This window comes from Micromys minutus (assembly GCF_963924665.1).
Source record: "Micromys minutus genome assembly, chromosome: 17".
Taxonomy (NCBI): domain Eukaryota; kingdom Metazoa; phylum Chordata; class Mammalia; order Rodentia; family Muridae; genus Micromys; species Micromys minutus.
Window position 1 is genome coordinate 43070593 of NC_137952.1, and position 72089 is coordinate 43142681.

Sequence of the window (72089 nt, forward strand, 5' to 3'; positions counted from 1 at the left end):
GGCCATCACAGATGTTGGCCTACCACTAGATCCTGCAGCCTGTAAGCTCTAAGGTGACGTGTTTATCTAACCAACTGCCTTCATTTTCTGATGCACTGTCACCATGTCACAGTAGAAAGAGCAGCCTGATATCGTTTTTCTATAATGCTGTCAGTATTGCATGGCAAAGAAACTGAGGCACAAAGAGTCATGGAAATGCCCAAGTCTGTCCAACCCTAACAAACACTGTTGTCAAGGCCCTAGTGGGAGAAAAAAAAAAAAAAAACCAACCCAGAAATGTGGCAGAAAGAGCGGTTACTGGAATCAAGGAAGCCTGGCCCACACACTCTTGCCTTTGAACATAGATTCTGGCTTGCACACCAAGAGGGTGAAATTAACAGTCAAGCTGTGGGCCAGGCCAGTGAGGAAGCAGGAGTGCTTGTGGAAAATATTTTAGAACTTCCCTGGCACAACAGCCAGCATTGTCCAAATGAGAACTCACAGGAGCTACAGATGGTTGGGTGCCGGTGGAGTAAGGAGGCTGTCATGAGACCCGACTGAGACCCGACCCTCTTCCCACCGCAGACCTTCCTGCTCCCTCTTCTTGACCCAGGGACACTGCCTCAGTTTTAGTCAACCCTCTAGACCATCCACATTTGCCCTACACTGCTGCTTTGTGATTTTTGAGTTTGCAAAGATGCATTTCCAGTACTACAAAGCCATAGGGAACCCATTGGAGGTATTTTGAGTATTCCGACTTGACCTTGGGGGATTTATCTTTCTCTCCACCGTATGGAGTTTATCCAGGTCATTCATTCCTACATGGGTACCTGGCGCAGAGGAAAGATCTGGCCCACACTGACATGACATTAAAAAACAAGACAGGTAAAAAAACAATTCAAAGGGTAATTCATCAGCCTTGGTAAGTTGGGACAGGAAGTGAGTAGCATTTTAGTTGGGGGAAACTGAGCCGTGAGTGTGGTTATGGAGACAACCCTATACCGTCAGCTGTTGCCACCACTGGCTCGCTGGACTTGGTCACCTTTGGTTCATTCACGTGATCTGGATTTTAATAACTGTAAGTGCTCAGATGATTTTCTGCTATAATATAGAAGAAGCTCTCCAAATGAGGCTTCTTTGCAGTGGGGCTTAGTTGTGTAACTGCGATTACCAGGCATGCATCCAGATCGGTGCAGCAGAGAGACCCAGAAGTAACAAAGATTTGAAAATGCTATTCAAGTTTCATGTATATTCGTGTGTGTGTGTGTGTGTGTGTGTGTGTGTGTGTGTGTGTGTGTATGTACATTTACACACCTGTGTATACACAAGCAAGAGAAGGGTGAAACCTATGGAGACCTGTTTCCTCTCAGAATCCCCTTTCCTGCAATTCATTTTCTAATTCTATGAAGCAGTACATAGAAAGGAAGTCTGAAACTTCCCAGGAACAAAGGGAAAGCCCAAAGGGCTGGGACTTCATCTATGGTGCAGAAAACGCCCATTGCTCCCCGACTTGGAGATGCCTTAATCAAGGTCGATACAGGTAAAGTATGTCACAGTATCTTCTCCCTGGAGCCGCCCTGAGCCTCCATGTTCATTTCCTGTTTAGCATTGATCTCAGGGCTTCATAGACATTGGATCCTGACAGAAACTTAAGTTCCCAGATGAAGCACAAAACCAATCAGCCCAGGAAGTAGAGCTCCAAGTTCGAGCCCAGGTTGTTGCTCTTGGGGCCTCAGTTTGCCAATCTTGGATCCTCTCACAGGGTAGATCACTGCTTAAACTAGCATTTGGCAAGTCTGTGATGAAGCCTTTCCAACTGCATACAAACCTCTGTGAGGACGAAGCAAAAAAGCATTTCACCCTCCTTTTGCTAATCACAGGGGAACAAACACTATGGCTGTCTGAGTAGTCATTAGCAGGGCAGCGCAAACCCGTGTCTCTGGCATCACCAGGATCCCCACACACCTTGCCAGGACAACATGGCTTTAAAACAAAACTTGTATCTTTCCTGTTGCTGGGCTCTGGTTTCGCTCTGTGGATAAATAATTCAACCCTTGGCCCCCTGAGTGTGGATATTTTCAGAGGAATGGGATTGTAGCGGCTACTGGCAGACTTCCATTCAAATTTCTTACTGGATTTAAGAGCCTTTCCCCTAAGATAATTTCCCTGACTTGCCTATCACAGGTTAATACTGGACCCGTGCGTAATGATACATAATTTGAGACTAGTAAAAGCTGCTTTGGACTTGAAAGGAACACACTCTATGCCAGAGAGGTCGTGCCTGGCATGTAAGAGCAGGTACTGCAGGTAAAACATAGGTCCAAAGCAAGGGAGCCACACCCTTTTGACATGGTCTCAGAGGATGCTGTGCAGGTGTTAGGTCTCCTGGCTGCCAGGCAACCACACAGCCCCAACCCTGCAAGCACTTGCCCGCAACCTTGTTTGCCATTCTCAGGACCACCAGAAAGCAGTTGCTCACCAAGGACAATTCATTCCTGTTAGTACCAGAAACACTGTACGCCGTCCCTGTGATGCAACAGGGTTGTCCTAATGACTTCTAAACTTTGTTTTCAAGGCTTCTGGGGCAAGTACCTCAAAAGACCTGCCTCGGGGGCCACCTTCTACCTCAGGTAGCCGGGGCCGTTTGTTGGCATTGTTGGAGACTGACATAGTCTGAGCCAGGATGTTTAGCTGCTTGTGGGGTGGGAAAAAAAAATGTTCAGAAAAATAATTGTTGTTTTTGCAAACTATCTATTTAAAAACTGAACCTCAGGAAGCAGATCTGTGTTCCAATGCTTGGATGATTCAGAGCTCACAAAGTATAAATACACATTAGCAGGAGAAGGCTTCCCATAACCCATGGACTTATGTCTCCCAGCCGGGAACCTCTGAACTCCTAGCTCTCATTCCCAGTAGAGCCAAGAAAGTGGCCCATAGTCCAAACAGAAGAGGTGGAACTTCACTCAGCCTAAATTCAAACCCCTATGGGCCTCCAGGACAGTTTGTTTGTTTCTCTTTGTCTTTAGAAGCAGCTGATGTTTAGCTGCTGACTTGTTCACTTGCAGACAAACAGGCCGAAGCTGTGTAGGAAGATGGGGACCCCCACCCTCTGCTCTCTTTGGCTCCTTTCTACCAAAGAAATATTGCTAAATAAGTTAACTTTGACTCACTGACCCCTCAGATCAGCTAATAAAGATGAATCACACAGACCACAGCTTGCTTAAGGAGCAGTGTAATCATTTTACTTAAAAATGATGTCAGGTGGTAATTTAGCAACAAACCCGCTTCCAGGCTATTTAACTCCATTTAACAAGGAGGAAAAACATTGTAATTAATGAAGAGCTTATACTTGGGCTCTCAAAACTTACTGTGTGTAAGCAAAAGGGGGAAGGGGCAGAGGAAAAGGCTTGTTGATAAGATCCTAAGATCCAACTTTGGTGACTTCTGATCCTACAAGGTCTTGGGCTGGGCCTGGGGTTCTGCATTGAAGAGAACAGGGGGCATTTCTTACTTGCATTTAGTTAGGTTAAATATCCTACTGCCCCCCCCCCAGTTGTCTATAAACTCAGGACAACAGAGTAATCATCACCAGCTTTAGGGTAATCCTCTTCCGGTATTTTGTGGCATACCCTAGCGTTAGGATTTTAGCTAGTGAGATTCTGGACTGGAACTTTTCTCTGCCAGAGATTCTTAAAGGGCTGAGAACATCTCCCAGAGTATTGAAGCAGAGTCCTCTCTCTTCTACCCCCTGACCCCAGCATAACCGGGTTTCCTTTGCTTCCTTCTCTCTCCACAATTAAGATCCTGGCTTTGAGCCGTGCCCACAGGAGTCTGACCTATGCCCTCCCACGACTCAGTGTCGGGGACCAAAGACTCGTCAAGACAACACCCATGAATCTCAAGATCACTTCCCTCCTGGAATGAAGAACTACAGAAGCTCATTAACTTTTTTTCTTGGCACAAAACTACTTGGCAGCTACCCAAGGAATTCTAGAGCCCTGCAGAATCCAAGAACCACCAGAGCAAGGTATTACTTCAGAAGGCTATTTGAATCTGGTGCTGTTTAACGAGAATGGCTCCTGGCTTATAGGGTCCCTGCTTCTCCCTCTCCAACCCCACCTTGCAGAAACCAGCTGTCTGCAGATAGAGATTAATGACAAAGGTATTGCTACACCAAGGCAGGTTGTCATGGGAATCTAAACTCATCACTAGCTGGGTCCTTCTGACGTATCTCAGTGAGGCACCCAAACAAAACACTGTTGGATACACTCTTAGGGATGTCAGAGACATTGAATCCCTTTATGGTTTGTTTACGCACAGGAGTTTGGGACATTTAAAACTATTCATCCATCCTGAAATGAGAAACCTACCTGAGAACAACCCCTAGACTGGTAGAAAGGAGAAAGCTTCCCTGGGAGTTGGGGGGTGTAGGGGAGCAAAGCATGCCTCTTCTACATTGACTGAGGAACTTTGTTCTACCATTCAGTCTAGGGGCTCGTGGACGGGCCTGCTGGATGCTAGGTTGCTAAAGAGCATTCTGAGAAAGGCAACCTTTAGCTTCCTATCCAGAAACAGGGAACTCCTGGTGACTCTACACAGCTGCTGGAACGTGTCCACATGGCTTTCACCACTCATCCTTAGCTGAAGAGGAACCAGAGGCCAGCTTCCTGCACCTCCCAGTGTGGGAACTGACAAGGCCCCTGGAGCCACAGGGAGCTACAGCCTTTGCCATTTACAGATATGGAGGGCACTTTGATCTTGTCAAAGTCCAAGGTCTGCGTGGTAAGGCAGCCGAACACTCACTCCCTGGGCCAAGGTGGCAACTAGGTGGGCTCTAACAGACTACCCACGTTATGGCAAAGAGACCCACCGGGGATAAGCATACACACATAAAGCCAAAGGGTGTGGTATGTAATCACAGCAAGGAATCACTATTAATCCAATCCAAATGGCTGAGACAAAAAAAAAGTCTCCCTCCTTCATTCACCTCAACACCAAATCCGAGCTATTTAAAACCCTGTTGGTGCACTGGGCATTCCCTGTGAGTGCTCCCAAACAATTCACCTCCACACTGCCATATTAATCCAATAGTATTCATTCAAGCAGTATTCACACTTGTCAAATGACAAGGGAATTGGGGGCTCCCCCACCCCCGTCTACAGCTCCTGCCTACATACACAGCAGCCCCATGGTTTTTGAAAACTGAGAAGTTTTGGTATTTGGTTCATGCCCACCCCTCTTAGGCATGAGCAGAGACAAACAGCAAGGATTCCCATAAGCTCAGAAGACTCCACACTGTTCCGTGTTTTCATACAAAAAATTTAATAAATATTACTTTTCAAAATTTATTGCCAGAAACAACACATCAGAGATGTATTTTATGTTCATGTAACACTAATAGGACAATACAAAGTATCTTCCTGGTCTCAAAGGTGAACCAAGATTACTCTGTTTTATAAGCCTTTTTTTTTTTTTTTTTTTTTTTTGATCTTGAACCTGGTGATAGCACTTTGATTTCCTCACTTAAGGCAGTGTACTCGGTGGCAAACCTAAACAGTGATCTAACTGGACAGCTTATGGTTCAAGTATTCAGCTAGCTTGTCAGAATACTCCCTAAATGCAGTAGACAACAGCGATGAAATCAAATCTACAAGTGGTTCAGCGTTCCATACGAACGGTGAGGAGAAATCAGAATTTACAAAGTGAGATGGGTATGCTTCCAACTTCGCACAGTTAACTTGGTATTTTTAACGAGATCCAACCAGTCACATTCTGGCTACGTTAAGTCATAGCTCGGTTTGTTCCCTTAAACTGCTCTGTAGCAGATTGCCTGCCTGTCTCTTTTCAAGTCTAAAGCAGGAAAAAAAAAAAAAAAAAAAGGAGGGGGGAGGAGGGGAAAAAAAAGCTGTCCTAGACTAATTCTCAATCTGCCTCAGTCAGTCTGTAGAATGTGTCTTAAAAGTGATGCTATCAAGGCAGTGTTTGAACACCTGACGTCGTACAAAAAAAAAAAAATAATAATATCCATCAGTATTCCCAGGGGAAGAAGCCTATCCCATTCTTTCAAGAGAAACTATTTCCAAACACCTTACTTTTGGCTTACAGGCAACAAACATGTAATGAGAAAAGTTCACCGGAAAAAAAAAAAAAGAAAAAAAAAGCCATATGCTTCCAACACTATCAAAAACCTTCCATTCTAAACATATACATATAAATAAAAAGGAATGATGTTTTAAGGCTCTTGATTATTAAGTTAATAAATCAAATATACACAGTGATTAATAAAAAGAATTATTTACATAACTATACAAAAATTCTACTTTGACACATTTTTCCTCTTTTAAATTCTTCATTTTACCAGCAACTGCTGACATCAAATCCCCCCTCCCCCAACAACAAAAATACAATAAAAAAAATAAATAATAAAGTCATTTGTGATAGTTGCTGTGGTTCTGAGCTGCAAAGGCACTTTCAAATACAGAACTACTTGTACGTCATCATAAAACCAATATACAGAAACAACTCAAGAGTCAATAAATATAAATAAAACTATGGTCCTAAGGCTGCGATCACCATTAGGACCGCTGGCAGACTTGGGAGCTCCAGGCCTAAGGCTGGGCAGCTCCTGGAGCCCGAAGTGTTGTTGCTGGGGAAGGTACATGGGGCCCGTTCACTAGTTTTGCATAGCTGTGTGAGCTGCACTCCATTCTCCCCAGCCAACCACAGAAACTACCAGTGCCAGTGGAAGCCAGCTTTGTCGAAACTTAAATTACAGCCTCAGACTGGGATACGACAACAGTTGAAAGAAACTACAAGCCCCAGGGTGCCCTCAAACTCTACCTATGGTGGCAGCCCACTGTCTGCTATACGATGTACTCCATCCGGTTCAAGCTCTGGGCACTTTCTAAGTCTCTGTTGTCCTGTTTGTCTGTCCAGTTCGGGTGTTTTGCCGGCGTGCCGCCAGGGGCCTTCTCCTCTCTGTCTACCAGCGTGTACACTGGCTGTTTGGCAAACCGGACTTTCTGCTGGTGTTTATCCATGTCATCCTCCTCCACTTCCGAGTTGTGTGTCCTGATCTTTGACATTTTCGAGTTTTTGTTCTCATAATCCTTAATGGGGACTGTGTTGGCTCCGTGCTTCTCGATGGGGTTTTTGATTTGGTTCAGCTGTTCCCGCACGTTGTTGGTGGTGTTGTCCTCGGGGGCAGAGTGAGTGTGGCTGCTGGGCTTCTGCCGCTTCCGGACGCACCAGTAGAAGGCTGTCACCAAGCAACAGACCCAAGCCACTGTTAAGACGGAGCTCAGCAGAGGAACCAGGAAATCTGTAAGATAGGCAAAAAAAGCCAGTTAACTCAAAAAGACCTATCACCATGGGAACAGAAGAGTACTATCAGTGGTCTTCCTGTATTCGGTCCCTAAGTGGGGCAACCGTGGGGACAAGTCCCTCTTCACAACTGCAGCCAGTTAGGTTAGCTATTGCCAGAAGCTGACCTTTAGGACACTTGTGTCCAGAGGCACTGGTTGGGTAGAACACTCCTACAGTTTCTCCCAGTTCCACAGAACGGGAGTTGTTCTGACTCCACAGGGTCCGGCTACTTTGGTGGCACAGAATTAGGGCTGCTTTCAGAATCAACAGAAACTCAGTGCAAGCAAGGGCAATTCCAATTCCCCCAAAATAGAAGCTCGGCCTCAACAGGGAGGCTCGGGATCATCACAGGGTTAGTTTAAATATCCGGATGATAGAGCCATTCACTCAGTGAGTGCTGCTGTTCAGGGGCAGCGGTGCTAGAACCACAAAACTGGCTCTGTAGAGCATAAACAGCTCAGGGCAGGTACTGCTGTGGCCCAGGGCTTCGCACTGGATCTGAATCACACCTGTTTTGCAAGGGAGCTCTCCAAGAAGAACATGCATACAGCATGCTAGTGGGAGAAAGGGTCAGGTATACCTCTCTGCCCTTCCTCAGCCAATACCAAAATTGGTTGTATGACCTTGGACCAGTAGGGGCTTGGACATGAGGGGCTTTGAAGATGTAAGAGATGTCTAGCAGATCATTCCCTGTGTGATGACTTTACTGGACAGTGGAGTAAAATCTTGTTCACGGTCACCAGGCAAGGGTATGTTCCAGACGGACACCCACCTGTTCTGTTTTTCAGAGGACGCCTCTGAACTCTGACTTCTGCAACAGCAGCAATGAGTGAGCTGTTTCCATCCCGTTTACTAACGAGATCTATTATTTTATCAGTAATTTCCTTCACAGGGTTCCCATCATCCCGGATGTCTTCTGCAGACTAAAAGAAAGCACATAGATGGGAGTTATCATTCCAATTGAACACGACAAAGATATCCAACGCTCTCACCGAAATTGCTGCTTGAAACTTTCTAACTTAAATCCCTGGTAACCAAATAGTTAGGGGTGAAATGGTCTTGCACTCACAATGGCCACGTGGATTTCATTGCTTGCTGACAGGGAAGGCTCGCAGGCTATGTAGATTGAATACTCAGCAGAAACATTCTTCAGAATATTCAGATTCCTCAGTTCGCTGCAGATGTGCTCAGTGGTAAGACCCTACAATGATATATATATTTTTTAAGATTAACACATACTTTATGTCAAATAATGGAAGAAATAAAAGACCCACAGTCTCATTAATCTCTAACAGAAGCCTCAGTTTGTTCTAAGAGACAGATCTTGGCTAAGGGGAGGAGATGACCCCTCACGCTACTTTGAAACAAGCAGGCATACACTCTCATCCCCCTTAAACTAAAGAAGTTACGCACTGGAGACATCATCTCTTTGTTAAAGGTGAAAGTGATGTTGGCGCAATTATCCTGGTAATAGGAGTCAGATGTACACTTGGTCTTCACTGGCTGGAGGCTGGAGGAGCGACACTCGCCGACACCGGTGCAGGGACGCACGAAGCACTGGCCATCCAGGACCGGAACACAGCTCTGCCCGCTGGGGCACTCACTGCGCCCTTTGTGGAGCCGGCAAGGTCTCGGGCCACACCAGACCTGGAGAGAACAGGAGCCAGTGGCTTAGCAGGAATGTCCACCCATGATTAACACTTGGGAACTGTAGCAACTTTCATTGCCCTACCTTGGAGCAGGCCACCCGTCCGTTCAGGCACTGGCAGGTGTTACAGTCGTCATCCCATTTGGCCCCATCAAGTATCACTCTCCCCATGGTGATGCAAGATCTCCCTGAAACTGAGAGGCAGAGACACTTAAGTAGGAGTTTCTTTTCCCACAGACTGGATATCACATCACAGCTCTGATTTCTTTTTTTACCCCCTCCCTGTTAAGAAATTGGTTACACCCATGTCCTTCTGCCACGTGATGATGGCGGCTCCTCCCATATTGTCAGGCATGCGCACTGGCCATCCCCTCTTGACTGCTCCCTTGGTCACTTGACTAAAAACAGTTCCCAGCAGATGTGACCAGAGAGACCCTTTATAGGAGCCTTTTTTACAGCTGAGCTTCCCGTGTGCCTGCTGTCTATCAGGAAAAGAAGATGACCAGTCAACCAGTACTAGGCCTGCGATCAGTACTCTGCCCAGCTAGCATGCTAAGAGCCACCAAAAAAAAAAAAAAAAAAATCAATAGCTAGCGCCCTGCTTTGTTCCCTTCTTCCTTGAGCACGGTGCACCGCTGTTGAGAACTACGGTAACTGTTGATGCCCGCTCAACTCAGAAGGCACGCCTACCTTCATGGCACTTGGCCCCACTGTGTCCTGGAGGGCAGAGGCACTGGTAGCCATTGATCTCGTCCACACAGGTGGCCCCAAAGGCACAAGGAGAAGACTGACACTCGTCGATGTCTAGGAGAAGAATTCAGGCTTTAGCGGGAAGTTTGTTTTTCCATTCACTGCCGAAAGCATCCAAGCTGGATGAGTCTCCGCGCACACAACAAACAGATCACTGATCTCCCCTACGCTCTAAGCTCCTGACCCCCGACAACCACCGCCGTTCAGGTTCCTGAGGCTGAGAACCTTTGCAGGGGGAGCAGTTTCTCCTCTGACAGTACGTTTCACAGCAAGCGAGGCTGACAGCCGTTCCCTGAGAACGGGTCAGAGCGAACATTTTAACTTCATAGGCCATTAGATCGGTCGTAAGTACAGGTGTCCGGCAGCACCCTGTACGCAGGGGTGGGAACAGGCGACAACAGGGAAGTATGGCCGAGCACCGATAAACGTCACCAAAACGGATGGGACAGGCGTGGCCCTCCTTTGCCAAAGCCTGACTTAGAAAGTGAACTGGATGATAATCTGTCTACCATCTCAGACTGGGGCTTCAAACATCACTGAAAGTTTAGAGAACTTGAGGAAGAAAAGAACCACAATGGAGTATTCTGCACTATTTCTGTTGGGGAAAGAGATGTTTTTTAAAGTAGGCAAAAAAAACAAAACAAAAAACCCTCAATTCTTGATCCTAATGGTTTCTCTGGGGTCTCGTCCAACCCACTACAAAACAATCTATAGAAGCCAGAGACACAGCCGTCTGCACGGACAACAACTCGGCCATAATTTCATGCTAATCACGAAGGAAGTATACACCTTTTTCCCCCCTCAGTGCTCTCTCATAGCTTGATTGTCAAATTCTATGGCTGGCACTCTCCCTGAGAACAATGAAGGCCGTGCCACCCAGAGAATGACTGAGGAGGAAAACAGCCAGGGGACTTAAATCCAAGCTGGAGGTAGAAGATTACTTGAGTTGTCAGGGCTATTTGGAATTATGGTCCTCATTATTTTTAAAGAGCAAAGATTTGGATGCTGAGGAGAACAGACAGAGGGAAATCAGACTCAGTGATACTTACTTATCCTGCAGTCTGGCCCAGCAAAGCCCGGGGCACATTCACACCGATACCAGTTGTCTCCGTCCACACAGGTCCCGCTGTTGTAACTAAGAAACCAAAGGTGATCTTAGTTACCAACATCCAGACCCACAACACACCCAACCCCATGAAGCCATGCCTGCCACAAATACCAGCTTTCACCCCAGGCCATATCTACTGCTGACCAAGGAGCTTAAAAGTACTGAGGCCTGAATCCTGCCCCCTGAGAATCTAATTTCCTAGGTCTCAGTCACAGCCCAGGCACTGGGACTTTTAAAAGCTCCCCAGGTGATTCTCGTGTGCAGCCCGAGGTTCAGAATCACCGAGCTAAATGAAGACACAACCTGGATAATTAAAGTGTGGTCCACAGAGCAGCAGGGCACGGTCACCCGGGAGCTTGTTAGAAACACACAGCCCCACCTCAGACCTCCTGAATCAGAACCTACATTTTCAACATCATCCCGGGAGATTCCCATACATCTTACATCCAAGTCCCAGCTTCAAAGGTTGCCACACTTACCAAGGATGAGGACTGCAGTCGTTGGTATCTGCAAAAAAAAGACAACAGGTTTGAGCGCAGGGGAGGGGGGGGGGTGGAGGTTCCATCAAAGCACCATTTACTTATTTCCATAACATCCAAATGATAAAAGTCACACTTAATACCAGTCAAATATGCTGAAAACCTAGTCTAAATTGGAAGCAGGCCTGGACCGTACTCAGTTTCAATTGCCGTGGGACTCATGGATACAGGAAGAGGCCCTGGTAGAGAGTAGGGAGGGCTGCTGGTCAGACCCAGGGCTGGGAACAGAGACACCATCTGTGTCCACTTATCTCCCTGGGAACTTTCTCATGCCCAGGTCAGGGCTGTATCCCATCAAGTCATTAGCGAGGACCCAGGTGATACAAAAGCAGACATCAAACAGCCGTGCTTCTGGTTGCCATCCCAAGTCCCCATGGGTGTTTCGGGTAGGCTGAAGCAACCCCAGGAAGAAGTCAGCGGAGGCCACTCACTTTGAGTACAAATTGGCCCCTCCCAGCCTTCTTTGCAGACACAGGTGAAGGATTCTCCATTGACCACGCAGGTGCCTCCATTATGACAGGGGTTCGGCAAGCAGCTACTGTTTCTAGCTATAAAACAGAAGCGGGTTAAGACCACCCACCCCTTCCATAGGATCCGAGGTGGTCTGAAGGGGCAGAACCAGACCCAAGGAAATGATCGTTTCCTAAGAGCCTGGTGGTAGATAACCTCAGACTATGGCCTTGCCCACAGCAAATCCCACCTAGGGGCAGAAGGTTACCTATATTACAGGTTGTTCCTTCCCAGCCACCAGGACACATGCACTTAAACGTATCCACTTCATCATAGCAGGTGCCACCATTATTACACGTGGCTTCGTCACACTGGCTATCACCTGAAGGAAGAAGACCTCAGTGTGAGACTCTGCTGGAGAGTTCCCCTCACACAGACAAGACAGGAGACGGGGCCCCTCACACAGACGACAAGACAGGAGACAGGGGCCCCTCACACAGACGACAAGACAGGAGACGGGGGCCCCTCACACAGACAAAACAGGAGACGGGGTCCCCTCACACAGACGACAAGACAGGAGACGGGGCAGCAACACTTACGGGAATGGCAGGTCTTTCCTTTCCACCCGTTTTTGCATTCACAGTAAAAGTCGTTGACCAGATCTCGACATGTACCCCCATAGTGGCAGGGGTTCTGGCTACAGTCATTTATGTCTGGAACCAAAGGGACACAGGCTGAAGTAGTCCATTCACTACAACGCTCGCCTACGGTAAGGTCCAACTCTTCTATGTTACCGTCCAAGAACAAGTGAGCTGGCCTAGGATTTCAACTTAATCCCCCTTTTAGAGAAGTTCTCAGATCAAAGTAAAGAATTAGAGATATAAAGAGGACACAATCCTCCGGGAACGCCCGTGGCAATTAAAATCAAGAAGGACAGAAATGATACTAAGTCAGGTTCCCTCTGGGTACTTATTCTAACTACCAATCTGGTTCTGCCATTCCTCAGTGGTGGCTCCTCCCCACTACTGCCCAGCAGCCTTAATGCCAAGGGGGTACGGTAGGTCATCATAGCCACCATAATAGAAATCTCTGCAGCCAAAATAATAATAATAATAATGGTTTTCCCCAAGGGAACTTGCTATTCCTGCTCTACCCCCATCCTGGAGCCATCTGTCCCCAAAAGCAGCAGCAGGCTCACTGTTTTCGCAGTACGCTCCTTCCCAGCCGTCACTACAGATGCACTTGTAGGAGTTGATGCCATCGATGCAGGTGCCGCCATTTTTACAGGGGTGGCTCTCACAGTCGTTAATATCTGTGCAAGAAAGCACGGGACAAAATGAGGAGCCGAAGGGCCAGTCAGGCAGCCACCAAGCACCATCTGGTGATCTTCACAGCTGCCACAGCTGCCACAGCTGGAAACATCACTTTCTATGCTGAGGCCTCCAGACCGTACCTCCCCAATTTCAAGAACTTCACATATTGGCTTATTTGGTAGGCCCTGGGGGGGGAATGCTGCTGTAGAAAAGGAGGGCCACTCAAAGATTCCACAACATCCCACAATCGTCTTGGGAAGCTCTAGAGACTGTTGGTCATCTGATCAATGGGCTAATGCCTCCATTTGGGGCCTAAAGAAGCCTGGACAGGTTGTCCTCCACCTCATTTTCTTACCAAAGCAATCCAAATATAAATGCTTCCCCAAGCTGGGTACCCACTGGTCTCCCCATTCCAAGCGGAATCTTACTTTCATGGCAGTAGGTGCCGGTGAAGCCTTTGTTACAGTCACAGGTGAATTTGCCTCCGGACTGGCTCTTGCACTTCCCATGGGGACCACAGACGTTAGAGGAGATATACCGCACCCCTTCTGGCGTATCGTTCGAGGCCATGGCCACGGTGCAACTGTCAATCACTGAACACACAGGCTTGGGATCAGACTCCAGCCACACACTGCACCCACAGACAGCATTTCCAAGAGGACTCAGCCCATGCCTGCCTGATTGGATAAGACCATCCCTTGCGCTAATGACTTAATGCATCAAGAGTTACTTGGGGACTAAAACCCAACAATGTTCCTATGACGGGTAAAATGTAAGACTCCCAGGTAGAAAGAAACCTTTTTAAAGTTTCTTTTAATCATGCCTTAATATGTGATTTGTCCAATACTTGTCAAAGAAGAAAGATCACCTCTACAGTACACCTAATCCCCATCAGCTGCAATTGGAAAGGCTTTCTCTGTGTGTAGCCCTGGCTGTCCAGGAACTCACTTTGTAGACCAGGCTTGCTTCCAACTGAGAGACCAGCCTGCCTCCGCCTCCTGAGTGCTGGGACTAAAGGTGTGCACCTCCGCACCCAGCTCCTCTCCATCTTAAACCAAGCAAAAGGGCAAACCTGCCTGTACAAGTTTTCAAGTTATGTGCCCCAGTATAGCAGCCATGGGCCACATGTACCTGTTTTTAAATGAACTACACCAAGAAAGTGTCTCAAGCACCAACACCCAGCCATCGCTACAACAGCTGAAACAAACCCTAAACTTCCCCGCTGCTATAGACCCCTGCTGATGACACTCCTCAGAGCAACCAGGCCACCTCTGAACTACGATGATAACTGGATCTCAAATTCTCTCCCCGGGCAGCTGGTACTCAAGGTTCTCCCAACCAGCAGCCTGACACATTACCCCCATATGGTTTTGTTTCCCTAAGTGATCAGACTAAGTCTTTTCCGCAGGGGGATGTGGCAGGAGGTGGTGGGTGGATAGATGGGTTCCGGGTGAGGGAGATACCTTCACAGGGGGTGGTGCGGCAGTGGTCTTTCAGGTGTGAGCAGTTCTTGCCCTCATAGTCCTCAGGGCACTTGCAGAAGTAGTCACTGGCACGGTTGTAGCACTGGGCACCATTCTGGCAAGGGTTGGGCTCGCAGTAATCGATGTCCAACTGTCAGAGAGCAAGAGCATGAGGAGAGGACCAAAATAAAACAAAGGTGTCACCGTCACTTCTCTGGGAAGTAAACACTTGACCCCTCCAACTGCTTCCACAAGGAGACCCCCTATACAGAACACACCAAAATAACCCTTAGGTTCTGCCATATCCCAGGAAAGCACTGAAGCCCAGGGCTATGGGATGACACTCAGCCCAGCAAACAGGCCACGGTAATCAATAAGAAATTATTCAACACCGCCTTCTATACAGCATTGTCTAGCAGAAATCGCCCCAGTCAATAGGGTGCAAGTCGATCTCAGAGGGTCTAAACAACTAGAGTGGGGGAGGGGGCGTGGGGAGGAAATGAGGAAGGGTGATGGAGAAAAAGGGTTCAATGTTACAGCCTGGCGATCTGAAGTTTATGCTTCTGCTCACCTGGCAGAGGTTTCCAGAGAAACCAGTGGGACACAGACACTGGAACCTGTTGACTTCATTCTGACAGTGACCCCCGTTCAAGCAGGGGTTGCTAGCGCATTCGTCGATGTCTCTTTCGCAGTGATCACCTGCATAGCCAGGTGGGCAGATACAGTGATAGCCGTTGACCAAGTCCTGGAGGAGGGAGGGAAACACACGCATATTTTTCTATGTATTCGCGAACACACAAACACCAGTCATCTGACATGACGGCTGTGGTTCGAGGCGGTTCACTGAAATGGCCACATGCTAGGCTTGAGCACAGACTAGCGGTTCTGAACTCCTGCCCTTTAGCTGGCTCCTGGGAAGCTAGGGTTGGTGAGGGAACTCAGCTTCTCACTGGCATTTTAAATCCCACAGGCACAAGGCTCTCTAGTGTCACATAAATCTTAAAAGACTGTTGTGTGTCAAGGGTTCCACATAAGCAATGATTCACGTACCCGACAGGAGGCGCCATTCTGACACTGGCCACGACAGTCATTAATATCTAAAAAAAATAAACAAGCCGTCACATTAAAGAGGCACATGACACTGAATTCGGGTTCACCTGAAAAGAACAGGGCCGATAAAAGTTCCAATCAGATTTCCCCGTGCTTCCGGTGAGATAAGGCTATTACGTTGGGTGGGGACCCTCCCTAATCCTCCCAGACAAGGGAGTGAAACTTCACATCATTGTTTTAATCACCTTATCACAATATGCCCAATTTTAGCAGCTAACAAGCCTGATAAATTGTATGTTTTCTTTGCTGTAATACCCTGGCCCCTCCCTCTCCAAAAACATTCCCTTCCCGCTAATAACGTAAGGTTTTTCCTTCTATTCAGCAGTCTATGTCAAAGCTCTGGGGTCCATCCTCTTAACACCACAAAGTAAGGGAGACAAGAGTCCCAGGAGCAGGAGTGTGTGTGTGTGTGTGTGTGTGTGTGTGTGTTGGGGGGGGGGGGATGAATAGAAAATCACTGCCACCGGAGTTTCATGAAAAATCAAAGCAGACACAAAGTTACTCACTTATGTTGCAATTCTGACCCATCCAGCCTGGAAGGCAATCGCAGTAGTAGCTGGCGATCAGATTCTTACAGGATCTGGCATTCACACAAGGTTTGGCCTCACACTCATTTGCATCTGAAAAGAAGCAAGGGTGAACAGTGACAAATGGGGGGGGCTGCCCTCCCCCCAACTCCCACCCCTGCTGCCATACCCTTGAAATGAAAACACCATAGAGCTGGTCTGAAATATGAGACATTTTAACAAGCTAGCTAAATGAGAAATAGGAGGTGCCCTCCATTTGGAGCACTGGAGCCCTCTCCCCAGCCTTCATCCAACAAGGGATGCTAATTGATAACTTTCCTTTGGGCTGCTGGCTAACAAACAGCAAGTCACCAGGCACTTGGGTGCAAAAGCCAGCACAATCCAGTTGCTGGGATTTAAATGTGGCAAAAAGAATGCAGACAGCTCGTTCCTCACGAGGTCACCCCTGTTTGGAACCCAGCTGAACACTCCTTGGACAATTGACATGGTTCAAGGAATCCCAGGGCTTTCCCACAGGACCTAAACACCCCAGGCCATCTGCATGCGAGGTATTTCTCCCAGGCCCGTTAGACCCTGATGATAAATTACTTCCTATGATGCAGTACAGGTCCTCACACATTGCTGGCCACATGCTCTTTCCTCAGAGCTCTGATGAGCACAGCCAACCTGGGCTAAGAATTCCAGTCACGGAAGTTTTCTTACCTAACTGGCAGGTCTTGCCAGTCCACTGGGGCGGGCACACACACTTGAATCCATTCACTAGATCCTGGCAGGTGCCCCCATGGGAACAGTTATTGGGAGAACAGTCATCGATGTCTGCCCAATGAGAACAAGAGAGGGGTGGCAACTTAATTTCATTTGATCCACTTGGCAATTAGGAAATGCAACAGCCCTGTCCACAAGGTGAGTCTTCACCTAGGAACCTACCGGACACCTGCTACAAATCTAAGAAGAGCCACAGGAGGAAAGAAGATGATAAAAGGACCCAAGCCTTTATTTTAGCTTTAAATCCTCCACTGCCCTAGTTCAGATAATCCGTCCCTAAGCATTGAGGGAAAGAAAGATAGCTGGAGACACACAGGGCATCAACTCAGTGGTGACAAGGGACATTCATACCTGCCTAATCTTTACTTTTAAAACAACTCTCTCCTTCATTGTTCAGAAATTGCTCGCAAAGAGGAGGCATGGAAAAGTAACTTTTTTTACACGTGGAAAAATCTCTGGTCTGGGATTTCATTGTAAGATTTCCCTATAAATCACATACAGAGGCTGCCTGAGCCCCAACCAGAGATCTCCTTCCTTTATAATGTGTGCCACGTTCTCCCCACAATGTTTGCACACCAAGACTGTATGACGACCCTCCCGAATGGGAACTGCTCCTGCCCTGGTTAAGAAAGGCCCAGGAAAGGGTAAAGGGTTCCATTAATCACAGCAAGCACAGAGGTACCTGTGGCCTCCAGAACACACAGTCTTAACCACACCACACACTGCTCCTAAGGTGTCAAAGACAGTGGTTTTTCAGGCTTGGTTAACCCACAAAATTTCAGGAACTCATTAAAGACCACACACTGCCTAATTCTGGAAGCTATTACGTATGCCCAGAGCTCTTCACTGAAAAGTACCCCAGTAGTATGGCCAAGCCTCGAAGCTAAGTTGAGACTCGGGACAACATTCAGTAGTTGATCTAAATTCCTCTCCTACAGGATTAGAAGAGACAGCACCAAAAACACACACTCAAGGGAATCAGATTCTGTCTACTACAGACACATCACCAGCCACCTTAGTGGGTAGGAAAGAGATTCTAGGAATCATAGAATTTGCTACTAGACCTCACCCACCAAACTGTTGAATGTACCCATCCCTCTGTCACCGAGATAGATGTACTAGACCAGCCCAGGTCTCTCCCACCAAGCCCCTCTCTCCACACAATAACTTTCCAGAACAGACATACGTCAAAACCTGGGCTGACTTACTTGTGGAACATGTAGGTCCAGTCCAGCCCGGAGAACACTCACACTCAAAGCCTGAAGAGGTCTCCTTGCAGCTGCCTCTGTTATGGCAGGGGTCAGAGAGGCAAGCGTGCTCAGCTGCGTAAATGAGAAAGGGCAGTCAGCAAGATGGTTAAACAAGTACCTTATCACCTTTCCCTCCAAGATCCAATCCCCTGCCTCAGCTACTAGTTTAAGCAGATAACAACAACGACAAAAGCAAACTTGTTGTGTAACTGCTGTGGTGTTGGCACAAAAGGGAAGAAGCGCTCAAACTAAGCTGGCTCAAGGCAGACTTCAATACCTTTTTGAACTGAGGTTCACTTAAAAGAAAAGCCTGTGGCCCCCCTCAGTTTTGTCAGCATTGTCCTATAGTGTTGGGGATCCCATAGGCTCAGAGAAGGGCTGGGATAACAAGTCTGAACTTTGAAACTGTTCTTTTTCACAAGTGGGTTCCGCGTACTCTCTCACACACACATATACATGCATACATATACGTCATGTCTCTCCACGAATATTATTAAGAGCCATATCAAATACTGCCGTCTTTAGCAATTTTAAACAGGACAGTCTAGCCTCTGTTCATCTGTTGTCTCTCTCTGTGCTTCATCTCATCAACGAGTCACTGAATTTAGCTACAAAATAAATCCCTAGGTCCTTGATGATGGTTCATTCACCCATGACCTTAAACTACCACTGTCCAGCTCCAGATTTTTAAGTATTCTGAGAATTTCCTAAAATATACTTTTTATCATATTCACCCCTCTACCATATCCAACACCCCTTTCCTACCTTTAATTTAGCGTCAACATAAATAACTAACAAACATTTGGTTTTTAAACTGAGTGTTCAGAACACGAAGGCAAAGAGAGCCCCCTTACACACACACACACACACACACACACACACACACACACACACACACAGCTTGGGCCACTTACCAATTTCACAGTTCGGTCCTGAGTAGCCCTCAGGGCAGGAACACTGGTATTTGTCTGGACCAGTGTTACTACATGTTCCCCGGTTAAGACAGGGCTGATGAGTCCCACAGTAATTCAGATCTGCCAAAAACAAAACAACCCCCCCCCAAAGTTAGGACAAAACTGCTAACTGGTCCCAGTTCTAGGCCATGCCAGTTGAAAAAAAAAATATGGCTCACCCCAAATAAACCAACTCACAAAAAAAAAGTAAAGAGGCCCAGGAGTGTGGCTACAGCTGAGTACTAGCATCTCCAAGGCCCTGGGTTTAGCTCCAGCAACACCAAAAAATTAAACCGCTTATTAGTGTTTGTGATGGTTTGTGTGTGCTTGGCCCAGAGAATGGCACTATTAGAAGGTGTGGCCCTGTTGGAGTAGGTGTGTCACTGTGGGTGTGATCTGTAAGACCCTCATCCCAGCTGCCTGGAAGCCAGTATTCCACTAGCAGCCTTCAGATGAAGATGTAGAACTCTCAGCTCCTCCTGTACCATGCCTGCCTGGATGCTGCCACGTTCCCACCTTGACGATAATAGACTGAACCTTTGAACCTATAAGCCAGCCCCAATTAAATGTTGCTGTCCTCAGAAGACTTCCCTTGGTTATGGTGTCTGTTCACAGCAGTAAAACCCTAAGACAGTGTTGTTCTATCCCATAACCTCAGTTCCCGCCCACCAAGCTCTCACGCCATCCCCCAAGGCTCCACAATGGCCATACCTTTGTCGCAGAGTTGTCCACCCCAGTTGGTCTCACAGAGGCACTGCCAGGGTTCGTTGCAGGTGCCATGGACACATCCTGGGTGCGGGATGCACTTGTCGCAGTACAGGCCCTGCCAGCCATATTGGCACCTGCAGACAAACAGCATACCCTTCCCTTAGCCCTCCAGCCTGGTTGTGTATGGTTACAACACACAGCTATTTCTGCCCCCCCAACCCCCATCGGACAGGAGGGCAGACTTTTCAGACCTGCACGGGATTCTGTATGAGTAACCTCACAGATGGCCCAAAGTGTGTCCTCTGGGCATACCCTGACAAAAGGAGAGCTGTCTGGGGAGCAGCCAGCAAGGGGTGCCCTACAAAGCCATTCTCTTCTCAGGCTCTCAGGAATAAAACTAAGGGGTGGGGACTGGGATAAATCAATCCCAGGTCCTAGTCAGGACAGACCAGACAAGGGAAGGAGCCTCTGGCGACACCAGCCATGCTACTCTGAAACAATACACGTGAAGCCCCCACTCTACTCCAAGTGCACAGAGTCCAGGGCGACAGGACAGCACCTCCCTGGTTTTGGCGACTCGAAAGGGAAGGAGAGCCATCTCCTGACAGAGACCCGGATCTCTAAACCCATCTCTGTACGGAGGAGAGGGAAACCAATTCATATATAATCTATGACCAGGAATGCCGATTTATAATTATTTCTCACTTTAGAAAAGAGGAGGGGTCGGGAGAAGGGGATCAAGCTGGGTTTATCTGGTTTTGAGGGAGATGAGTTTCCTTCCTAAGAGTTCAGGAAGACTCGTTTGAGGTCAGATACAATGTCTGATGCCCAAACAAAACCACAAATGTGAACCTTCACCAGGAGTGGGACAGGGCAAGGTCTCAAACCATGTCCCCTCAAGTTTCAAGGCCTCTGCAATTTGAACCTTCCTCTCCAAAAAAAAAAAAAAAAAAAAAAAAAAATCAAGCTTTGACAAAGGGGCCTTGGAAAGGCCGGGACCATAACAGGGTGGACACAGAGCAGATGCAGGGCCTGCAGAATCAGCCTAGAGCAGAGCCTAGGGAAATGGAAGATCAGATCCAACTCCCTGTAAGCTTCTCAGCTGTGACTCTGGGGAGAAGAAGAAGAAGGGGAAGAAAAAAAAAAAAAAAAAACCCTCATGCCTCCCCTTCCCCCACCAGAAGGAAAGGCTTTCAGTTCCAGAGAGCTGGAGGCAAAGGAGCAAATCCTGGTCATGGGAAAATTATAGAAATCTAGCTATTAGCTAATCACCCAGGCTGAGAAGCCACTGAACCCTTGAGAATCTGGACACGACTTCCTAACTTCTCAAAACAGCCATCTACACCCAGACACCGACAACCACTATAATGTGGGGCTTAAAGTTAATAGGACACAGGATTCTGGAGTCCGTAACTAGACCATCAGTTTCAACGACACGTGACCATTGAAAAGATTTGAGCTAAGAGAGGAGTGTGCTACCACTGAATGGGAACCACTCTCTTTGGAGGCATACACCCAAGTCAGTGGGAGGCAGGAGGGTGGGAAGCCGGTCTGGGTCTGTCAGATCAGTGTTCTTAGCTTAGAAGACATGAGGTAACTGATGAGACCACAATCCTTTGTCCTCGCTCCGTGTCCCAAGTGAAGGATCACTCCACTTCTTCAGTTTGCCTAATAAAACCAAGCCGGACATCTGAGGACTCAACCAACCTCCTAATTAATGAAGGCTCAATGCCGGAGCATTAAAAAAAAAAAAAAAAGGCAACCATAGGAGGCCATTTCAAACAAAAACATAAAAATACTGACCCTGACAGAGGCATCTACCAAGTTATCCCAGTGTAATGAGAGATGATTAGCATCCCCATGAGAAGCTGACTTTCCTGAGATGATGATTCATAATTAAGTTTGATATTATTGTCGGGCTGAACCAGCCTGGACACCCAGGAAGGGGCAAAAACCCAAGTCTACCTGGGAACAACAAAATCAGTGAAGTTTTCTCCTGTGGGGGAGTCAAGGAAAACAAAAACACACATGTAATACACAACCCAAAAGACAACTTACAGCGAACTTGCCATGCAACTATTTCGGGAGCAGGACTCAACCTGAACTTCCTTAGCTGGAAGGTTCTGTCTTGATTGTCTTTCAAGACAGAGAGAGGGACAAGGCTGGGAGACTATGCAAATGGCGTGTGGGAAAGTTGCACCTTAAGTAAATAAGAGCAGCGGTGCATGTCTGGGCAGGGAGTGGGAGGTGAGACTTCGAAAGAGAAAGGGCTCAACTCAGGAAACAAAGCCTGTTGTTCTGGCTGGGAGGGCCCTCCCCTGCCCAGCAGGGTGTTTATTCTGATGACAGTAGCACTCCACTCAGTTGGCCTCGCTGATGCTATCAGAGTGGGGAGCAGGCTCCAAGGCTCAAGAGTAACTTGCACTCTTACTTTCTCCAGAAGGGCCTTAATTAGCAAAGTCACTGAAGGTTGGTTCCTGCTCTGTCTCTGACAAAGATGCGGTTGCGTGCCGCGCGCGCAGGGCCTGCTGCGACCAGGCATGTTCCTTAGTAGGCAAATTCTGTCCAGGCTTCCTGGAAATCAACTTTCAAAAAGCAGGAAGAAACAATTCCAGGACAACCTGTTCTTAGTTTACTCCCAGCTGCCTTGAATCTCTTCAGCGGCAAGTTAGCGAGCTCCCAAGGTTGGGGAGAGAGCACAGGGTGGGGCTACGGAGTCATCAAGGTTAAACCTATGGGTGACCGGTTAAAGCAGTAGCCCCAGTGTTTGCCCAGGGAGAAATCACTGAGCAGACTTGGCAAATGCAGACTCCTAGGCTCAACGAAGGCCTGGGAAGTCAGTCAGTTGTGGGAAACAGGAACTTGCACGTCTAACAATTCTGTTCAATCTAGTTTGGGGGTGGCACCACTACTGGAGGCCCCCCACAGACCCTCAGAATCAAAAGCTGTTTTGTTGTTGTTGTTTTTAGTAAGAGCACCGGGCACCTTATTCTACGGGTTAGTGCCTTTAGACTGTTTCAAAACTGTTTGGCTCAAGTCCTTGCAGCCTTCGGAGCAAAGGTGACAGGACTTTGAAAGGGGGTCCACTGAGTGTCTCATAGAATTTGCTAATTCTTAAAGGCTTGGGGGGGGGGGGGATAAAGCCTGAGACCAGTCAAAATGCCACAGACACCAAAGGTATTTCCTGAAACAAGTCTTTTCCAAATTGGCATAATGTACATTTCAAAAAGCCCCCAAAACCGGCATCGGAAGGGGAAACAGGCTGAGTAGGTTTCCGTTTGGTTTCAGTATTGTCCCTGGACCATAAAGGACAGACTTCAAAGGCCAGCAGCAAAGTCTACATTCATCAGGCTCAACGGAGCAGATTCCAACACAGCCATTAACCTCCAGCGACAGCCCAGCTCCCGCCTGCAAAGGGGCCAGGAGATTGTACTAATCCCATTCTAAAGAATGCTGGACTTTTGCCTATTGATGGGAAAAGTGGGGGAGGGTGCCCTAGGAAAAGCCAGGGTGGAGGAGGAGACAAGGGGAAACAAAGCTTTGTTCCAGTCCGGTCCATTAGCACTTAAGGAAGATTACTAATCGGTCTTCCCAATTTACAGAACCATTAATACATGAAGATGCCAGCTATGCCCATGAAGGATTTGGGTTTGGGGTTTTGGCCCACCCCCCAGCACCGATGGAGAAGAGTGCGTTCCACCAAACAGCTGGTATGATTAATAAGCTTTCCATGTGCCTGTTTTGTTTTGTGTTTCCCCTAATTTTTTCAGCCTCCCCTCCCCCCCAAAAAAAGAGGCACATTCACGATGAAGTCAGTTTTTCTGCTTTGCATCAGAGAGACAGAGAGAGAGAGAGAGAGGGAGAGAGAGAGATTACTGTTGTTCAATTAGTTGGTCATTTACCTGCAGTCACCTGGGAGTTTGCAAGAGCCGTGCTTGGGACTGCAGCCCTGTCGGCATATAGCTGAGGAAAAAAACCAGAAAGTTCCATTAGCACTGCCTGTGCCTGGAGGGTCACTGTCACTCGAATGGGTCTAGTACATAAAACTAGGGGCCAAAATAACAAATCCAGGTTCAAACTTCAAGGCTATGTTAGTAGATCCTCAAATCACAATACAGTCTGGGGGCAAAATGATCAGGGAGTATGCTTATTCCTCGAGCCCTGTCAGGGCCTAGTTCCCCCTCATTAAGAGGAAAAACAAAAACCTTCCCTGCCCCAACACTGCCCCAGCATGGTATTTTCAGGTGAGCCTGCCTCTAAATGCTTAGTTTCAACAATCCCACGAAGGTAAAAACCAGGCAGCCTAATCTTGCGGACAAGTAACCTCACAGAGCAATTCTACACTCGCTCAGAGATAGAAAAAAAGAAATCAAGGGGACACTTAGGAAAGGACACGAACATTGGGGAACTTAAGTAATTGCTACTGGATTTTAAAATATTAAGCAATTCCTTCAGTCATCAGTTCCAGAAGTGCCGTCTTTTTAAACTTGTCACCAGATACCAGAGAGAAGACCGCCTAAGAGACCCAGTGTCCTCTCAAGCTGCACCCTCACAATCTAAAGCTAAACAAAGAACTTTAATGCTTCTGCAAGACCAGCAAGGTATATTATATGTCCACGAGGGACCTCCAACTCTATGGCTAGCAATTACAACTACTTAATCCAAGTATAAGGGGCAAAAGACAGTAAGGGACTCTAAAGGATGCCACCTACTACCCTCCCCCACCTTTAATGCCACAACCTCAAAGATGCCCAGTGAAACTTGCTGCAGGGCACTCGTTTCAAACATCACTGGCCTGGCCTGTTCCTGTTTGGCATCAGGCTCTTCTCAGAAGCCGTCTGAGGAGGAGATTTGGTAATAGAAGGAAGGGATGGGAAGCCAGATGAGGCCTAAGGAGGAGCTGAGCAAGGATGTGGTCTCAGCTGGGGTCTGACTTCAGTATGATCCCGGGGGAACCTCTGGAGTGTGAATCTTATTCTCCAGCGTTAAAGCCAAGGGGCTGGCCTTCGTGTAACATCCCATATCCCCCCCCCCCCCCCCCCCCGTGTGTCAGTCACTCAGTAACTGTTCCGCTGCAGGGATGGGGCAGAGAGTGGCTCCTGCTTGGCCAAGGACAACTCCCTGGAGAAGGAGCAGCTGCGGGCTGTTAGCAGCCAACACTCATGGCAGCTGGGGGATGGGGACACCAGCTGGTAACGGGACTCCGGACAGGGCACTAACAGAATCTTCTGCACACAGCATCTTCATGCTTCGGTCTATGGTAATGGCAGAACCCGACTCTGCCGCCTGACAGCCGGAAGGGTGAGAACCTGGCACCTATAAGCCGTTCAGTGGCACGCAGGCATACCTTTGTTACACTCAGGACCCATCCAACCTTCCATGCAGGTCTTATTGCCATTCTGGTCACAGGCATAATGTCCAAAGAAGTCGTCTCTGGGCCTACAGAACTTATTGCAGCCAAAGCCATAGTAGTGGTCGTCACAGGTCACTCGGATCTGATACTCAAAGTGGGCAATTCCTGTGTTTTGTTTCAGCGTCTGCCATTGCCGGCTGGGGTTTATCATTCCTGAGTGAGAAGCCTTCTCAATTATGCTATCAGGTTCTAGAGATAGGGAAAAAGATTAACATTCACGTTAGCAATTTCCCATCTGACCTTCTTGGCTACTTTCAGACTAGAAACACACACACAGTACAAAAGTCAAACTTATTGAAAAAAAAAAGCACCAAGAGCTGTGCCTTCTTTGTTTGCCAATTTACCAAAGTTGTTGCCGGGAGCCTGGAGACAGCATTGAATAAATGCACCTCTTCCCTGACATACAGGTATTCAAGAAGTTAGATTTAGCCTCTTGCAGGGTTGGAGAGACGGATGGCTCAGTGGTTAAAAGCACTCACTGACTGCTCTTCCAGAGGTCCTGAGTTCAGTTCCCAGCAACCACATGGTGGCTCACAACCATCAGTCATGAGATCTGATGCCCTCTTCTGGTGTGTCTGAAGACAGCTACAGTGCACTTATATGTAATAAATAAATCTTTTTAAAGAAGGCCTCAGCTACAGCAAGCATGTTGAATACATGCTCCCGTAAATGTTGGCCAGAAGCAAGAAGTATCCTAAGAACATCAGTGCAGACTCGGTGCACACAACACTTTCCATCCACTGGCCATCGATCCCTATCTACCTGCCAGCAAAGCCTGAGGGTCCTCAGCATCAGGAGCATCTAGAGCACCACATCTCCTTTCCTCATCTCTGCGCCGTGGGTAAAACAGTGTCTCCTGCTTTAGCTGACCTTTAGTGATGGTGTCTGTATTTGTTCCTGTGGTCAGGGTCCTTGGACAACTTTTCTAACATGCTGCTGCCCACACTCAGTTGCAAAAACTCCTACACAGTCTAGAAAGATGCTCCGTAGAAGATTTTGCCCTCAATAAAGAAATTTTACTCTTCCAGACAAGGTTAGTGTTGCAAGTCTTGCTTAGAAGAGCTCTATTTCAAAATTCTTCACTGAGCGCCAAGGGGTGGACTGCAATTATGTGAAAAGCAAACAATAAAAATTGAGCTGACATTCCATCAGCAACAACAGAAAACAAGATACTACAGCTCACTCTCTTCCTCAGCCTAAGCTGGCAGACATGGGTAAATTCATCGTAGCCTGCAGACGGCTAGGTTGAGGCATTGCGTTTGTTTGTGTCTGTTTTAATTCAGGTGCCTTAAAGATGCCCGAGAGGCAGAGGAAACGTCTAGAGACCAGGCAGTTCTCAGAAGCAGTACGACCCGGCCCTACTGAGGTCACCTACAATCTAGTCTAAGAGACAGGTACTAAAATAGCTCTAAACCCCAGGAGCAAGGAGTGCAGCGGGATGTGGACAGAGCAGGCTCTCAGTCAGCACGCAGCCTGGTCCTGTGTTTGTTTTCTTAAACCTGCCAGTCATCACCTTGTCAAATTCAAGGCCACCTTGGAGAGGCAGTGCAAGACCTACTTCCAATGTCTCTGTGATTCCTGCACACCTACACCACTGTTTTTCTAGGCCCTGAGCCTGTTGCTCCTTGACAAAGCTAGACAAGCCCTACAGGTGACCAGGGAAACAACTCCTGGGTGGCTCTAAGCACAACCAACACAGCTCCAGCCAGTCTGGACCATGGTGTGGGTGGAACAAGCCTTGAACAAGCCCACGCACCTGCAGGCTTACACACACAGCAACACGCAGAACCACGTGCAGGTAACACTGTACTCGAGTTTTTGCAAATATGCACAGACCAAAGAATGGCAAAAATGCCTCTCCATTTTGTTTGCTTTGCTGGTTCAGTTGAGAACTGTGGTGGGCTATTACGGCGTTAGCTCTAAGAGCTTAATGAAGGAATTATTAACACAGCAGCCATGTCACAAAGGTGTCTTAAGGAATGAATCTGTGTGGTTCAGTGCACTTTTTACCTAACTTTCAGGGAATGCTATGAAGATAAACTCAGAATCCATGGGGGACGGGTGGGGGGGGGGTGGCTAACAAAAAGCTATGAAAAGAACTTCACACCCTCCGAGGCAAGAGGCTACAAAATATGTGGCATGCTCTACACTGTCTCAGTCACAGGCCAGAGTTTACTGTGTGAAGATTCAACATTGCCACCTGACTCAGCTCTCCCATTAGCTTGGGTCGCTAAGTACAGGGGGCAGCTCACCTGGAGCAGCTTCAGCCTTAGGACTAGAAACGAATATTAGCACACATTCCTGTAAATTCCATTCGTATAAAGACACATCTCGAAGCACATGCGCAGCCATGTCCACCCAGAAGGGAGGAGGAGGTACCACCAAGAACACAACTCAAGGAGCAATCAGAAAAAACCTCAATAATGTCCTTAGCTGAGAGAAGGTTATGCTGTATGGAAAAACTTGGTCTCAAGGACTCCTGCTTGCCCATCAATCCGTTAAACATTATGATCTACTAAAATCACTTGCTCAGGTGGAAAAAGACAAACCTGGGTCTCTATATGCAATAGTACTGAGTCGGAACAACTGGAAGACTGAGTCTGGGAAGTAGCCTTGGAACTTCAGAAGCATCTTAAGTTGGTCTAGACTATACTTGAACTTTTGCAAATATACACAGACCAAAGAGTGGTTAAGAAAAACTTTCATTGGGGATGATTACAAAGCTGGTGTGAAAAGAAATTCTGACCCAAACCTGGGGACCTGCCTATAAGTTACACGCAAAGCCAGGATGTTTGCAACTTGATGAGCTACCAAAGAACAGCCCACAAGATTGGGCTCCTTGGCATCCTCTGATGCTTTGTAAGAGCAGAGAAAATAAGGAGACCAAACATATAAACAGTACACACAAAGGTCCCAAAACAAAAAAAAAAAAAAAAGAAAGAAAGAAAGAAAGAAAGAAAGAAAGAAAGAAAGAAAAAGAAACATGATACACTCCAGGAAAGAAAATAAAAGAATAAGGAACGGCTAGATACAGACACAGTCAGTGCGCTGTGTTAAGACAAGCTATCAGGAAGACAAGGAAAACAAAGATCTGACCCAACCAAGAACTACAGGAAGCCGCTGAGTTTTTACCACCAGAATGACCATCTAATGCTATGCTCAAGGGAAAAAAATAAATAAAAAGATAGCACAAGAATGGAGAAGATACTGAAAGGTGACCAGAGCCAGTAAGGACAGACCTAGTGACAATGACACTAGCTCTTGACGGGACAATCAGGCAGTGAAGTGGACCAGGGCAACAGCAGCAGTAGATATGGCGGGAGGCAGCTGGGTTCATATGGAGAACAAAAGGTCAAGACTATTCAGAAGTTGGAGGCTAAATAAATATGGATGCTTAGTAGGACACATAGGGGCTTAAGGCACTGACTGTCCGTGTGTCTGTCACCCAGAAAGGGCTCCATTAAAGGGGAGTGCTCTTGGGCCTCCAATCTGGCTTTGACTCTGGAATTTTCGATACCTTGAAAATATAGACGAAAAATTAAATGAGTCGACAGAAAAGCAGATAACCCACAAAGCCTGAGGCTTGTACTATAAATTCCCGTAACTGTGACGGGCCTCTGTGGCTATGTCTCACTTTCTAAAAAGTGAGATCTGAAAGCAAATTGGTCTTCCTTGTCTCCTGGCCAGAGGCTAGTTACCCTAGGAAGAAATGACATAGCCAGGAGTCCCCAAAACGTCGGGATTCCCACTGCCTGGAAACAAGGATAACCATGGGAAGCCATGGAAAGGCCGCAGGTCCCTAGTGTCATAGCCCTGGAGAATGACAGACAGCTTAGCAACATTCCGCAGATGCTGGATAGGAATCTTCTCGTGGCTTCCATTCCAGCACCACTGAATACAGAAGGCCCGAGTCTGTCCCCCACCCATCCCTTTGCACAGTAAGATATAATATAGATATCCAATGATAGAATATCCACACAGAGCTCAGGGTTTGTGAGGAAGACAAACAGGTATCCATGACCTTGGCTGGCATCAACCATAAGTAAGTCTGGCAAAGTGTCCCAACCTCCACCCTTAGAGCATAAATGTCTGTCACAATGAGATAGCTCAGATCCTGGCATTCCACAAACTCTCTCCCAGGCAGGGCTGCTGTCTAAATAGCTGAATTCCAAAGCAAGAAAATAACCCTAATGACAGACAGCCTGCTTCACCCCAGGGCTTGGCAAGGATTCTGTGACCCTAAGAGGCCCAAGGAGCCAGCCCCGTTGTACTGCCCATTGAATTTATGTGCAGCTGTCCCAGTGCCCATGCTGAGGACTCAGGACCTTCACCTACAGTACAGAAGCACAGTAATGTTGAAAAAAGAAAGAAAGAAAAAGACACGGTCAGTTAAGGAGAGAAGTAGAAGGAGCAAGGCATTCTGGGAGCAGAGGGCAAAGGCAAAAAAAAAAAAAAAAAACAAAAACAAAAACAAAACAAAACTGGATCAACACTCTTCCTGAACAGATCAAAACAAAAAAAAAAAAAAAATTCAAACTGAATCAGGTTTTCCAATGACAACCAGACTCTGGTGATAAAAGAGGAACTGTCTATTTCAGTGTGCGGGGAAAACATGTTACGTTACAGTTTGACCACCATCAGCAGAGCACACCTTCACTGCCTCTCTACCCCCAGCCACTTCTCTGCAGGCCTGAAAAGCAACCTGCCCAGAAAACAGAGCCATCTTTCAAAAGGGACAGGGCAGGTCATGACTGCGGGGACTCTGAAATTCTGCTTCAATGGGAGGTTTGTGGTGAGCAGTGTGGGAAACTCAGGCTGGCTTGGGGCTCACCTGCCCACCGAGTGAAATTTAAGGTCTGTCTTTAGAGCCCAGCACTGCCCTTTACAGCTTTATCTTTCTGACGAGAGATTGAATGCTCACTTAAAGTTTAAATGGACTTTTAAAAAGTCACTCCTTTGATCCTTTAGCAGTCTACAAGGTTTTAAAGTTGTAAAACCATTAAGATCTCTATCCAGAGATAAACTACGTCCCTTTCTGCAAGGACTGAATAAATTGCGAGTCTATTCTGGCTACTTAGTATTTCAGTCGAAAGTTCTAGAAGTTAAGGAATAGGCTCCATGGACAGGTTCAGCCCAGGTGGGGTGGGGCACTGGGGACCTTCCTCTGGGTTTCCCAGCACTGTGGTTTAAACACACCAGCATTTAAAGAATTCCTGACGAGATACTTACGAATGGTGTCGTTACTGGAATCCCATGCCTCCACCAGCAAAGTGTAGGACCTCTGCAAGACAGATAAAAGCAAGGTTTAGTGATTCCGATACAGGGGTCAACTCTGCGATGCTGAGGCTGCCTGCGGTCTCTGGTGCTCTGGCACCAGGAGCCAACCCAAAATAGAAGGCTGAGAACAACGCCAGCAGGGTATTTGAAGCCAGACCAGCCTCTTTTCTCTTCAGCACTCTTCACAGGTTGATAACCCCTTTTCACCTGCCAGGGACACCCAGGGGCTCACACCAAGCGAGCCAAGCAGCCCAAAGTCCTGGTCAGAAACTAGTACTCCCTATAATGGGAACACATAGCATATAGGTTTCCCAAAACTTTTCAGTCCCTAGTCCTAGTGCATGAGAAAACACACACACACACACACACACACACACACAAAGAATTTATCCCAAGCCAACCTACTCAGGTATTTGTACTAAGAGAGAACTGCAAAGGTTAAGGTTACGCTTTGGGCCCTGGTGGGGCAGTCCCAGGGGAGGCCCCCTTTTCCTTTTCAGAACCCCTTTGAAAGCCCTGTCTGTGTGAGACCATCCCAGCTCCCACAAGTATCAGGTGACTCTAGGAAAAAGGAGGGGCAAGGCTCAAAGACTTAAGACAAAGGCTGCAACCTAGCTTAGATGGTGGGGTGGGTTATGGCTGTCTGTGGGAGAAGCACAACTGAGAAGCCACCGCACACCCATGGGTTATGTTTATTGATGAATGTATCTGTCAATAAGATCTAACATTCCTGGAATAATCAGTTCAGTAACTAAACAATTCCCTGGAGGCTGGCAAGATGCCAGTCTTTCTACTGAAGCATGCTTTATCTTCTAAGTGTGCCTCTGAATCCCAGCCGCTCTTCCCCAAGACCCAAGCCATTAGCAAATTTCCACTTTTACTCCAGTCTTCACTTTCAATAGGCACCGAGGTGAATCTCCCTAAGCCTAACTGGGGGGTGGGGGGGAAAACAGAACTGGAACAGGTTTGTGCAGCACGGTTCTACCACCAGTACAAACCCGGACAATGCGTATGTCTCTCGGATAACCACAATGCCACCAGAAAACACCGCTGCCAGGGGAAGAGATGGCAAGGATAGCGTAAAGGCATGGGAGGGAAGCGGGTTTCATTCATAAATCAAGGCAGGCTCACTACTCTCTCTGTGACACAGCAGGTCTGCTCTGACGACAAAAAAAAAAAAAAAAAAAAAAAAAAAAAAAAAACCTCGTGATAGGCCCCTGCTTTGGAATTCAGCCGAAATATGTTTCATACTTACAGCAGGATTCCATTTCGTTCACTGATAACTGTGGGAAAATGCTCACAAAGCAAGCAAAGCCGGGCAAGCCAGGACACATACCCAGCACTAGTGGGCTGTAGGTCCAGATACATTGTTATTGTCGTTAATATTTTATTAGTGAAAGTTACACCTTATTTACAGCCTCTTTAAGTTTCCTAGGACTTCCTACAAATTATAGGACTCATCCAGGAGAGCAGCAAGAAATTATATTTCTCTCCTGGTTCATGGTGAGAGCCAAGTCGAAATGAGGCCAGATGTGTGGCTGATTCTGTATAATTAAGCCCTTCATTTGTTGGTCACATTGAGGCCCACATCCTTCACTTCAACAATATTGCTGTAATTAATCCTCTGATTAAATGCATTGATACCGAAAGTTTTGACAGACTTGCACAAGCACTAAACACACATAATACCCACAAACACCACTGCAAAGAAAGGTGCCTTGGAAGCAGCTGGCTCAGCAGTATTTACTCAGCTTTATGGTCCAGGCACAGGACATCCTCAGACCTTGCACAGGCGCACTTGGAAGATCAAGCCATCTGCCAGATTCATCTTGGACTCAAAAGCTGCTGACCAACAATACCCCAGCAGGAGGGAGACGAACGTATGTACCACAGCCCCATGGGCTGGCGGTATGATTCCCCAATCAAGTACCTTCTTTGTGGGGGTTGAAGGTGGGCTAGAGTAAGGGTAAGGGCTGGCAGAGGCATCAGCCAAGCCTGGATGGACTTTGTTTTCTCTTGAGAGCATGGATTAGATAGAGCTCCAGGTTTCCTGAGGCATGGGTGCCCTGCCTTCAGAGAAAGGATTCCCTCCAAGGCTTCTATTAAGAGGCATTCTTCCCTCCCACTCCATCCCCACACTATAGATCAACAATCAAGATAATTTGGCAATGATTATTAGTTGCTAGGGAGCTTTAAATTTTTTCCCAGGCCCACGCTTGACCTCTGTACATCCCCAACTATATGTCCGGACACTGAGATGTTAGACCATGTGTGTCTCACGCCACTCAAGCAGATACCCAGCCACAAATTACCCACGTGAGTGGCTACTACACATCCCATCCTCAGCAGCGGCCAAGTCCCCAGTCCTAAGGGAGTTTATAAGGGGCTTCGAAAACCGAGTTTTGCTTGATCTTAACTTTACACCCAAAAGCAAACAAGCGAGTCCTGCATTTTGATGTGGCTCAGACAATAAAAGGAACTTTGATGAGCTACCCAGATTTCATATGTTGTCCTGAGTCTTCCCAGAGTAGTAGTCTTGGGGAGCAAAGCAAGAGGAACGATCTTCCATCTGGATGTGCAACTGAGTCACTTTTGTCCCTTCCCAGCTTGAGGCTCAAGGACATCTGGGAGCAAGGTGGCTGGCTTCCATTCTTGTGAAGCATCAGAAAGTACTGCTCAGCTTTCAGAACAGCCTTCTGGGAGATTTCCATACAATTTTACCTACAGAAGGATCTTGGCCTCAAAGCCCTCAAGGCATACCACAGTCACCGGGTCACCTTAGCAAGGTTGGGCCACCAGGCACCTCCTCCTATTCTCCACACTTGAGCTGCTGGTCTAGGGTTCATTCTTTGTCCTGGCCCCACTCTATGGAGGTTACCTTGGCACTGGGCAAAGCAGTAAGCACTTAATTGCCACATTAAGCAGGGGGGGATGTAAGAAACAAAGGTGATTGTGTTGGCAGCTGGGAGCTTCCTTTTCCTGGCAACAGTGGGAGCCAAACCAAGCCCTAAGAAGTGGCTGCCTCCCCTCCTGCCAAGCTGACGGACACAAACAAACCGCCATCCAAACGGCACGCGTGGGGAGTCCAAAACCCCAGATCGCTGCGACAGGCAGACACGCCAGAGGCACGCATATCCTGGGAATGCCCCGAGTGCCAACACAGCCATTATACGCAGCCTTCTGGCCCCAGGTTGTCAGGGGCCCTGCATGTGCTCTGCTGACTCAACTGTTGCTTCCTGTCACTTGTCCGGTATTAGCAGTATTTCTGGAGAGGCCCTATTCTTCTCTGTAATCCTCGCTTCAGTCAGTCCAGCCAACTCTATTGTCCTGCCTGCGTCTGGGTGGCCAGAATATAAAATATTCTAGTCACAAAACACGTGAAACAAAAAAAAGGGGGGTTCAGAGAGTCCGTGTGTGGGCACACACAATTCCTGTCTTTTAGGGTTTTGGCAAGGTGAGGGGTGAAAAAAAAAGAGACCACTCCCTGAGTGCACACAAGCTGAGGCTCCAGTCATAGAAAGCAACCTTTTTTTTTTTTTTGCAGGGTTTGACATGTCAATAGAGTGTGATCTGGCCACAAAGAGTGATTTTCTCATCAAAGCCCACCTCAAAGACTCACCAAGGGGCCTCGGAGCTCATATCCAGATTGGAGGCTCTAAATGAGAGGCCCCTAACCCCTTTCCCATCATTACCCTTACCTGTTTGAAAGGCATCCCACTGATAATTAAATGCACCAGTTACAAAAGGGTGGTGAGGTTAATAGATAGAATACCATGGAGCCAGCCAAGCACAACCGTCCAGTTCACACAGAGCAAGCCCGAACAAGAAGCCTTTCTACTTATTTACCAAAAAGCGCATAAAAACTGGGCCGAGCTGGTGGAGGACCCAGTTTGATTATTTACATGCCCCCTTTAACCACTAGGAGCCACCCTGGGAATGTCTTCCCAGCAAATGTGCTGCTCCAATGAGAGTTGTTACTGACACTAAGAATAAGGACCAAGGGGCTGCTGTGGGCCAAGCGGTAACCTAGCAACAGCAGCTTTCTGAGCCCAAGTTTCACCTCCCTCCCTTATCATTGTCAGAATCTTCACTTTCATGCCTCCAGATATGTCTTCCAGCCCTTGGAAGAAAAGTTTATTTTGTTCTAATTATTGTTCGAGTGTATCATTTAAGGGATAGAGCCAAATGCAACACTTCTGAGCAGTTTGAACCCTAAAACCTTGGGTAGGTAGGGGTATGTCTCTAGAACTTTATCAGAAAGAATTCCCAGGAAGATTTGTCAGTGTGGATTATTAAGCTAGCAATACGCACTTCCACAGATCATGTATCCTCATGTAAGTAATCTGGGTGAGTAATCCAGAAAGACTGACATTGGAACCCCTGTGTTCCTGTTTTCACGTGTGATGTGACGTGAAGACTTCTTATGGCCTTGTTTTCTCACAAAGAGCCCTTTCCCTGCGTGGTAAATTTCCCACCACCCCTCTGTACAAAACGTCCCTGAAGATAGCAAGCAGTACTTGTAAAGCTGTTAGGTGGCATTCAGATTGCTGGCTGTCTTCAAGGTATGCCTCTACTACTTTGCTGCTGCCTCTGCTTCTGACCAATTCAGCTTCCAGCGGCACTGAGCCTTAAACTTCACTATGCTGGACAAATGTTCCAAGTCCCTACAGAACTCTGGGTGTGGAGCTGGTGGGCTGCAGATTCTTCTAAGTACTGGAGCTTTGAGCAAGTTGCTAAGAAACAAGATAAAGTGGAAGAAAACAGAGAGTGCTATACCTGCAGGAGAAGGAAAACTATTAGAAACCAAGCAAGTCCTGTAGGTCCCATCTATTCTACAGTGTTTGCAAGCCACCCTACCTCCATCCCCCCACCCCAAAACCCAGTAAAGCAACTTAAACATTTGAGGCAGATTTCCTACAACAGCAGCAGCAACAACAACCAAAACAGATGTTCTCTCCATACACAGAACATCCCTTGTGCTAAGCACTTACATGTCTGCACACATGCTAAGCACATAGGTGAGGTACAGAAAAAAGCTAACTTAAAGAGAGCCTTATTCCCTGTCCTCCATTTGTCCCACACACATCTAAACAAAGATAGCAGACAGCATACTCATACTCAGGACTGGAATTTCGATTCTGTGATTAGCCACCTGATGGCAACTTGTCTCTAACGCCTGTTATTTATTTACTGCGACTGTAAGTGTGACAAGGGTCCAAGCTGGCACCCTCTTCTGCTACGCTAGTCACAGTTCACTGGCTTGTCCTAAAAGAAAGTTGTTCTCAGCAAGACTCTGAATGGGGTCAGTGGTATTTAAAGGTAAAGCCAGACACTCCTGTTGTTCTCTCCCAAGTCATTACAATTTAGGGCCACCGATGCAGCCACATGACTGAGGTTTTCAAAAACAGAAGTAATTACACTAATGCATTTTTAATGAGCAGGCACTACTGGGATTTTGAGCTAATTTGGGGAGGTGCAAATTAACCATTTCGGTGATTTATTAATGGTTATTCCCAAATCATTTCTCGTTAAGCCCAATTACCTGTCATAACTAATGCTCTTATCACCTAGTGTCCAAAGTGAAGAAAAATAAATCAAGCTGGTTGCTGCACGTTGAGCTCCCTTACAGCATGGGCAACAACACAATCAGAAGCCACCGGCACGAGGCTAAAAGACTGGGGCCAGAGTAGTTGACACTTGAGTGGGATGTAACCCAAGGGGGACATAACCGAGTGTTTCCCTTCCCCATAATCCAATCCAATTTAGGAGGACTTAGCCCAAATGACAACTGTGCCTGCTTAGGGGTTGGCAGCTTATATGGCTATGAGGCCGAGGTAGGCCAGAGTTTTTGTTTGCCTTTTAAATTATGTCCTACTCCGGAATTCATCATCATCTCCACACCAACTCCACTGTAACCTATCCAAGAAGGAGAGAGGAAAAACAAAAACAAAAACAAAACATGGTGGTGCTTGAACCCAGAACCTTTAAGAATGCTAGGCAAATACTATTTCAAAGAGACACCCCTAGCCCCTTATAAAGGCAAGCCTCTCTGTTAATTAGCAAAGTGAAGGAAGCTGGGCTACCCACTAACACTTGTGAAGCTTAAGGCTTTCACTGAAGCTAAGACTCACCCTGGAGCCATTCTTGGAAGTTACAGACAGCCACACTTCTCTAACCACATTGAGGAAAATAAACTAACACAATACACACACACCCCCCAAACTTCAGGTTCTCTTGGGAAGCCAAGCTTGTGTTTCACAGGGGGCCTGTTTGGGGGCAGCACTGTGAAGACTTGGTTAGGAGTGATCCGTGTAGTTGGCCCAGCCTCAAAAAGCACTGCATTCTCAGTGCTGACTCAGTGGGTCTCCCCTCTTTCTAGAAAAGCCGAGTCTCTTTCATGGCTGATGACCGGTGGGACCTGAAGGCACTGCAGTGTGAGCTCAGCGGTGGTGGAAACCTTCCACCCACTTCAGCTCCTTGGCGGTGGGGAACTCTCTCTTCCAGGTGTCAAAAGCAGACAGCCACACTTCTAGGTCACTCCCCCCACCCCTGCTAGCCTGTGGAGCAAGCCTGCCTGTTTTCCTCCAAGCCATCCTCCCTCTGACCCCTCTCTCCAAAATAAACCTCAGCCAGGCCTGCCGGGGTTTTTTTTTTTTTTTCCACATCACTAATAAGATTCCTTTTATGGTCTTGTGAAAAGCGAGGGGGCTCGGACTGATCCTAGGGAGGGAGGAACCACCTGCAGACCCCTTCCTCCCGAAACTCTAAACACAGCTCAAGGGCAGCCAGCACTCACCCTAAGCTTGGACCCAGCCAGATTTAGAGGTGGCCAACCTCTTTAGCTTAAAGTTCTCCCTAATAGGGGATTAACAAACAAGACAAACATTCTTTGTAAAAGTGAAATCCCACAACAGACACAGCCCTCGATCTGAAGAGATTTCACCTACAGCGGCCAGTCCCCTTGCCAAAATAAGACCCTTTTAGTAGCATGTTTTCGATAACTGTCTTATCGCACCCAAAGCAAAGGCCAACTCCTGTAAACGCAGACTTTAAGAGCCAGCTCAGCTTCACACACAGAGCCAGACAGGCTTTCTCTCTCTCCCGCCCCTCTTCTGAGTTTCAAATCACAGCCCAAACCCGCGGGTAGGAGGCAGCAGAGAGCACCCCGTCGGAGCACGTGGCGGAAAGCAATCCTCCCGGGGCACAGAGCTCCCCCTCTTACCACCCACCCTCGGAGCTCAGGCTTGGCGGAGCACCAGTCCTGGCAGCGAGTCACGCCTCATGGACAACGGGCACACCCCCGACCATTTCCCTTTCCTCCCCTTCTGCAATCGCACCCATCTTCCTACCACCCATTTTGGGATGTTGCAAGGGTTTGGCTGCAGTCCGCCAGCGGTACGCCGGCCTCCGAGGGCCAAGGGGGAGACCAGGGCGCACACAGTTGCACCCGCAAACACTTCTTAGAGCGGGCTGCCTCTTCTAAGCTTTACTACGGCGCGGGAAGGGTTTGCGGAGGCCGGGTGCCCTCCGGACGGGAGTGTGCGCCCGCCCTTCCCGGGGAAGTTTGCAAACACAGCTGTTCCAGAACTGGGGAACCGCTGGCAGCGAGGCAGCCAGGGCTACACCGAGCGGGGGCGGGAGGAAGGGGCCGGCAGGGGGCGGAGGTTCCCAGACGAAAGCCTGGACGCCAGCCGGAGACAATCCACCTCCTGCAGCCGCCACCCCAGGCTGGGAGAGCACCCCTCCAACACACCAAAATCTCCTAGAGCTGCGGGAAACCGGCTCCCCCACACCCTGCAGGAAGGACACACCCGCCTTCGGGGCGACTCACGGGAAAGGGGAGGGTGCCAACTTGGACAGCGTTTGCAGGGCAGACTAGGCGCAGTCGCCTTCCAAGACACTACGAGGTTTAATTAGTTAAGCAAAGACATCATCTATAATGACCTCCTGGTCGGGGATGGGTAATCTCAAGTAGGAAGCGTAAAATTAGCATCCTTGGGCACTTTCTCCCTCTTCAGAGACCCCATTTCGGTGCGCTAAGCAGACACCACCCAGAATGGAAGACCCGCCCGGCTCATCTTGTTCAAGGTCTTAGCTATAGTCTGGACTCTGAGTTGCCTCCCCAAAAGCCTCTCAACTTAGTGCCAAGTTTCAAGTGGCTTTAAATCCTTCTCGAGGCAATATAAGGCTCGACCCCGCCGCGCCGCTCACTCACCGGCCAGGCGAAACTGAAAGGCAGTACAATGCGGTTACGGTCGTTGCCGCGGCTGGCCTTGAGATTGAAGGTGTTGCCCCCGATGACAGGCGTAGACCCTGAGCCGAAGCTGCAGGGTCCCCCGGCCGTGACGCGGGACTGATACTCCTTGAGGCACACTTTGAAGTACGTGTCACACTCGTCGCGGGTGCACTTGCGGTCGCCAGGGTTCCGGGCTCCGCCGCAACAGTTCCCATTCTGTAGCTCTCCGTTCACGTTCTGCATGGACAGGATCTCCAGCTCAAACTGACCCGAGGCCCCGCACACCTGCCAGCGAGGAAGGACGGTCAACGCATGAGAAAGTTTTCTCTCAAGGTGGAAGTGGAGACTCCTTGACACCCCCCTCCCAAACACACACACCCCAAGCTGCCAAAGATCCTCTGTGGCAAATGGGAATAATTTTGCAAAGACTAGATTGGGGGCTTCTACTGGTTCAGGGGCTTAAAAACCACAAGTGCGAGGGAAAAACTAAGACAAGTGCCCCGAAGGGCCAAGAGCGTAATGATCCTACTCTGCCCAGCAAGGAGGAATTTATCTTTTGAGGCCAGGGGCTCCCCTCTGGGGAGCCAGCGTTCCCACACCGGTTGCAGCCTCTCGGGTCAGGGTCAGGGAGCCTTGTACTCAAGAGCTCCGGAGCTTGCACTGGGAGCCACAGCCGCTCGCGTCCAGAACGCCACGAGGGAAGGGAGAGGACCGCGGGGAGCAAGAACGAGAGAGACTCCTACCTTGGCTCGTAGGGCACAGAGCAGGGCGAGCAGAAGGCTCAGGGGGCGCCCGGGCCGGCCGCGCGTCCGTGGGGACCGCATCGCTGCGCCGCGCGCCGCGGGCACTCCGGACGCCGCCGCCGCTGCTAGCGCTGGTGCTCCCGCCGAGGCTGCCGTCGTCGCTGCCCCCGCGGCCGCCGCGTCCCGGCTCTAATATACTCCGTGGATTGGAGCATGCACGACTGGAAAACAACACTACTTTTCAAAAGCCCTTTCAAGAGCCGCGCGTTCCAGAAGGCAAAGAGCCCGGCCTCCTTTTATTATTCTGATCGCTTCTTTGAGGCGCTCCCCCCTCTTCCACCTCTCGGCTTTCTTTCCTTCTCTCGCGCTCCCCTTCTTTTATTATTATGATTATGCGCAGCCTTTTATTCCCTTTCAGATCAGCTGCATGAAACGCGGGGGAGGGAGTGGAGGGAAAAAAAAAAACCTGAGCCTAGCTCGCCGGCCGGCTGCAGGTAACACAATGACGCGTGCCCGCCTGGCTCTCGGAGGGACCCGGAGCGCCGGTCTGGGAGCCGCGACTCCGGCTGGCCACCTCTTCTCAACACGCGGGACAGGGCGCATGCGCGCTCGTTAATATTCATAAGGGGCGTGTCGCTCCTTGGACACGCCCCTTTCCTCCGGGTCGTTGGGGAGGGGAAGAATTGAGAAGGGGTTGGAGGTTGCGGGACAGAGCGGGTGGCATGGCTGACCCGGGGGGCTCTTCCCACCCCCCCCCTACACACGCACGCAGACCACTGCCCCGGGGAGTCCGGGCCAGGAGCAAAGGACCTGGAAAGAACCTGGAGCCCGTGGCTCTGAGACGCCCAGAGTGCCTTCGCCGGACCGCCCCCTCGGTGCTCGGCCTGGGCTCCCGTGCAAGCCCCCAGGTGTAGGCGCCGCGGTGCGGCCCGAGCGGTTGGGGCGGCGGCTTCCGCCTTCGGAGCCGCCTGCGTCAGCTGCGGCTTTCGCCCCGGGGAGGAGGGCCTGCCCGCCGGGAGCCCGGGCCGCTCCCAGCTAGCGAGCCCAGAGCTCTGTGCTGGCGGCGGCGAGACTGGCGCGCTCGCTCGCCGCCGTCCCCTCGCCCCGCAGAGGCGACCTGGGCCGACGCTGCTGGGAACTTTGAAAAAAACTTTCTCGGAGCCAGAACTTGCCCGCAAACTCGAGGGAAAGCCTCGGCCGCGCGCCCATCCCTTCCCCAAATCCCAGTCCGCGGAGCCTCGGAGGGGCTCCCGGCGTCCTTTCCAGACCGTGCCAGGGGCACAGGAGTGGGGTGGGAGCAGGGGGAGAAGGCGGCGGGCACCCCGGGGGGAAGGGCTTGGGGAAGGGCTTGACAGGACGCTCGGGGCTCTGCCAGCCTCCCGCCCCGGCGCAGTGGCGGGACTGCACCTGTAGGCGGCCTCCGCACCGCTCTCTGGGTGGCGAGGCGCAGCCTGAAAAGAACCTAACCACTGTCGCGGGGCCACGGAACTTGGCTTCTCCTGGGTGGCGGTGGAAACCGATGCCATTTTCCACCTTGAGGCAGGCCTCGCAATTAGCAGCGACACTCGTGGTCATAATCAAGGTCAAAGGGAGCCCAAAGGCTGGCTGCAGCCTCTGCCAGCTCCACTCCAGGCGGGTTTAAACAGAGCTCTTTAGGAAAAGAGATTTCCATTAAAGGACGAAAAGAGTTGCATGCCTTGCGTTGGGCCTAGCATGAAGAAAAGCACTGATTTTCTGAGATCAGTTTGGCGCCTCAACTGTTCTAGACAACAGGGCATGATGGGGTTTCCAACATGTTGAACATGACACCATAGCAGTACAGGTATTTGTGGCTATCTATGTTTTAAGAGTGGCCCAGCATAGATAGTGCCCGATACCATTTGATGGAGTTGAGAAAGCTGAGCTGTAGCGTGGTTAAAGGCTACCAACGATGGTTAAGAAAGTTTGGCATTTTAACCACCTGAGAAAGGTGATTTCCTAATGACAATGCATCTCATTCTAACCATTCCCGCATAACAATCCATAATTGGGAAGGGCAGATCCAAATTCAGAATGAGTTTGCAACTGGTCACAGAAGCACCTGGCCGGCTTAAGCAGCAGCAGTCACCTGGACATCCCCAGTATACCCAGCCCTCCTTCGCCCAATTAGCACGAAGGCAAAGCATCCCGTTTTCAACATTAATCCAACGTGGGTTTTTTTACCACCAAAGTTTCTAAAACCATAATAGTAGTCCTCACTTCTTCAGTTTCTTACTTTTACCTCTAGTCAAGATAGAGTACGTGCAAAACTATAGCCAATCGTCTGTGCCTTGCGTCCCACACTAACGCCTAGAAAGGGAGGCTATGGAGCCAGGATTTAAGATTTTCTTTCTTTCTTTTTTTTTTTTTTTTTTTTTTTTTTTTTTTTTTTTTTGAGCCAGCCACCTGAGTTAATTGGAAGGCTACCTGGGATTTGAAGCTGCCCCGGCTGGCAACAATCTGAGTTTTATAAAAGCTGAGATCAGTGCTATCCACGGGTGAGTTTAGCTCACCTCATTAGCAGGGAAGTTTCGAGGAGTGACGATCACGCAATAACAATAGGAATGTCAAATCACTAAGAAACGCCAGACTCCCAGCTATAATAACACAGACCCTAATCTCTCAGCCTGGGAACCCATATTTGAGGAAGACAGTTGTGGGCTACAGGGGATTCTTTAGAATTTTTCATCTGGTGCTCTTCCAGTGGGCTGGGACTCCCCCAAGACGCTAGTAGCATTTACTGCAACAGGCATTAGGAAGTTCTGTTCTCCACTTCCTTGATCACCCCCACAACCTGGAGAATGGGGAAGTACTGCTGAAAAAATTCAAATATGGACATTTCCCCCTGCCAAGCCATCCCTCCCTTTGGGTTTTGCTTTCCAAGTATAAATTAATAGTTCAGAACACATTCCCATGAAAAATATCACTTAGGCATCAAATTAGTTACACCCCAGAGAAAGGAGGGTCTCTGTCTCAGAGAAATCAGAGATCATCTGTCCCGTTCCACGTGCTGGGATATAATTTTTATAAAGATGATGCCTCGATTTGTTTTTCTACAGAACATACCTCACCTTTATTTAATCATCAACAAACAACCCTGGCTCCCCATAGGACATAAGAGGCATTCAGATTATGATTGTATTTGAAAGCTTTTAATTAACCGAAATCATTGAATCAACACAGATAAGAATCAGCTAATGAACATTTATCAAAAAGCAGCGTGGCTGATCTAAAGACTATATCACGTGAAGGAAATAAGCCAGGCTCTGTGAGTGCAAGATGTATGAGTTCCTTTATACAAAGATCTAGAACTTTCGCTTCTGGTAAAAAGCGAAGTATGGCTAGGGTGATGTTTGGTTGGAGATTTGATGTGTTTGATACTCTTTCGAGCATAAGTCAGCCATTTGTGTCTTCATAGGGGGGGGGTTGGGTGAGGCAGGTGTATTTATTATCAACTTTCATTAACAAGCACATTTGAAACCAGTGCTGTTCAGTTTTTTTTAAGACACATACACAGCAGTTGCTCATATCAGTACAAAGAACATTTCTGGGTATTTGAAATGATATGAACCTGCAATGAAACTTGAAAGTGCATAAAAGGTAGAGAAAGGCTGGGTGGTTAGATAAACTTGCCTAAAGAAAGTAATAAGATGTTAAAGTCTAGCACTTGGGAGGCCGCAGGATCACTCTAAGTTCAAGGCCAGTGTGGTCTATTAACAAAAAAGAGAGGTGGGTGAGAGACAGGGACCCATGAATCTAGCAAATAAACTTGTTTACTTAATATTCCTCTAAATTTCTGTGTTAATTATAAAACATTGAAGAAACGGTTATTGATATGCCTTATGTTATCCAAAGTTCTAAGAACATGGCAGAAACTCCCCAGGCGGTGGCCGTCAGGAGGGTAGAGTACAGTGTACGAGTTCAAGGCTCAGGGTGACGTTGGCATCACTAGCAGGTGAAACGCACAGACCTCGCCCCTAGTCCATGTCCTTCTAATGCCTTTTTCTTCATTGTACCACATAGTCAAGTTCAAGTCATAGACATGCAATGCACCCTTTAAGATCATTTATCTTGTTTTTTAGATTATGTGTTTGAATGGAAAAAAAAAGAAAGAAAGAAAGAAAGAAAGAAAGAAAGAAAGAAAAAGAAAGCTAAAAAGGACGTGGCTGTTCCTAGGCATGGTGGAGTAGGAAGAGTGTAGCCAGAGGCAGACACATCTTGGAGAGTGTCATGACCCTGAGCCATGTGGGGAAAGGGAAGAGGGGGAAGGAGAGGGGAGATAAGGGAACTAGGTACAGCAGCTAATAGGTCAATGGTACAAAAAGAGCAGGTAAGCAAAATGTCTGGATTATATAGGGAACAGCCTCTGGGGGAAGGGCAGCTCAGGCCCTGGGTTGGAGAGTTCCTGATAGAGGGCAGAACATAGTGTGCCAACCTCTAAACCAGCCATACCTGTTACAGATATACCCTGTGACAGGAAGAGACTAAGGGATGCTGGAGGAACCCGGCAGCCATGATCAGTTTAAGTTAAATAAATAGGCACCTCAGCCATCTGTCCCAGCTTTTGAGACTTTAATAGTTTTACATATATATCGGTTTAGCCTGCATGTCTGTATGAGCACCCCATACATGCCCAGGGTCACAAGAGATCATAAAATGGCACCAGATACCTGGGAACTGTAGCCTCAGTGTGGATGTTGGGGACAGAACACAGGTGCTCTAAAAGAGCACCAAGTGCTCTAAACTGCTGGACCATTTCTCTGGCTTCTCTCTTATGCTTGTTTGCGGGAAAGTTAATGCAGCTTTTTAAGTTATAATATCCTTCTGTCCCTTCTCAGCAGACAAAGGATCTGGACATGTCCTACAAGTCCCCTTGTGTTACAGTGGATTATGGCTTCCGACACTTAGGCAAGGCTCCCAGACACTCTGCTCAGGCAGCTGTCTAGGGAATCACAATTTCTGACTATATGGCCACCTTCCTGGACTCCTCTCATTGTTCCTCATTACAGGGAAGTGTGCCTAGAAAAACCCCTACCACCTGAGGATGGCCTACACATGGCATATCAAAAGTCAGGTCTAAGTAGTAGCTCCCACAGCCATCATAAATCAGCCATGAGTTTATTCACTCAAGCATAAATTAAGCACACAAATATTTTTCCAAAGACAGGTTTTCACACACCCCAAAATTCTGAATTATCATTCTTCTGGAAACCCAAACTGTAAGTCCCCTTGCATTGTCAAAACTTAATTTGGTATGAGGGTATTTTAAGAGTTGCTTTGGCTTGGCCTTGAGCTCTTCTCACTATAGTTTTTCCTGCACTGGCCAGGTTGTGCCCCACACTCACGGTCAAGGTGAACAGAGCCATGTTCATCTCCTTCAGCAAACCAGTCACAGAAAATCACTCTGAACCTAAGACTCGAAACGTGCAGCACCGTGGAACTGATGTCTCCACCTTAGGACCCCGGCCTTCTTAGTGATATTTTGTCACTTTTGGAGCTGTGTATATATGTGTGTTGGGGGGAGGTGTGGTCCTGCTTATAAGATGTACTTTTTCCTAGAGCTGAGTTTTTTGAGAGTCTGAGTATTAGTTGCTATCAGGTTACATGCTGACAAAACATCTAGGACGATTCACTGGCCCATCTCTGTGGTGCTGATGTGAGGAGTTGCCTGTCCTGTGGGGGGCGCATGCATGAATTGATGACTTGGTCCGGTGAAATTCTGTGGTACTTTGATTGTATAACCTAAACCAAGCCATCTGTGCAACTGACCAATTTAAATGCTCCTACAAACCTTGCACCTCTGAGAAGGCACTTAAGACCACGCTCCCAGAAGCAGGTAGCATTTGAGCGCCGCCATCACTCAGTGCACGCTGGGAGTACGTTCCCATCCCACTTCAGGCAGGTTTCCCAAACAAATACAGAATGAAATCTGCCTCTGCATCTAAGGGGATTTAGGGAGGGAGAGAAGCTGTTGGAACCTGAGAACCAGAGACTTGAATATATTGAGTTATCTGGGAAAATTTCCAAAACATGTAAATTTGAGTGTCAAAGAAAAATGATTATACCTGCCAGTGGTCGCTGTGTTTCATGTTTGGGTTAATGTTTCTCAATAAATTACGGCTCGGTGTCTGTGTTTGACACTTCTGTTCTCAAGCCAGTGGTTTCTTTACTGATCATGGGCTCCAATTTAGAAGTTATTAAAAATATCAAAATTGGATGATTGTAACACTTATGTTTAATTTTTTTTTCATTTGGGCAGTAAATCATTTTTATGATTGTTTTATAACAAGGGTGCTTAAGGATGATTAAATAAATATTAGCGAACATAGGAATACTGACCCAGTATAAATGTCTGGATCTTTTGTTCTAGCCATAATTTAGCTTTGCCCATACATAGACTTTTATAAGCATCATTCAAAATTTACTTCAGGACAATGACAAAATTCCTTTTTCATTTGGAGGTCAAGTTAAGGCATGGAAAAATCTAAATAACAACGAAGGAGAAAATTTAATTTCCAAAATATTATTATTTTATACTCTGTGGTACCAATACTTTTCTTAAAGCCAGTTAGAAACTAGAGATATCAACCATAATATTTCATGATAGTTAGGCAGAAATGTCTGTGAAATGGTACTTAGGGGCATTCTACTAGACCACACATGAAACATGGCTTCACAGTGTGATTTGCCCATGATTTGAGCTGTATTACTAAGTGTAGGGGACTGGCCATTAAGCAAGAAACACCCATAGTCCCTGCATATTTTTCACTGGCCTTTTAATATTGCTGGAAGGCTCTCTTCTGGTCTGGGTGCTGTGTCTTGTTTTTAAACTATAGTAAAGTACTCATAACCCAAGTTTGACATGCTGAACTATTTTTAAGTTCTATGGTGTTTGCTACATTGATGTTGTACAATGATCTCTAGACCCATTCCTTCTTACAAAACTGAAAGTCAATCCATTAACTAGCTCCCCCTTTTTCCCCTCTTCCTCTAGGCACCAGGCAACAGTCATTTAACTCCGTCTCTGGGTACTCCGTATAAAGTGGCTGTGCACAGCGTTTATCTTTGTGTGGCTGTCCGATTTCACTTAAAGTCCATGCACATTGCAGCATGTGTTAGAATTCTCCTCCTCTGCTGGGGTGGAGCTCATCTGCAGAGTGTCTGCCCAGCGTACACGAGGTCACAAGCTCCATTTCTGGAACGGGTGCTGAGGATCTGAATTCAGGTCTGCACGCTCACACTTTACTTACAGAGCCACTCTCAGTCCCTGTTCTCCATTATTTAATGCTGATGTCGTTGAGCGTTTGAATTTTGTTTTTTTGGGGAAAATATGCATTTACTTGGGATGAAAACTTGAGTCACATCTACCATTTAGTCGTTTTGAATAATGCTGTTTTCTTGGGTATAAAAATATCTCTTAATGACCCTAATGTCAATCCTTTAGGGAATATAGTGGTTATCATATCTAAATGTAACACTGACCAACTGGGCCATTCCTAAAAAAGGGCAACACAAGGTCCTGATATAAAGATCTTTAAATGAAGCAGTCAATGGGCTTAGGAGAGAATACACGCAGAAGAGAGGAGAAAGGAGGCCTCGCCTATTGGAAAGGCTAATGAGTAAGAAGATGACTTGAAGCACCACAAATGTCATATGGGGCTCAGTGGATGGAGGTGCCATAAAATTTGACTCAGTAGAAAGACAATTTGTTTCTATAACCAGTCAAGTTCCCTTGGCTACAGCAAGAACTTACCACCATAGGTGATCAAACAGAGGTTTCTCTGGACCAGATTCCCTGTCATGGCCTGGAGGTTGTGCTGGGGGAATTTCCTAGGAATCAGGTCCACACACACAGAGTACCTAGCAGTGAGCTGGGTCACACTCTACCTTTGCTCCTCTGGATGTAGGCTCAGCATGAACAGTAGGGCATGTACCTGACATCTGTCTAATTCCTGTCTTGTGGGGCCAAGGAAAGGATCAAGAGTTCAAAGCTAGTCCAGACTACCTAATGAGTTCTCATCCCTGTCTGAAAACAAACAAACAAACAAACAAACAAACAAACAAACAAGCAAGCAAACAAGCAAACCCCCCAAAACCAAAAATCAAGAATCTTGGGAGTGTCAGGCTCCAGAACTGTCTCTGTATCAGAACATGCAATTATATAAGATCTTCGTGGGATTTTTATGTACATTAATGTTTAAGAGGCTTCGATATGCTATACATTGAGCACAGGCATCCAGGGTTAGGTTGATTGTACTGTCCTTTCTACAGAAAGATCATCCATGACCAGCCATTCATAGTCTCTGTCTGTGTCTGTCTGTCTGTCTGTCTCTCTTTCAATGAAAAAGGCTAGCTGAGGTCAGTTCAATGGATTGGATCTTGGGCAGCAGAATCTTCCAGTGAATCCATTGTCTTGTGAGAATTAACAACTGGTCCTTTTAAGTTAAGCTGAGAACTGGTTTGTTGGGTAGCATTATTGTGGCAACAGATCCTTCCTCTGTGTGTGAAATATTAAAAAAAAAAAAAAAAAAAACAAGCAGAGCTGCAAAGTGTCAGCTGCTAACCATTCATTGAAGATCACTGTCACTAGTAAGCCTCTGGGAGTTACATGCAGCCTAGGGTGAGCAGACTGGACAGCCTCTGCATGAGTCAGCAAGCTGAAATGAGAGTTAAAGTAGTATCAGTGCAGATGTGCTCTCCTCGGTGAATCTTAGTTATGTTCAGACCCCCCTGAAACAATCCTTTCAACCATAACGCACAATTGACCAAAGTTCTCGGTCATTCCTGTAACAGATGCTGTGTGTTCCCCGTGGCGTGGAGAACTCTTGCAGTCAATAGACTTGAGTTCTCGTGTTCTTGTGCAACTCAGTTACAAAGAGGGGTAGGATGTTCAGCTTTCCAGTCATCAGTTGGGTGGGTTCCCAACATTTACTTGTTATTGTAATTACATCATTCTAGGCAAAGTTACATAAACTGATGGAATATGTGTGCCAAAAGAAAGCTAGTGCTTCCATGCATACTAAATCAAATATAACTTGATGAAAATAAATATGAGTTGCTAAAAGTAGATTCTTGTTGAATAAACATGACCAAGACAACTTTAACAGAATTGAAAATGCCTTAAACACAGCCCTCAGAGTCTGTCTGACTGCTTTCTATGTGTCTTAACTTTCATAGTGATTTAAAGAACTGAAAACTAAAACAAAAAAAGCATTAAAAATACACAAACGCAAAACAGTGTGTTATGCATGTTCTTGGATGCAATCCTACCTATGTAAATATAAAAACAAGTCTCAGGTTAAAAGATGGGTAGACAAATATGAATTTGCATGTTTTCTGATGAAGTCAAGTATTTGTGTATCATCTTTCATGATTCCATTTTTAACCAGTGCTTTTGATTAACCAACCAATTACAAGTGATGATTGCATCACTTAAGAGGGTTTTATTCTATTAGTGGAGTCTGGACCAGTGCCTGACGGGTAACAGAAACACTATTACCAGCTGTTGAATGAATGTGTTGTAGATGGCTGACAATATACATCATAACAAAAGTAGACATGTTTTTACGAACCAATGTGTGTTTAATATTGACATTTAAAACCAAAAAACCTAGAAGCAGAAGGACTGCCTCAGGAACTGAGTAAATCTTTCTAAGTATTGCTTCTTTATAAAAGACCTTAAATAAAAGCAGAAAATTCAGGGCTTTGTCATTATTGACAATGCCCTACTAGCATGTAGCAGCACCACTAGGAAGATTTGTGCTTATTATATTTAACTATAAAATTTCTAGTTAGTCGGAGATAGTATGTATCCTAACAAGGTCCCATTGTAAAGACCAAACTTTGAGAGTCACCAACCTAGTATATCTCTGAAATGGATGATTACCAAGACCCTTAGCTTCTCCCTCTGGCCCTGTACCTCACAGACTATTTCAGTCATTCAAATGTCTCACTTGACTGGGAATTTGGCTTCAGTCTTCTCCCAACCAGTTTTCAATTGGCTGGACTCACTGAGGAATGCAGTGTGATGGGGGTCTGGGGGAATGTATCCTGGGTCACTTCTGTAGTGTAATGGTGTTGTGTTTAATGTAACTCCACAGGGCATTATTAAAAGGGCACTAATATCCTCATTTTACAGGTGGATAACTTAGGTTTGTGAAGGCCATGCCCTTGTTATACCTATTCACCTCCAGAGAGTAACATAGCTATCAATCCTTGAGGTAAGTTTTATGGTACACTGAGTGAGACTTTAGGGCCTGAGTTTTCCACCACAGCTATGAAAGCTTCGGGTTATTGTGCAGCTATTGTGGTTTATCTAAAGCAGGAATTCTTAGACTCTAATCTACAGGTCTACCCTCTGGATACCTTATTGAAACGCATCTTCTTATTCTGTAGGAAGAGGTCAGGCTCAAGGCTAGATTCAGCTCCTCTGAAGTGGAAATATCTGGTTCCTTTGAAGACTGGGTTGTATCCTGTGATATTTTTCTGGGAAGTATCCTATGAGAGGATGTTTTGCTGAGGCACACACTTGAGAGGACAAACAATGTTTAGAAAGAGTCTAGGTAGAGCCCAACAGACAGGGAATCACACTCTTGCATTGGTACACCTTGCGATGCTTCACTGGTCTTTACTGATCTTTGCTTGTGGTGACTTCATGGAGACAAAAGATTCTTGCTGCTTCTGCAAACTTGATTTGGGGAGCCTTGTGGTTTCTTCTGGAGTGAGCTGCTGCTGCTGATTCTGCCTAGTGTTTGCTGATTGGACTAGACTGCTGCTATTAACTCATGTTTGACGTTTTGGACTCATTATTCATATCCTGACAATAAAGATTGGTATTACCCCAAAGAACTCCTTCTAAACAGGTCCACATCTCCCTTGCCCTACTAACCATCTTTTTCTCCTACCTTTGGTGGGTGGGCTAGAAGGTAGATTTAGGAACTCTTACTAAAGTAGGTTTTAACAAATCTCAGCCTGTAGTTATTGGAGCTGCTGCTACTGCTAGTCTCAGATCATACTTGGAAAAGTGATGTTCTCAATCCCGTTAGCGCCAGTATAGACCCTGAGATGTTCATTGGCAGGAAACATAGGTCCTATGTACATAGTACTTTAATTAGGGCACACACATGAGATAATTTGCCCCCCCCCATTTAGTGAGGCATTTAAAGAGGGAACAGAAGGGGATTCTATATTAAAATAGAGTGAGTCCATAGAGGTGCTCCAAGACATGTAATCTGCAAGGAGCTGAGACGATTAGAGTGAGAAAACCCTGGTTTGTTCTCTACCATGATGTGGATCTCCAGGTAACCGAGGAAGAAGGGGTGGGTGATCTCTGTTCACGTCTGGGAATCTACTGGGTCCTCCTAATTACCATCAACATTAAAGTGGTGTCTGGATTTAGAGTGAAAACACAGTAAAGGCTGGATGCCTAAAAACTCATTTTCATAACTTTTCTAATTTCTATCCTGTTGCTGATCTATTTTCAAATTTTACATGTTAATGTTTTCCCCATTTAGGTGGGACTGGTGGTTTAGGCCTGTAGGCTCAGTAAATATGAGGCAGATCCATGTGGATCTATGTGCATCGGACGCCATCTTGGTGTGTATGAGAGTTTCAGCTCAGCTGGGGATAATGAGACTTTGTCTCAAAAATCAACCAGTCAAACAAACAAGGTTAAAAATCTTTCCATTGTAGTTATTTCTATCATTTTAAATTTCTGAATGGGATGCCAATGCCACAGTTTGCTCATGCTCAACTGAGAAATCTTTGCATTTTATTCTTTATTTCGTGTGAATACAGCTGCTAGAAAACTTGTGCACAGATTTTTTGATTTTTTTTTCTTAAGTGAGTATCAAAGATTGGGGTTATTTGGCCTTTTTTTTTTTTTTTAAGAAAACAAAAAAAAAAGCAGTTTTCTTAATGGCGACACAACTTTACATTCATTGTAGCAACACATAGGTAATACTTCTGAGCTCTACTGACCTCTAACTCCTGGGCCCATTTCACTTTGGGGACCTTAGTGGGGAGCTATCATGAGCAAGAACCACCTAAGAGAGTGTTGAGGTCAGAAGTTAGGGGAAAGCGAGAGAGGCTAGATTTCTTTTTCTAGACCTCACCCTGCCTCATCTGGAGAAGTAAGTCTTCATGGGCTCTTTCTGGCCCCTGGCTTTGAGCCTACCTCAACTATCACCCCTCTAGTCTAGGATTTGTGGCCAGATAATATGACTTCAAAAGAATCCCCTGCCCCCCTACCTGAAAAGAAATTTGAAATGTTCTGAGATCAGTCCTCAACGTGCACACTATTCACAGGGCTCTGGCGATTTTAGTCTTCCGTCCTTCCTGGGGCAGCTACAGTTACAATTCAATGCCCCCAGCTCTGCTGCCATGTCAACCCTGAAAGCTATTCCTATAATTTAATCCTGATGAGAATCCTCTTGGTGCTCCTGGGTGTTCTCCCTCCCTCCCCTCTCCCTCCTGGTCCTCCTCCTCTCTCCCTTCTTTCCCCCTCCCCTTCTCTCTCTGAAATATAGTCTGCCAGTGTAAGCCTGGGTTCAATTCCTGTGTTGCAGAAAGGAGATGAGAAACGTTACCGGACTTGATCCTGTGTTCTAGACACCGAGCCTTTCCTAACCTAGAAGCTGTTAGTCTTCGCCCTGATGGGCAGTGCTAAAGTTTTCTGAGAAAAGTAACACTTGGGATTTTCTTTTACTCTGTATTTCTTTCTGAAAAGATGGGGAGCAGGGGGGTAACCTAGAGATGACTTGAGGGTACCTTTGAAATTTTCTGTCACCCCACCTGTAAGGTCTTATAGCTGAGCAACTGAGTTCCTTATGGCTTTTAATTTTAGTGGTGTTTTTGGTTTTGTTTTGCTTTGTTTCTTGACAGGGACTGGCCAAGTAGTTCAGGTTAATTTCAAACACATTACGAAACCCAGATTGACTTCAGTCTGCAGACCTGCCAGCCTCTAGAGCAGCGGGACTGTGAGCAGAGAACATCTCACTGCTACGCTAGTCTCCAGCCACATCCTTTAACTTTTGCAAATGAGTATATATGACACAGTGAGCAGCAAATATTCATATTCCAGAATCACTCGAATGTGTCATTAGCAACAGTTTCTTAGGGTCTCCTGCCTCATCTTGGTAGGCTGGGAGGACATTCCCTAGAAGAGTTCCCTAGTTCCTGGAGTTTCAGCAAAACAAAACACCATAGGAGGCTTCAAACATAGAATAAATTCCTTTTGGCTTGTTTCAGGATCCAAGCAGTATTCAGAGAGTAAGTGGTCTCGGGTGGCTAATTAAGATTGACTTTCCTATAAGGAAGACTACTATATGAACCCCACGAAAATCTTAATCCCTGGGTGGGTAATATTTGTTAAACTTCTACTCGATGTAAGATGACCCAGGAGGCATCCCGGAGAAAACCAAATGTAAAAGCCATCCAGAGGGCTTTGTAATCATAGTGTCTATTTTAAAAAGATCACAGTTGTAGCAGGAATATCAAATCTGTGGTCAACATGGACAACTTTAGCTACACAAGAAGTCACCCTAGGGGCTTCTAAAAATTGCTGATGTTTCAGCCCCACCCATGAGATCCTGATTTAATTGGTCCAGGTTGTAGCCTGAGCACCAGTGCATCGCCACAGTGCAAACTCTTGGCGCTCTGCTGCACAAAACAGCCAAGACAGCTGTTTCACCATGATATCACCAGCACCTTCTCCTCCATGAAGGACCCTCCCAAGTATGTCTTCCCCAGGAGTGTAGGATGAAAAAAGCTTTAGGACACATAAACACACTGGGGTGTGGAGTTGCACTGAGCTAGGAACTAAGAAAACACCAAGTCCATTCTTGCATGTGTAGGATGAGATTGAATAACAAAGGAAAGACAAGTGAGAAACACTCTAGATGTGTTCCCCATGCAGATACAGTGTAACACCAATTACAATGCTATTTCAGTAGATCTCAGTAGATCCTTAATCTCTCTAACCTTCAGTTGCCCATCTGTTACAATGAATACAATAACAGTATCTTTCTTGCAGGGTGCATGGGAAAGCTCAAATCAGGTATGTAAAGAACTTAGCTTGATCCTTGGCACATAAGTTCTCTACGTGTTTGAGCTGCCATTCCATTATCAGCTTAATGGTGGTTGTTAGTATACTATAGAGAGCCAAATTAACCTCAGTTAAACAGATGTGAGCAAAGTTTATTTTGAATGAGCAGAACAGAAGTTCATTCAGGTCGAAAAAGGGAGTTCAGTACACTTCCCTCTAAAAGCTTTAGGACCTCTGGTCAGATCCCAACACCTATGTCAGAAAACTGAGTGTAGCTGGATGTGCTCTTAACCCCGGTGCTATGGGGCTTGGAGATCCGATAAAGCAGGACACCTAATGTTTTCCTTTGATCTCTGAGAGCACATATGCAGAAAGTAAGAAGTTACAGAAAAATATTCAAGAAAACAAGCAAAAAACAGCTGTCATAACCCCGTAATGGTTGCTGCATTTGGGCTCTGAGGCCCTTTCTGGATGGAGGAAGGATCTGAGTAGATGGTGTACGTTCATGGAGACCAAGAGACAGTGTACCCAGGCACTTGGGCAAAATGTTTCATGCATATGATAACTGGTCATTGAAACAGATATGTAGGATTAATTCTGAGTCAAAATGGAAGCATCTAGGATAGTGGTAATGGACTAGCTTCCACTGGGGAGGAAGGAGAGCGGGGACAGGTTTAGCAATGGAGCACACCGGGGAAGTGAGATGAGTGACAAGGATTCTGCTGTGTATGTTTAGGAGGCCGTTCCTAATGGGTGGGAAACTGAAATCAACAGGTCCTCTCCAACAAGAAAGCCAGGGGAGAGCCTGTGATTACTTGGGGTCTGCTTTAGGCCCTTGAACTTAGGCTCTGGAACCCATTCTTTCTTCTCATTGCCACAGGAAAAATGAAAACGGTGGCAGGAAGAGTCCATTGTTGTTCCAGAGGTCAAAGGTTGTGCATCCTTGTGGGTTTTATGTCTCCAGACTGAGGCACAGGTGGCGGTGACTAACCTCCTCATTCTGAGGACCAAGATACCCAGACTCCTTAAGCTACCTTCCTTCAAATGCCCCTCCTGTGATATACAAAGTCCTTCCAGTGCTGGCCTCCCAAAGAGACCCTGGATCACTGCTTCTCAGCCTTTCTGATGCCACAACCCTTTAATACAGTTGTGGTGACTCCACCAGTCCCAAAATTATCTTGTTGCTGCTCCATAGCTGTAATTTTGCTCCTTTTCTCAGCCATCATATTAAAGATCTGATACGCAGAATATCTGCCATGTGACCCCCGAGGGTCACTGTGTTAGGTAGTTCCATAAATCCTTCCAGATTTGCGCTTGTCGGACATAAGTAGGAATCACCTTGAGAAGTTGTTTCGCAGATTGTTGTTTTTCCCTCTCAAAGAGTCTGAGTCGGTAAATCTTAGGTAGGGCCCAGGAATTTGCTAAGCAAAAAGTCTTTTCAGGAATCACCATCACTGCTGCTGCTGCTGCTGCTGCTGCTGCTGCTGCTGCTGCTGTTTAGAGATTCCTGCACTGAAGAGCTCTAGTACAGTTATATGCCCCGCCCTCATTCCCATCAGCTCCCTCAGCCCCGGATTCTTGGATATGGAGTGCTGGTTATCTTCTGGGGGATAGGATTACAGTTTAATAGACTCTCCAGTTGACGTTAGTTGGGGTTCTGTTCTAAGATGTAGCTTCTCTTCGGTAGGCCTCAAGCCTAGTTTTAGAGTCAGCTTGCTGGGAACTAGACTAGGTCATGTCCAAGACCTTTCTGGAGGAGCCATTGCTTCTTAACATCTCACCTGAGCATATGAGATAAGAAACTGTAAGAGGCATATGAAGGGTCAGGTGTACTATTAAGACTTTGAAAATGTAAAGTCTACATTGCAGGGATGTTTCTGCTTTCCTTGTCTTCTTTTTTTTTTTTTTTTTTTTTTTTTTTTTTTTTTTTTTTTTTGCTGTTGTTTTTTGCACCTTGAGGGATATTTTGGAAGGAAGACATTCCCTTCCTACTGACATTCCTGACAATCCTGTCCCCACTGCTGAGCTTCCTTTGAAGTTCTAGTCTTAAGACATTTCCACCAAGGGGTCTCCTTACTTCCTCTCCATCTTTCTGAGATAAAATTCTCTGTTTGATTTAGTTAGGGTCTCACCCCACCTTCATCAGCCCCCTAAATAGAACTTGAAACATTATAATGAGTGGCCTGTCATCTGACGTGCTCCAACACAGCCATGCTCACCACTGTCCTGAACATACGTTTTTGAGGTTTGCTTACCGAGGGGGAGTGATAAGGCTAGGTTGCTGCTTCTTGACGACTGGAGGCTCTATCTTTGGATGGTCATGTTGAGGAAGCAAAGTAGCCCAGATGAGTATAAATGAGAGAACCTTAACTCCTATTTGGAATTTGCAGCTTCAACCACTGAGAAGCCTCAAGAGCCCATTACTCTTACCTCAGCAGCCCTGGGCTGGGAACCCAGCAGCCATGTGCTATCTACATTGGGTTCTCCTGTCCCACAGATGCGTGGTTCTTAGGCAACAGCTGGAGTTTATTTTGATCTCTGTCTTTTGAAGCCAGAAACTGTTCATGTGTAACTTTAAAGAAAACTGTGATTTTTTTTTTCCCCCTAGTGCAAAGCTGCAATTTTAAGGCAGGAGTCTATTGAAAACAGACAAATAATTCCCATTCCTTCCTGGTCCTGCCTATTGTTTTCTTAAGTTTGTTTAGATTCCCAGATTGAATCCTTCTGTCTTAGTCTCCAAAGAGAGGGTCCTGGCCATGGCTGCCCCATGAGGTTGACTGTCTGGTAAGGTCCTTGGGGGACACTTCCTGTTTCCCTGTCACAGAGACGTATGGAGGATGTGGGAGCATGTCTCCTGTCTTCCCTATTCAGAGAGCCTTTTATTTCCTCCCTATGTTTTGTCTATAGCAAGCTTTGGTTTTTCTAAGAAGAGCTGTTCCTAAGAAGTGTTGGTCCAGAGCCAACACTACTTATAGATGCTCAGTGTGCCATGATGTTGGTTTAAAGAAACCAGGACTGCATTCGACAACTAGTCCACTGCCCCTACAGAAACACATAAAATGCTATCTGCTGCTAGCCACATGCTTCTAGATGCATCCAGTGGATGATGCCCTGTGTGTACCACATGATTCTTTTCAAAGGAGGCATCTTTCGTGATGTAGCCATAGCCGTTCTCCTAGAAATCCCTGGTGTGTTCAGTTTCTTGTAGCTATTGCACATTAATCAGAACTAAATGCCACTTGCACCTCCAAGTCAAGAATTAACTTTCCAATGAAGAGCATTCTTGAGATGGAGATGCTTTATTTATTTACATAATTCATTATTTTTTCCCTCTGTTAGAGCATGGCCATAGGCTGGCCTAATGGGGACTGGGATGTCGTACTAATTTCCTTCTTTTCTCTGGGGAAGGTACGGGTTCTTAGGCTCTTAGTGACAGGTATAAGTGTGTTTGATTACACATACAATTAAGCACATGCTTGCTGAGAGAATTCCTACAAGATCTAGTGAGAGAGAAAACATCTCCTCCTCCTCCTTCTCTAATATGAAAGAACCAGTATGGCTGGACAGTGTCTGTTAAAGAATCTTAGGCTTTAAACAGAACCCTCTAAAAGTTCTTTCCCAGAATTTTCCAAATACAAGTGGGCAAGTCACGTTCTCACCAACTTTGCCTTTCCCTTGGGGGAAGGAGAAGGCTGTCAGAGACTGGCAGAGGCAGAGCTCCGAGCATCCTGACAAAGATAGGAACTTTAGGCTAGCAAAAAAATCCAAATAAACAGATTTTCAAACAAACCAGCTTTCCTTTTGGTAGCTGAAAAGGAAGCCCCACATCCAGGAGGAATGTAGATCAAAGCGAAGTCTACAAATGATGCAGAGACACATAAAATAACAAACAAGCCCGGTGGGAAGAGGGAGCTTTGGGTAAAAGAATAGGCCTCTTCATATTACACTGAAATTGAACACAAGATTGCAAGCAAAGATACATGAGCTGGGAATACAAAGCTATAGTTTCTTTTCCTGTATTGGGGGGCTGGGGGTATACGTTTAATAGGTCACTGTGGAAGCCACTAAAAGCAACAGACAAAAGCTAGGCCCCTTGTTGGAAACCTTGCCTCCTTTACCTTTGGTGATTGTCTTTGCTTCTCTTTTGGCATAAACTGGACAGATTAATTAATCCATCCTGGCTGTAAGAGTGGAACCTGAAATGCCCTGGCCTGTGAACATTTCCTATCAAAATCTGAGCCCTTTTCATTCCTGAAAACCCGTTTCTAACTACCCCAGGTAAAAGACAACTAAAGTGCCTGACATGACAATGTTTTTGTTTGCAGGGCGTCCTCTTCCCTCTTTAAAAGTTGATCTGAATTACATTTTAGGCGAATCATAGTTAGCAAGGTAGAATACCAGTCTTAGAATATTTTATCCTTGGGAATTACGCCTGTTTAACCTATATCTATGTGGCTAGCATGTGCTGAGCAGCTACCAAACAGTACAGCATACTATTGCTATTTATTTAGAAATCAGGATCACTATCATACTAATTGTTCTGTTCTGTTTGGGGGGTGGGGGTGGGGAGGAGCACTTATAATGTCAGGGCTCTTTTTGAAGTCCTTGAACTCATATGCATCTTTCTTTTGGAAAAAGGACCTGACTCACTCTCAAGCAATTCTTAGTAACATCTCCCAGTCAGTGCGAGTGGCCCCAGGACATTATTACTTGGGTCTGTTTCTCCACATGCGTCATCACATGTATTTAACCTCAAGCGCATGAGCTGCTGTTGAGTTGGTCTCTCTGGATAACATATTACCCTGCCTTCTGCCCCAACAGAAAAATACCGTCCTATTGTTTCAGATTCTTGCAAAATACTGGAAGCATATTTTAAAATGTCCTAAACCAGCTCTTCAAATTCTTAATTTATTCATTGTGTGCAGTGGGATAAGGGGCGGGACACATGTGCCATGTCATGTATTGGAGGCCAGAGGACAACTTGTGGGAGTCAGTCCTTATCCTCCCCCATGTAGTCTGGGGATTGAACAAAGGTCATCAGGCTCCATGGTAGATGCCTTTACCCACCAAGCCAGGAGATTATCGATTGCTGGCCAGAGCAATCTTTCTTATTCTCAAATAATAGGCAGAGCTCTCCTTTCGATTTTCTAATGTTTTTTTATTAATATTTCCACAATAGGCTCTTCAGCTACCTAGACTGGATTCTTGAATGTGACATGGAATATGTACAGCAGTGTGACAAGCTGTCCTGCTAGCCCCACTCTTTCCTAGTTCGTAGCTTCCCCAGTAATCTACAGTTTCTTCCCTGTTACACTTCCATGCATCCATCAGTCTGTCCCCGGCGGCTCCATTCTGTGCCGTTGCCTCTGCTTGCTCCTGTGCTGAGACTATACTGTGAGTCAGTTTCAAACACACTCAAATGGTCAATATTCGGTAGAATTTGTTTTTCCATTCATCCCCATTCATTAAGGACTTTTAACGAACTATTTGTCTATAGAATGATTTTTATCTTTTTTTCCAGTATAGCCCCCCCCCCCCCCGCTTTTTATTGCTTCAACTTTTGTTCTTGGTAATCAACTGTACTGACCTGTGCATTCCATATCTGTGTTCCAGATCTTAAGTGTATTCAAGGTGAAAAGGGAGTCTGTAATATAGCTTTTATCTTTTAATTTCATATTCTAATTAAGAAATAAAGAACGGTAGATTAATGGGCATATATGGGCATTCCATAGTAGCATGCCAGCTGTTCCTATAGTGACGGTGATCTGTACCGTCTGAAAGAAGCCACAGGAGACTTGGAGAAGGACCCACAGAAGAGGCTGGTGAAAGGTTGAGTAGCATTTTGATCACTAGATGAAATATATAACTAGAAAGAAAGCATGTCTGCATACATTTGGACTGAGAACTATAATAGTGAAGACTGACCAGGTGGTGGAAAGCCCTGAATGTTGGGATCAACATTTTCACCTTATCATCCACTCTCTGGAAAGTCCAAAGCTGGAGGGTTTCTGAACACTAACATTTGGACTGATGTGTCCTTTCCACGGAGAGACAGTTGGTCAGGACAAGAAGACTTACGCTATGTTTTTTTTAAACCCACTTTGATTCAGAGTTGAGTGTGAGCTAAGGGAGCACAGTTGCTCTCCATAGAATCACAAGTGTGAGTTACATATTGAAGATAAGTTATAAAGCTAGGATAGGGAAAGAATCAACCCCAATGTTACGACAGACTGCAGTTCTCAGACCCCTCAAAAGCAGGTGTCCAGAGGTGGAGCATACAATGCATTGAGCTTTTACTCGTACTTTATTTATTTATCTTGAAATTATTTGGAGCACTGGCTGCTCTTTCACAGGACCCAGGTTCAATTCCCAGCACCTACCTGGCGGCTCACACCTGTTTGTTACTTCAGTTCCAGGGGACCTGACACCCTCACGCTGGTACCGAACAACAGTTAAATATGATTCACATCAAGCTAGATATGCTTCTTTAGGCACTTTTATTTTCATATATACTTTTATTTCCCTTGAGAGAAAATATTATTCTGTGTCCCAGGCTGTCTGAGAACATATGACGTAGCCTGGAATAAGCACATACCAATGCACCTGCGTCCGTTCCCCAAGTGCTGGAATCAAAGGTATAAAACTCTCATGTCTAATTTTGGTTATCATTACTTTAGGGCAAAAGTGTCAAAATATGTTTTTGGCAAACATCCAAAAAGTACAATACACAATCACAGTGTGTGGTCACCCTACTGTATGCAATAGCACATCAGAACTATTTTACTCCAATCAGACTGATATTCAGTACCCACTAATCATCCTTTTCTCATTCAAAATTTTCTTCTTGATGTGAATAAAGGCCACCTGGTAGACGTTCTGGCTAGGGATCGCAGGGAAATAGGACGACCCCTCTGGGTATCTATGACTCTCACAGAGGAGCCCACCTTCTTCTCAGTTGCCTGAGAAGTAATTTATTTTTGCCCTATTCAAAGCTTCTTTATAAAAAGTTCATCCCAAATAATACATGTTCTTTTCTCTACTCAGTGTCATTCATTTCAATTCCTGGAAGTGTCAGATTGCAGAAGAAAAGAGGCCCATCTCAGTCCTGTTGACACATGTGCCTGGACCGTGATAGAGAAGCCTGACAGGGACTGAAACACAATGAACATCATGCACTAGAGGTATTGCAGTCTACGGTTAGAGAAGACCTGGAGTAGCTGTGACTTTCCCTCTGTAAAGCCTTCCTACCTCTGGAGGAGCTATGAAGCATGCTTATGTGACCGAAACCAACTCAGTGAAAATGGAAGGACCTGACTCTGACTAGCAATGCCGCTGTTCTGGGGACACAGGCTAGACAATGTGACTGGATATTTCACTCTTGAAGCCAACTAGAGTCCCTAGGTATTCCCAACCTTAAGTTCCTCCCTTCATCTTGAATCTGTCCTCACTTAGCTGTCCTATTCTCTCCTTTCCTTTTTGGCTTTCATCTTTAGCAGCAAGAAAAAGAATCGCTAACTGTCTCAGTGTGTGAAGAGGTAACAGAAGTCTGTCTTGCTGTCCGAAGAACCCCGCCTTGTGAATGAGGTGCTATAAACCACTCCCTGTGCTTTGGGTAACAGCCTGTCTCAAAAGATTTGTTGGGAGATCACATAAGAGTTTGTGAAAATAGCAGCTCCCAATATCTTTAGCAGTTATTAAGGTAATGTCTCAAGACTTTCTTCTACACCCTGTTCTGTGATGCTAAAATGGAAATCATATTTATCCCATTTCTATTCTTTTACCAGTAGCTGGTAGGAGCTAAGAGGCTGGGACTGCAAATCTAGAAGTCACAGAGTAAACTTCTATTTTAAAAGATTTACTTATTTGTTATATACGTACACTGTAGCTGTCTTCAGTCACACCAAAAGAGGGCATCAGATCTCATTACTGTGTGGTTATTGGTATTTGAACTCAGGCCCTCTGGACATACTCTTAACCATTGAGCCATCTCTCCAGCCTGAGGGGAAGCTTCTTGGTTCTTCAGTTATCCCCTGAGAAATGTTTGATCTCCGTGGCAACATCAGTTAGTTCTGTGGCAGTGGTTGGTCCCAGTTTGAGGTTTAGTCAGTATTATGTGAACACTCTTAGGGACACTACCATCATACGCCTGTGCCCTTTCCTTGGAGACCTAGGTCCAGCCCACAGAAAAAACTCAGTCTTGAGAAGAGCATCATCTTAATCCAAGATGAATAATTCTAATCTCTCCCTTTCGATACCCTGTTTCTTTTGAGAGATGTTGCTATCTCCTACCTAACCATTCTTGCTTTTTAAATTAGTTAAAATATTCTATTTTAAATTAGTTAAAATATTCTATCCAGATATTTCTATTATGTTCTTTTTATTTAGTCACTGGTATGGCTTATAATTCCTGACTAGACTGGTGATTTTCTCATCACATCTCTCATTAGGGTCTAGAGCTCATGGTCACACAGAAATTAGGCCTGTCCCCAGAGCTTCTGATTCCATAAATCTTGATGGGATCAGTGATTTGTATTTTCAGTAATCCTTTGGTGATGCTGGTCTCATATGGTCCAGGGACATACTTCAATAACCATGAAGCTGAACAAAAGGGCTTGTTTCCAATAGCTTTTCTTAAGAGTAGAAATAGTATCCCCAAGTCAACCCAATTACTACTGAGTTAGTAATGTTTTGAAAGCAGAATGGGGTGCTGTCTAGATCTTATCATTTGCCAACATAGCAAGGAAAGATGTGAAGTATATGTTAACAACCCACCTTCAGTGTGACCATAAATAAGATTCAAGAATAGTGTGCAATTTCTAGCATTTCCTGGACCAATAGGCATTTTTATAAAAACCATTCCCATTTCCTCCCACATTCTCCTATCAATTTGCCCTCTGAACTTCACATACTGATTTTTTATACCCACTGAATACACTTAGCACTGCCATATATACAGAGATGTCGGGCCATCTAATAGAGTGTGGGTAGCCCTCAAGGCCTGCATCCCTGGAGAATACCATGTTTGCCTCTCCCATCACTCATTAACTGCCAATAGTCTCTCAGCTGTAGAAGGTACTTCACGGCCCTCTCCTCCATCCATTTGGCTTGAGCTTGTGTCAGAGCTTATGTATGTGGTCACAACTGGTGTGAACCCTTGTATGTAACAGCCCTGTCATGTCTAGGAAAGACTCTTACTGCATTCATTTGTTATATCTAAGTCATAAGACATGGAGAAATAAAATAGGCATTGATCTGGAATCTTCTTTCCTACTGTACTGGCTAACTTGCATAGTGTCAGAACATCCTATCAGGGGAGGGAGGTAAAGAGCAGACTTACCCATATAGGAACCCTGCAAGATGCAATAGCTACTGGGCTGAGACATGTACCGCTGACACAGTAGTGACCCAAGTGGGATGGAAATGTCCCTGTATATTTTGTTAGGCTAAAACATAAAGCTCAAAAACATATGCCTAAGCTGAACAATAATTGGGTTTGGCTGTTCTTCATACATTTTACTTAAATATACACTTGATAGTATTCTTTCTCTGCCCTGCATATTCTAAGAGACTTGGTCCTAAAGTGCTGTCAGCAGAATACAAAAACATACAGTAAGCCATCAATGAAACTGCTTTCCCATGGGTCTCCAGTATTCATCCATATTTAACTTGGTTAGTTATGAGGTGAGGTCAGAAGAGAAAAAGCAGAACATTGGATTGTAAGATCAAAGAGCCACACACTCAATGGGGGACAAGAAAAGCATCCTGAGATAGTTCCATAGCTAAAGAATAAATGACCCATCATTCATAGACCCAACAACAGTAACATATATTTAACTGGGGCTACAGTGGTCTGAAGAGTCCTCACTCACAAGGCAGGTAGATGACATTGTCTTTTAGGTGAGATCTTAGCTGTTGCTGAATACTGACTTGTTGTAGAGCATGGGTTTCCTCACAGTATGATGGCTGGGTTCCTAAGAGTAAGTAGATGGAGAAAGTAAAATCAAATAAGGAACATTCAGCAAAAACTGCATGCAGCAACCCTGGAAATAATATACTATCACATCTTCCATAGCTTACTAGTCACATTGAGCTGTCAAAAGTCACATCCCAGATTTAAGAGGAGAGGTCCCACTTCTCAGAGCAAGATTCTGAAGAGTAGAGCTGCTATTTTTAGGATTCAAAAGTCTCTGCCGAACTATTTAACTTAATCAGAATCCCTGTTAAAAGTCTTTATGTAAGCCGGCCCTGTTGTACCTTGATCTCTGATTACTGAATCAGAAGGAGACCCTAACATGGGACCTGGGATAATCAGATTCTGCTCTGACAGAGCATTTCAACTAATTAATGAAGAGAATGAAGAAGAGGTGTGGTTGGTAGAGCTCCGGACTGGTCAGTCTTCAGAGGAACTGCAATTCTATATTCTTATTATATACAAAAAGAAAGGACCACGAAAGGGAAAGAGACACATTTGCTTCTCGAGGTCTCCAGCTGCTTTTGGTATCCACCAGGCTTCCTAATCCCAGGTTAAGTGGCACAAGCTTATACTGTAAAACACTCCCCATTTTCTCAAGCTAGATTGTATGTATTTCGGTCCTCTCCATAGACTGTAGGACAGGAGAAAATAATTCTTCAGATGAGAGATTTCCTGTCTAGCCAGTAGGCTGGTTTGCACCGAGATGTTCTTGGATCTCTCTTTTATGGCTCCTGCACTTTGATTTTATTTTCCTTATCAAAGGTAGCCCCACCTACCCCACCCAAGTATACCTCAACTGATATTGTGGGCTGGAGCAATTATCTCATGGAAATAGGCCAAGGCAAATACGTTTACATTTTTTTAAACAAGATGGATTTTAAGTTTTAGGTCAACAAAGCAGTTGGAGAGACACTTGGTGGACATGACTTAGGAAGCACAGAGAGATGGAGTGTTCAGTGACAGTTTGAGTTAGGACTGTTCTCCAGTACATTCTTTTTGTCTGGTTCTGGGAGCCTGTGTCAAGATGATCAGTACTCAGATTCTAGCATCGTGAATGACTATGTCCTTCAGAGGGTGACCCTTGGGCTATATAGCTGCTTTGCCCACACAATAGGCAGGTATCTAGAAACATCCAGGAGTTTGTGTCTCCCTGGCACACCTGTAGCCCAGGACCTACTAGTGTGTGTTTCTGAAAGCCTAGCTTCCTTGTCTTTATGTCAACTGGATTGTTGGGTGTCATTCATGTCTTCAGGTATGTTCAGGATGGTTGTGAAGCTGGGACTTAGCCTGGCATTGCCTCCTTGATGGGTGTGAAGCTGGGACTTAGCCTGGCATTGCCTCCTAGCTTAAGTCCTTTTGTTCCCTGTTCTGGGTCCTCCATTACTTTACAAACCTTTACTGGAAGCATTAAAAAATCCATTTATACATTAATTCTTCTTCTAGGTTCTGATTCTAAAAACCAAAACCTAAAATGTGAGATAACATGAAATGGTTACACACACACAAACACACACACACACACACACACATATCCTTTAAAGTGTGTTCAGATCTCTCCTTACAGAATTAAGTTATTATAGAGCACCAATCATATGTCTAACTTTGGCTTCAAATCTAGAATACAGAAGTGATAATCATTAACCTGTGGCTTCTTGTAGTCAATATAGATTCCATCTCTATAAATCTATAACTGTATCAAACAGGGTTTGAAAGATATAGGCCAGTCATGCCTAGTAGTATTTTCAATGTCACCAAATTGTGTTCACTATTCCACATTGTACCTATTAACAATATTTCATAATTAACAAGTGTAAGTAGTATGAATAAGAAATCAAATGTTGAGGAAGTAGAAACCTGAGTTTGAGACCAACCTGACTAGCATAGTAAGACCCCATTAGACACAAACATAAAGTGTATTCCCTCCCTCAATCCCTCCCTCCCTCCGAACCCTCCCTCCTTCCTTCTTTTCTTAACTGGAATTAGCAATTGTCTTAGCCAGTGGACCAGCAAGCATGGCTAAAAGCAGCAAATACTTGTCTTTTGGCATTTGCCTTTCTTGATGCTCTCAGATCCTTAAAGACTGAGCATCTAACACTATGGGATCAAGTCTGGACAAGCCTGTTGGCAAATGAAAGGCCATGTTGGGAGGGGCCTTCCCATGCCAGTCATTATGCCTCCATTCTTGGCCAAGATCCCAGATTAAAGATAAGGTCTCAGAAGATACTGGGTCATCTAGCTCAAAGGTGGCTGTATTTATGCCATTCTGGTTGTTGTAACAGTCAAATTCTAAATGCATAAAGACTCAGAGAAGTAGCTTCAGTTTTGGTTAACTTAATGTCTTTAGCAAGGTTCAGTGAGTGACCGGGTTGATATGTTAAGTAAGGATTCTTATACTTGATGGTGCTACAGCTTTCAACACTCATTTTTTTCTTACATCAGCTGGAGGTGTAAAAAGAATGAGGACTGAGATGTCTGGAGTTTTATGGGCCTGACCACAAAGTAGCACATATCTTTTCCACATAAATTGTATGATCAGAACTCTGTCATATGGTCATTGCATTGCCAGATAAGAGAAAAATTTAACTTTAGTTGTATTTTTTTATTCTGGTGTAGTATTTGTAAAACTTACTAATGTTGTATTTGTTGGGATTATACACATTCATAACATTGTATAATATCGGCACTATCCGTCTCAACTTTAAACTGTACAACTGAAACACTGTTCTGAGTAAGCAGTCACTACCCAGTCCGTGTCTAGCATGTGCTGGTAACTACCGCTGTATTCTCTGCAGCAAGTATCTCCTGTATGTAAACCATACTAAGGTCTTTTTGTGATGAGTTCATTTTTTTTAGAATAATGTTCTCAAGATTTGTTCATGTTAGAGGATATGTCAGAATTTCGTGACTTTTTGGGTTTTTTCTTTCCCTGCTTTCATTGAAAATAGATTCTTTTCTCATACAATATATCCTGATCAGTTTCCCCTTCTTTACTCCCATTCCTCCCCATCTCCCCTCCAGATCCACACCCTTTCTGTCTTTCATTAGGAAAGAATAGGTTTCAAAGAGACAACAACCAAACATGCCAAAATAAAGTACAAGTATGTAAACAAACACTCAGTAGCTTAGGCTGGCCTCAAACTGGAGAGCATCCTTTTTCAACCCTCTGAGTACCCAGTGTTAGGATTATAGGTGCCTGTCATCATACTCGTTTAGAATTTCTTGCCTTTTAAAAATACATAATATTCTGATATATCTATATCTCTATATATTATTGTAATATAGAAATGTATTTTGTTTATTCACTCATCTATCAATGGATACTTCGTTATTTTTACATCATAACTGTTGTGACTAATGCTGAGTGTAGATGTAAAATAGATAAAGTTTTATGTATTAAAGAAGAGGACCCACATTTCTGAACTATTGCCAAAACTTGGCCACGGCTGGTGCACTGGGGTGAGGAATAAGTTTAGTTGTAAGGTCATGGAGATTAATGGAGACGGTGTGGGTATAAGATGATGGGGTCAGAAGAGACAGTGGAAAGTGTTATATTGCTTCTATGTCAGAGAGTAGTCATCCCTCAGCTTCACCCAACCTCGGGTGGCCAAATCTAATTTCTAAAGAAAGTATAATCATTTGAATTGATGGATCAAAACCTTCTGATTTAAAAGTTTGGTAATCAACTCTTAAAACTAGATAAACATAATATAAAAAATAATTAAAACCTATTTCTGGACCCATTGTAACATGTGAGTTTTAAGCTCTGAAATTAGTTTGTAGATCAAATTCATGCCGGTTGGAAAGGTCTAGGAAGTCATAGATTCCCTTGGTGAATACCAGGCTGGAGTATATGTTAGCTAACAAGGCCAAAGTAGATATTTGCCTGGGCTTCTGGTAGGCCTCATTCTATGGCCAAAAAGGAGCCTTAAGAAGGAGAGAAAGGAACTTTGTTCCATCCCTTTGCAGAGATTCCATACCTTTTCAAAGAAGAAATAGCCTTCCAAGCCATGGAGGGGGGCAAAGCTAAGAAGGATGAACAAAAAGGTATGACATATAAAATTACTATGAGATGGTCATTGTCCATATCCTGACTTTCACTGTTGTACCTGCTGGCATTATCCAGGGCAGCTGGGAGAAAAGCCAGGGTGAGGCCTCCACAAAGAGCTGATTTCACTGTTAGTCACAGGCGCCCTAGGTATTTACCGCTCTGAGACAGTATGTGTCTGTGTAGACATACATTTCCTTTAACCCCGTGAGTGTCTGTAAGGTTTGAGGTTTGTACTGGTCACACCTTAGGTGATTAATAAAGACAGCAAACACTGGAACTAAAAGCTCATTATTTTCTGGGTCAAATGCTGATGACCCGGAAGTCAAAGTGTGAGTACAGATTTACATTGTGTGGAGGTCTCAAGATTCCTGTCTGTCTCATGTTTTCACACTCACCTTAATGGATACGAGCACCCTTCTACAGCGCCAGCATGTGTTAGATGCTGGGGAATGGTGGACCCAAGACTGTACCGGCTCACATCCTTGGGTTTATGATCTGAAGAAAAAAAATTAAAACACGTAATCATAAAAAACGAGCAAAGTCAAGTCTTGGGTAGGCAAGTCATGGTAAATGCTGAAAAAGGGTGGTGGGGGTGGAAGAGAAAGTCCTGGAATAGTTTTAGCTCTTTCCCGTAGTCAGGACTTTGAGGAGAGCGACTAATCTTCTTGCTCACCTGACACACTGGCTGTTGTAACTTCCCTTGCTTAGAGGAATTAAAAATGAATTAAGGCATTTAAAGCAGATATGTGGGATGTCTTGTTGATTTGGGGACATCAGCTCTCAGAAATGTGACGCTCATAAGGATGGTGCATTCTTGAGGCTGTGATGACTAGAAAACTCATTGCTGCCCACTGTGGGAAAGTGAGAAATGTCTGTCCTCCGAGCAAACTCCTCAAAGACATCTGCCAAGTCCCAATATACTTCTGCTCCGAAGGCTGGAGCACGGTTTTAAGGCTGTGTTCATGACTTGTGATGAAATGCAGATCCCATCTGCAGCCGTATTACAAGTACTGCAACCTCTGTGGTGGTTATGGCTCTAAATTGGTGAGACTTCACTTTCTGCTTGGCAGGAGGCGAAGTTAAGGAGGCAGAACTTGCCATGTTCTGACACCGTGTGCTCCTGTGCTTTCGGTTAGGATCCAAAGTCACAGTTTGGATCATGGCGCTGGTTCTGCTCCTTCGCCAAGTTGGGCAAGGTATCCTGGCTGCAATGCGCTATTTGAAGATGAGGAGAGTTGGATTGGATGTCGAGACATGTGTATTTGGGTTTCTTCAGTGCCACTGTTTGAGAAAGCGAGGATATTTGGCGTTCCCATTTGTTTCCATTTTAACGTAGAATGAGTGCGTCTTGACTCCCCTTACAGAACTCCATCTTGAAAAAAATAAATAAATAAAGGAATGCTCACTCCAAGTTGGCATCTCTAAGACAGTTATTCTGCAACAATGCTACGTGTACTAACGACTGCTTTGGCGGCCCTCTCAGGGTTTCGACCATGGTTTCTGTGCCAACGTCTCTGTTGATTATAAAATGAAATGCTTCACTTGCTGACTGATATTCTTTCCAGACAGACAAAATATGTTGCAGAGAAGTTAAATATGAAGTTGAACATAATTTATGACACACCACCAGGGAAACTAAATATCCAGTAGTTAAAAAAAAAAAAAAATACCCGTCAAGTCCCCGAGGAACACATTGGCTAAGTGTAGACATTTCACATTCTCTGATCATGGGGATCCCTGGTTGCTTTTCACCCTGGCATAAGATTTGGACATGGACACTGATTGATGGGAACTTCTCTTGGGCATACTTGAAGTTGTAATTTAATAAAATCCTGCTGATCTCTATCTGAAGCTCTAGGCACAGATATGAATCCGATAGTTCAATCTATTTTAGGGGAAAACAAGCCTTTCGCAAATCCAAATTTGAGGAAAACATGAGACGATTTTATTACCACTGATGTTTACACTTCTTAAAGAAAATGTTAGCTGATACAGAAATTGCACATGAACATGTCTCCATGTAATGATCAAAGCAGGGTTGTTAGTATATCCACCCCTCAAACATTTTATGCTATTTTAGTGCTTTCTACTCTCTCTTGGGCTCTTTCGATGGACAAACACATGTAATAAGAAAACCACATCTAGAACATGCAAACAGGCTGCCTCAGTGAGACCGTATTAGTCAAGGAGCCTCATACAGTAGCTTATAGGTGGAAGATGAGCAGGGAGTGCATGGTCAGAATGAGCAGCAGCCTCACCGCCACCCTTGGCTGGGAACTAGAGACTAGTGTAGTAATGTGATTATGGTAATGATTCCACAAGTCATCGTCTGCTGCCTTTGTTCGCTGTAATTAACTTTTTGGAATTGCATAGCCTCTGTCTCTGGGCCCATCATCTGGCCCAGTTTTTGTGTCTCAGGTCTGTCATTTCTCCCCGGGCCCAGGAGCCTCTAAGTGCATTGCTGAATGAATTCATTGCTAGAACAAAGCTTTGGTGGTCGAATAGAGATGGCTATCTTTTGTTGTCAGACATTCAACCCCATATAGCAATCCAATTACTTAAGCTGTTTGTATCGGTCTTATTAGGCCTGGCTATTCAAGCCAGCTCCAATGCTGATCGCTGTGTCTTGGAAGAATGTGGTGGAACAGATTAGTGCTTTAATGAGAAGCTTTCTGAAGGCCAGGTCTTTTCCTCTCTCTCTCTCTCTCTCTCTCTCTCTCTCTCTCTCTCTCTCTATATATATATATATATATATATATATATATATATATATATATATATATACATATATATATATGAATCATTTTTAGGTGAGGTCCCAGAGTCACTGTTACAAAAGGCTGATCAAAGGATGAGTGAAAATCTGTACAATTGCTTGAAGAAATTTTATGGCTTATAAAATATTGGCATGGGTACTGTCTGCTATGGGTTATCTGACTGAAATCTCTGGTAGGCTGGGAAAGGAAATTGCTTATTGGCATTTCTTCTGTGGGATGGATATCTCTGGAGTTTGCATTTGAACTCTTTTTTTACTGTGGTACAGGTCAAATTCTGTACTCAGCATGAACATTCCAGGAATGTGGGCTGCACTAATCAACATAAGCCTTGCTCCATATTCTGCTACCTAGAACACACACACACACACACACACACATTCACACAGTGGCCCAGATAGGGGTTTCCAGATAATTGCCAAAGGGGGGAAAAATCACTGGGTAGAGAAAGACAGTGGCAGTTAATGTGTGTATGTTGAAACCTGAAGTTAATATGTGAAAGGGGAGGAAAACAAACTCACAGGGTCTGCTGGGTGATGATAATTGGTTTTAAGGCTCCAAGAAACAATGCTTAGCCTCTGCGTGTCATGCCTTTAGTTCTGGTAATATTTATGAAATGTCACATGGAAACAGGTTTATCTTAAAGGAAGCTAGTATGTCATACTTGGAAGATTTTCAACACACAATTTTTTTTTGTTGTTTTAATGTAGAAGCTTTTAAACAAATGCAAAAATATCCCACCCACCAGATTCAACAATAAGGAAATCTCGCAGCTAAAGGCACTAAGCTGTTTCCTAGAGGCCAACCTCTGACTCCAACAGATTTCATTTACTGCTATTACACTTTTAAACCAAACCAAACCGACAAACCAAGAAACCTCAACAGTATTACCACCTTTACAAATATTGACAATAATTTCTTAATCACTACCAAAACAGACACTTTGCGAATTTTTTTCATAATCAAAATTTGTAAAAATCTGACATTTAGTTTTCAGTATGGGATGTTTGAGAAGATTTTAGATCATAAAAGCCCTATTTACCTGTTACCCCCTGCCATGAAAACAGGTGTCAGAGAGTATTATCGAGATTAAATATCAGGAACAATGATATGCTGTGTTTGTATGGGAAATGTAGACAACCACACTATATGTCAGTTTGCAAAGATGTTCATATGTGCAGTGTATATGCCTTGGTTTTCTGAATAGCTTCTGAAGATTACTCAGAGAACAAGAAGGGAAGAGCCCAAAAGGGATACTTCCTCAGTGTCCTGAACCTTGATTTTACCCCTTCTCTCTCACTGTCATGATCTTTCAATGGAAAATAACTGCCCTGAATAAATGAAGAGGGATCACCAAGAAACACTTCTATTGGTTTTGGAATTAGTCTGACAGTCAAACTGAATGGATTTGATGATGAATTCAAATAATGGTCTGAGATACAGAGAGTTCATATCTTAACTATCACCCTCTAGACTAAAGTGTGTATGTGTGAGTGGGGGGTAGCCAGGTGTGGTAGCCCATACCTATAACTTCAGCTCTCGGGAAGTACAGAGAGAAGGATCAGATGTTTGGCTCTATAGTGAGTTTGAGGTCAGCCTGGTATACATGAGACCTGTCTTGAGATGAAACAGACA

The 72089-nt window shown here is 45.7% G+C and overlaps 1 protein-coding gene across 1 annotated transcript; it reads right to left on the reverse strand.

The window, feature by feature from the left end:
* Positions 1-5335: 5335 nt before the first annotated feature.
* JAG1 (jagged canonical Notch ligand 1) lies at positions 5336-40027 on the reverse strand. Its single transcript, XM_080931383.1, has 26 exons — positions 39598-40027; positions 38834-39139; positions 30571-30622; positions 25276-25530; positions 23831-23891; positions 19932-20062; positions 19182-19301; positions 18226-18339; positions 16955-17068; positions 16232-16345; positions 15666-15712; positions 15187-15360; positions 14616-14766; positions 13581-13745; positions 13038-13151; positions 12439-12552; positions 12108-12221; positions 11821-11937; positions 11330-11357; positions 10792-10877; positions 9683-9796; positions 9077-9186; positions 8758-8991; positions 8414-8545; positions 8117-8267; positions 5336-7300 (listed from the first exon to the last, which is right to left on the reverse strand). The coding sequence occupies exons 1-26, from the start codon at positions 39676-39678 to the stop codon at positions 6843-6845; spliced, it is 3657 nt and encodes a 1218-aa protein (XP_080787509.1). The 5' UTR covers positions 39679-40027; the 3' UTR covers positions 5336-6842.
* Between the last annotated feature and the right edge of the window lie 32062 nt (positions 40028-72089).

Excerpts from the sequence above, each read along its gene's own strand:
- JAG1 (XM_080931383.1), bottom strand. The coding sequence starts at position 39,678 with ATGCGGTCCCCACGGACGCGCGGCCGGCCCGGGCGCCCCCTGAGCCTT. Across the intron at positions 13,746-14,615 it reads CCGCACCACCCCCTGTGAAG|TGATTGACAGTTGCACCGTG; the intron begins GTATCTCCCTCA and ends CTGTGTGTTCAG. Across the intron at positions 8,268-8,413 it reads ATGAAATCCACGTGGCCATT|TCTGCAGAAGACATCCGGGA; the intron begins GTGAGTGCAAGA and ends GCTTTCTTTTAG.